A 72,089-nucleotide genomic window follows, 5' to 3' on the forward strand; every position below is an offset into this window, starting at 1 on the left:
TGTACCACTTCTTGGATTCGTTCACTTGTACACTGCATTGGCGTCTTGTTTTCACTGTTCTCAACTGCTTGCAAGTCAGGATGTAGCTTCAGAAAATGGAGCAGCACATTTTTGGATTCACATTTAGCAGCAACATGTACCGCCGTTTCCTGTTGTGGAATTTAACATAGAATGTCAAAAAAGAGAGACCAGAATGGGGACGCTGTAAAATATGTACTAACACCGCTTTCAAAATGTCAAGTGCGGATTTTGGCCGAGATTGAGCTTTGCAGTCTAGGATTTTAGTCTTTTAGCATTTAAGCGGGACGTAAGGTCTTTCGAAAGTTTTATAGAAAATGGAGAATATTGTCACTATTTTGTCAGTTGAGTGAGTGCTGCTACTTTTGCAAAAACATTTCATATTGTTTTTAATTGGTATAAAAACTTTGATTACAATTTGCAAGTTGCATGTTGGCGCCCTTTTTGTGTGGACCTAAACTAACTATACATGTACATCAATCGTTACAATTATTTACATTTAAAGAGAAAAGAATATACATTCCTGTCTATTTTTAACAATCACCGCATGTGTTATTTATGTGATGTTGTTCTTAAATTTATCAGTATTTGGAACAAAACTTCCATAAAGACACTTTTGATCCACTCTTTGTCCCTAACGGAGTTTTGATATTGATCTTCTCAGTGCACGTGAAGTCTACATACATAACTACATATTTACTTGTGATCTTTTTGCGCCGAAGATATAATATATGTAATCTGTTAGCCATGACTGAGCAATATTTAGCTTCTAAAAAAAGGCAAGTGATCAAAAGAATATGTTCATCTAAATGCTAGCGACCTAAAAGAGTTTTTACAACGATGAACTGCTGACTTTAGTAAATATTTAACAAAATCGCATGGTGCAGTACTCAGTCGGCTAAAACTTTTACAAATTTTAAAGAAAGTTGAGATATCTGCTTTTGCCGGAAGTTTTTCAAATGAGAACCATCTGAATGGAAAGAGTAGCCTATGTTTTCTGTACGTGTGATGTTCATGTTTAATGAATCAAGCCAATGAGGACAGTAGCGAATTGCTGAATTTGCAAACTCAAAAATCACTCACTCCTTCTGAGTTTCTGGAGGCAATATCGTCCTGATTATAATTTTGTAGTAATTTATCAATGGCGTCTACATCATTCATCATGGCTGCTGCCGATAAGTCATTGGCCTGAAATTAATAAGTATGCGATAGCAGCAATATCAGTAAAAATAAATCATACAAAGAATGAAAAACATTAAGATGTGATTTCCCTTCGAAAACGTCATATGTGATTTCCTGTATATCATTCGACATTAAGATTACTTTTACAAATCTTTCCTAAAAACAGTGTTGAATGCCATAACGAATGATGACTAAGTCATGCGATTTCTCTTTGAAGGTAATATGGAATTTATCCTTAAAGATAAAGCTTTAGATCTGTAATCTGTTTTGAGTCACCACCAGATAATAATTACTCTAACATTTTATCATACAGATAAGCTTACCTTATCTTGCGATGTTTCTCCCAGGCGGAGTTTGACGTCAATTGTGAAGAGTGGGCCTTCAGCCCCGCTGTCCTGAAATAACTGCCTTGGACTAAAGTTCGAATCAAGCAGCCCGGTAAAAATGAGATATGAAGTGTCCCTCATGTCCGACGACTTTAAGTCTAGATCACCTGCGTATAGCAAACCAGACGAAGTCAGAATCTTTTGTACGCTATGTTTCCTAACAACAACAAAGCAATGAGACTAACAAGATTACAACAAACAGAGTTTGGCAACATGCGTAGTTTAAAAAGAATATAGAAGATAATCATCTACCTTTAATGTCACTTGTTGACAAGGGCTTTCCACTTTCGTCTTGAGCAAATAACCTCCATTTCAGAGAGCCATCATGGTTACGACGACATGCAATTTTCCCTGCCTGTATTTTGAAAGCGCCAAACTCGAATTTCCAAGCAACAAGAGGGCGCTCTTCAGAACCATACTGGAGGAAAAGACAGGAGTGTTCATCAACACTACAACCTTATCAGGCAGTAGCATATTTTACATGAAATACTGCAAAACAAACTATGAATATATTTGTAGAAATTTGATGAGCATAAAATATTTCTTAAAAAGATTTTATGGTCTTCCAGACAGTATATACTTCAATAGTCACGGAAGACTGTCGACAGTCCCTCGTGCCTTGTGTATCTTAAAAACAGACTTATCTACTGTGACATGTTGCAAGTGCCGTGTAAGTGATGGGGAAGGGGAGAAAGGGAAGGAGAAGTGCCCAAAATATAGAGACAACGAGAGAAAGTTTGAACGCTGAGACGTATGCTTTGTACACAGAAAGAGGTTGTTTGAGGCCGCGAGAAAAATACTGCGTGCAAGCAACTCGTTGACCTAGAAGAGTACTACCAATCGGCTATTATCTCGTTGTGAAGAAACTGGAAGTATCAACGTATATATGTCAGCAATTTGGCGAGATATGGTGAATTCAAAGAATTAGAGCGGCGATAGTTAAAGGCTTGTGTTGCCGAGGAAAACGAATTCCCTTGCAGAAATCAAATGACCTATGACCTATGAAATTGAAAACTTACGTCGGCTATGTCTTGAACACTGCATGGGACTACGTGTAATAGTATTTACAGTTTTGATGGAAACCAAATCCGAGGTCAGTAGTCAAACTAATACTGTAATATACGTTCATTTGATCACAATAGCTCTTAACATGACTGAATTTTTCTGTCGTGCATAACAACTTGATCATGAGTCTACTTTGAGAGGAAATGCGGAAAGTTACAGGCAAAACTTTCAACTGTAAGTTTTTGTGTGTCACTTTGATACATCTTTGATACGGAGTGGTGTCATTTTCAGTTGGCGGATTGTACTCTCAGTTGTCGACAACAAGCCGTGTATTTCTTCACGTAAACTTCTTTATTTTTATGGTTGACGTGAGTACAGTTAAACAAACATTGGAAAGTTCCGGGTAAAATCCGCGATGCCGGAAACTCTTCTTTACCGAGAACGAGGGAACCTATTAGGAGACTGCGCCTACTGATTCCAACAATCAACATACTAGAGAATTGTAGGATGTCATAGCGATGTGCTGAAGTACATGTACACTGGCAGCGTTATTAAAGTTTATACGTGATGGTAGTCGTACACGTTTTGGGTTTTGAAAACGACATTAACGCACAATGACCACTAATACCGGTTTGGTGTCTTACATTCCAGTGTTTATCAGAAGTAGAATCTAAATGGGTACAACCATATGAAATTGTTATAGAACGATACCTTTATCTCGCGTTGATAGAACAGCCCTGTTTCCAATCCGTCGACTATACGTCTGTGGTTCCTGCCTCCATATTCTCTTACGTACTGATCTTGTTGTGTCGAGTATTGAAGTTTGAAGTGACCATTTGTGCGCTCTTGCTGGTTCAGAGTAAAAACCTCTCCAGTAGGTTTGCAAAATCGCTGAAATTTAATCAAAAATTTAGTCATTATTGTTATCGGTACATTGGTCCTCCTTTGAAGTTGAGGTGAATCGGAGAATTAAGCCCCTTCACCTTAAAGTTCCTCTCAAAAGTTTCGTTGAGTTGTTGGACCCATGCAGATTTGTGATTTCTTTCACTGAAGGCCGCCGTCTTCCAGGCTTACGTTGTTTACACACAATCGCCCGTTTTCAATTTTTGTTATCTTTTTTCAAATATACCTCTCCGTCAAATTGGGTTCGGAATAACTCAAAATGCATTTCTTGAATGTTTAACACTTTCAATTTATTTCGATTTTACGCCAAAACATTGTAAGGTGTGCCCATCGATATTATTTGATGATGACGTCATCAAAGGTGCGTATTCAGTAATTTCTTATGATCTTACCGATTTCAACTGCATTTCATCCATTGGTTATTTTGTAACACTCATACAGAAATTGAAAGGGAATTAGCATGACCAATGAAGAAATTGAAAGGGAATTAGCATGACCAATGAAGAAATTACCAGGCTTTGTAATGTCAAACAACTTTCAGTTCACTCGAACTGCGAGATCACAATACGCGGACTTGGCAGTTAGTGAATCTGTGTCAAACCATGTATTGTAGAGAGAGAGTGTGTTCACAAGCCACTAAAAACACCATATCCCTCTTGGGACTTCTTCCATCTCTTATACTTCTATATTAAACTTCTGTCACATCTTAAAGTTAAAATAGGATTAAATATGGTGCGAATTTACCTTTTCTTCGTGACAGAAGTTAGCCGTAGCCATTTTCGCTTTCTTCAAGTTCCTTTCTGCGTTTGCGGGAAATTGGGAAATGAGCTTTGGTTTGGTGATACGTTAAATAATACAGGCCAATACCCGCTTATCTCTGATAAGGCAGTGTAACAAAATACATGTTTGCATTTATCGCTTGGAAACGTCGCAATGCTATTGGTTCCTCGTTTAAACTATTGAACCCACACAATTTCTCTCTTCATATTTGGGTTAGAATATTACACAATGACGAAAGTATGTGACAGGATGTGATTACTAAATACCTGTTCTTCGTGAAGGAATGTTGTCGTTGTCGCTTTCATTGTCGAGTTTCAACATCTATCCATGCGTTATTTTAAGTATTTCCCTTTTGGGACAATGTACTCAGTTTAAATGGAGCTAACAGGTGCCACATTGCGTCGTTTTTAGGGGGGGGGGTTATTCTCCAACTTTTGCATAATTGACTGCCCGGAGTTTCTGTTATCTACACTCAGTCATGCTGCAATGCGACGGCAAATATTTTATATGCATCGTAGTAATAGACCATATACTGCAGTTAAGTGAATTGAAGCTTTTTGTGTCGGTCATAGCATGAATTCTGTGGAAATATTCTACAATGGATATTCACAAATGTAAATTAAATTCCATAACGGTTTGATGGATGTCTTCTGTTGTAAAAGAATAGCTTTACCTGTCGGAAAAACGGTACAAATTCATGATAGCAACATTGAGTGAGAAAGGCATTGCAACTCTTTGGATGCATTATCAGTATGATGTATTGGTTGGTGTGTTTACTTGAGGTAGAATGCACCCTTGGGACAAATATTCGAACTCTACATTTTTTTTAAATGTCTTTCTGCTTGTGGGTACTCGTTTGAAAGCTCTTGGCGTGAGAAATTGTTCCATCTTATTATTTTTCGAAAATCGGAATTTTTTCCTCGTGCAGTTAACACAGGGATGGCGGCTATTTTAAATTTCTAATGTCAGTAAATGGTAGGTAACTTGCTTCTCTTGTACCAAACTTTGCACAGTGATCCCTGATTTATATTCTTTATTTGGTAAGATAATAGTACAATTTTTCATTCAGGAAAGTTTGAGCAAAAGTTAAAACCTTAAACGTACTTCTTTTGTGAAAATCGAAAATTTAATTTTCTTTATTGAGTTAATACAGGAATAGACGCCATTTTTTGTTTAAAATGTGAGTAAATAAGGGTAATTTATTTCTCTACGTATTTTTGTACAATGACTCGTGACTTTTATTCTTTATTTCAAAGGGGGAGTATTTAAAGTTTCATTATGGAAAGTACATGTAATAGAAAAGTTTAAGTCTTCAATTTCAAGGCGCAAACTACATAGGTGGGATGGAGTCTGATTCACAGACGCAGTCTACTATTGTCATGCTGCTACTGGGTAGGACATCTGCATGGTGATGTCCATGCTGATTAATCAACAGAGCTCTAAAAGAAAATGAAAGTAAAGGAAAAAAATCAAGTTTCCTTCATTGTACTTTTTATTAATCAACAGAGCAGAGTTTTTGAAGAAAAAAGAAAGTATATGTTGAAAAGCAAGTCTTGACGGAATTAACTTTCACACATTGTGTCAGATGTCACTCTGGGGATCGGCTTGGTTTAAGTGTAGTTGAATCGAGTTTAGTCTAGTGTCTTGTTAAATTTTACGTGCTTGCACTATCTATTATTGGGATTGTGTGGGATTCGCCAAGTATGAGTGTTTTTTCATAAATTTTATGAATAGGGCCTGGTGAACATAGTGTACACGGGAAGTTTTCTTCAGTGGTACATAAATCGTTGAGTCTATCGTCTACTGGTGACTGTCAACAAAACATGAGTTCGTGCACGTACACGTTGCTTAGGACAGACCGTCATGCGCAGTTTTGGCCCTTAGCGGAAAGACATTCGGGGCGAGTGCGAGCTGTCGCCTCTCGGCTGTGGTTAAAACATTTTAAACCTATCCTATAGGGCATTTACCTTTGTGACCCTAGTTACGTCGGTACTTTTAGCTCAGACGTCCACATGTCCTAGTTGTTCGAGTTTTAGACAATGAAGGCATGGCGTACTGTCGACAGTCTAGAGATACCGGTGTTGTGAACTAAGTGACTCCTTCAAATGCCAGATTGTGATATGCGAAAGAAATGTCATTTTAATTTGCTCTTTGTACCACATAGGGTATCGTATTTCCGTCAGCTTGAAACTTTATCTTGAAGACGGGTTTTGATTATTAAAAAAAAACAAAGACGATTCTATCACGATGTGCGATTTTGTTTTACCGATTCGTCTGCCCTTATCCCCAATCTGGACCATACTCACAAGTTAGGGAGCATTCGTTATTTACGGGTAGGGGGGAGCCGGTGGAATTTGAGCGACAAATGAAACGTAAAAAGCGACCCCCCCTCCAAATCAAATTTCTAAAATTTGCCCCCCCCCCTCAATTCATCAATTGTAAAATGTGAACCCCCCCCCCCCATGAAAAAAAAAAAATCATCAGATTTGATTCATTAACCCTTCGCACCCTGTGGCCCCAGCAGAGGAAGACTTCAGATTAGTTCGGCATGTCCCGACCGGAAGTAAACAAAGATCTAAGATGGCTGCTCCCGTAGCCATTACCAGTGGTAGCTGAACTGGACGCTGCTTAGCAGTGAATTGCGTGTGTTGTCGGCGACTTTCATGTGCAGACATTACACGGGACTTACAATTGAGCTCATCATCGAACATTAGTTAAAGTCGCGTGTGAACTATTTGTGTTTCCCAGTCGCGTGGTCAAGTCTGAGGTACCTCTGCGGTAACGTTAAGTTTTCCATAGAAATTGTTAAGCATTTAGAAAGGGTTTGAACAGAGTTTTTGTTCTGAAAGTGTGTTCGACTCCTGCCGTCGGGAGGTCGATCAGTAAGGTTACTGTTACCATGGAGTAATATTTATAGTTTTGAAGCACGGTTTTACTATTTTATATGTAGACCCCGATATTTGACACAATATAGTAATATACAGAAGTTGTTTGTTACATTATATGACTGTGTGTTGGTTCCTCATTTCAAGCCCCATGCTGTGTAGCCCTGCGTACAGGTGTGTGCACGTGTGTTCCCAGCATTATATGGCCTCTACCAAAGCCCCGCAATGGTCTTTGAACAGACTTGAGGTCTCTGCGGCCTGGATCTGGACCGCAATGAAGACTAAACGGTCTTTTTGGCCATAATTCTGCTCTATTGGGGCAAAATCCTTTCCCTGCCTACCTTTCCTCCTAACCAATCCCAGAGAAGATGCGATTGACTTCTCCTAACGTCCAAAACCGCTCATTTTCTGAAACATAACATACTCGACAAGTTGTTTACCCATGGAGATCCCCATTTTGAATCTCGCTGCAGAGACCCCATCCCAGTTATCTCCACAGACCGTTGCAGGGCTGTGGTGGAGCCCGTATACGCCAGGAACACACAGACCTGTACTCAGGGGGCCGACTCGCAGCAATTTCGAAGCTGTTATCCAATTGGGTGGCTGAATCTTACCAATATAATGAAAACAATACAAATAGACTCCCTAAGTGGCTGTGAATAGTGACAATCGACCAATCAGATATAACCTTGCAATCACGCTGCGAGTCAGCCGTACTCAGGGCTACATGCTCTGTTGCTGCTCTAGAGAGGTTAACGCCAGTCTCGGACTTGTTGGCCCTGCTAGAGAAATAAATTTGGCTGAGCTTCGGTCGGTTATTATTCTGCCGTCTCGAAACATCGGTTACACAAGCAACATTTCGGTGAAATTCCAAAGTCAATTTTGTTTTCCATAACTCAATACCAACCTTTGTAAAATTTGACCCCCCTTCAATCATTGATTGCAAAATTTGACCCCCCCCCCTAAAAAGCGGTTTTGTAAAAGTCAACCAGCCTGATTTCCACCGGCCCCCCTCCCCGTAAATAACGAATGCTCCCTTACTACCATGCGCATTGTGTAAACACCAAATATCAATTATCCATCTATTCGATTTGACAACTTTATTCCAACTCCATCGGGCTAAGTATAGGCTGGCAATTAAATTTTAAATTTCCTGTAGTAGGAATTCAAATTTCGACAGCATTTTTTTATAACTTATTTCTTGTAGCCTATTGGTAGTACCAGTAAGACAGTTTATATCTGGCACTGTTTTCTGTGACACTTTTATCATACTTGTTCGCATCTTTATTTTGATGTCCATAAATCTTCGCAGCAATACAATGTCCTGTTGTCTCATTTTATGCAAAAACAAAGTTGGATCATAGGCTGATTCGTTGGAATATGAGACATTTAGGTTTTTAGTCAACGTACGTGATAAATTGATTTATTGAACTCTGTCAAAAATCGACACACTCAAAAAAACGAAGTGAACGAACCATAGCACACTGTGTCTCAAAAAATCCCCGCGCGACATTTAATTTTCTATGAGACACATGATTTCGTGTACAAATTTCTTTTTAAATCCTTAAAAAAATTACTGAAATTTAAATCGCAGTTTCTGGCGCGGGAAAATACAAACGAAGTTTGTGTAAGTCCACTAAATGATCTGAAGGGGAATGTTTTCCTTGGGTTTGTATTGCGGTGCTTTATCGATCCGAAATGCATATGCCAGAAAAAAAACGTTGCAGCGTGAGATAACAAAACACACAGTCATATCAGTCGTCTGCTTCATAGAATTTCCGTCTCATAGAATTTTTTTTATTAGTTGACGTTACATTTAAGCTTAAAGCCGTTGCATCCACGGTGTTCCTGTGTTTGACTGTTTTACGTTTCCCCATCCTACTCCAAAGTCAGATTAAAATGTTAGAATTCGACTTGTCAACAAAGACTGTATGTATGTCATATCGGTATTTTTCGACTACTGACTCTAGTCAGGCCCAGAATTAAGTAGTCAACAACAGTGCATGGGTAACCCTTTTGTATTTCATAAATGATCAAAGATATGTGCAACGTTATATTTGTTGTCCATTAAATTCACTATGCAGAATGGCCATTGTAGATATTTACACCCGATTTCACAACACAACTTCATCAACGCCATTTTGGGTCACTGAATAGCGGATTGGATTCAAACGCACTATATTAATGGCTTTCTGTATCGCCAACTGCATCACCAAGTTGTTATGTGTGGGATATTCAGTTTCCTTCACACAATTGCAAATCACAGCACTTAAAATAGCTATCAAGGTTTGGCATGTGTTAAATGTCCCTGAAGGCTGCATATTCAAAAATTACCAAATGCAAAATCTAGGGATTGTACAACGTTCCAGGATATATAACTTTGTGTGTTTACGTTGCAATTGCCATGTAAATTCTCAGAACTTATCTTCACTTGAGTGCTGATCAAAAGTCTATGACTTCCAGTTAAACCATAGACCCTCGAGAAAACATGATGGTCTATGATTTGAGCCATTGAATCGCTTAATCTTGCATAGAATGCATCTCATTCGTCTTCCGTGATTAAAACCCCTGTAGCTGTATCTCTTGAAATTTGTCGACCTGAAAAAGGCTTTCTATTTTCTGTTTTTGTTTTCTTACAGATTTCAAGGATATAGTCTTTTACCACTGAAAAATTGGACAGGTAAATTTAAATTTTAACCGTTATTTTGATTTCCCGCCATTTTTAAAATTAGTAATATTACAAAGAAAACATAGCATAGGTGTCCAAGTGAAAAACATTCAGCACTATGCATTATATTGGAGTACTCTGTTGTTTCTGTGCACTGCTTATTGTAGTTTTGCTTTATTTGCATGAGGGCGCCATTTTATGTTTGGGCATTATTATTTATCTTCCTCAAAATTGCACATGTAGTCTAAGTGGACAGTTTATTCTACCTGTATAAACACCCCTCAATTACTACATTCCCATGACTTGTTTTAGCTTGGAAGTAAAATCACAAAAATAATGCTAAAACATACAGCTATCGGGCCTTTAATGTCTTGGTGTCAACAGCCTCTATCATTGTTTCAACGTGCAGGCAGTATATTCAACACACGTGGAAGTTATGTACATAGATCAAAATAACCAAATATTTTGACTTTGTACACATCGTTCTTTCAATTACTACAACGGCGGTGGTTTAGACACAAATAAGAAAATTACAATCTTATATGATTTTGGCATTAATGGAGACAATTTATGTAGACTTATATCATTTAAAGACCTAGGTGTCTTCTCACCCCAATCTGAATTACTTTGCACATATTGATATAGTTAACGTCACTATAAAAGCTCGTTAGCTGCTAGGATTTATAAACCGTAACTCACGTAATTTTAGCAATATTAACACTCTTAAAACCTTATTATAACGCTGGTACGCCAATCAAGTATGGTCTCCACACCAGCTGCATCTCATTCACCGTATTGGGAGAGTTCAGTGTAAATTTCTCAAATACTTGCATGCCAAGATTCCCCGGCACAAACGCTGTAGGTTCGAAATCATTTCCATATGAAAAGATACCTTACTTAAGGTGTGAACTGACTGTCAATCGGTGATTGCTCTACAAATATCACGAGTGATGTCATAGTCATAAAAATTGTGATCTTTTGTTCTACTTGATCGGTAGTTTATTTACTCTCTGGGGTGTCATAAGCCATTAATTCGGTAACGCGGAAATTTTCCACGTTGAAGGGATTAGCCTAGATACATGGTTCGTGCCGGCCGATCCCCTCACGCTTGTGCGGTAAAACTGGCATGACCTACTCATCTCATTACTACAAGCACAGAGTAATATCAGACAGAGTGGCAACAGCTATTGTTTAAGGCGTGAAGCGGTTACGTAAGCAATCCATGTTTGCCTCGCCTCACGAAGCTCTTGGCTCTCTTTTCCGAAGAGTGCCGACCATGCACCCTTCGGTAATTGTCGGATTTTCACCAATTGTTCAGCGAAAGTATGTTCGACAAAGTTTGTGTTGTTGTTGTCGTGTGGTGCTGATCGGAATTGATGTGCTGGCGAAAACGGAAGTGTTTTGAGCTTCAGGAAAGTGGGTTTTACCGTTTTAAAAATTCCTCTCATATTTTTATGAATATATAATGAGTGTGTTTGAACCAAATTTGAAAGTCTTTTATCGATACTGTCTGGTTTTACTCAATGGTTTACGGTCAGTCATACCGTCTTTTACACGTGCGCCAAGAAAGGACATGTTTATGAAACTGCTGGCGTGTTATGTTTTGATTGGCGTGAGGCAGTGTTTCTGGCCTGAGAGCTCACAAAGTAACCATGGTTGCTACGCGACTGGCAGTACGATGCCATCTCGTCGTATGTTTCGCATACTCCCGTGTAATTATCAACCACAAACCAAGCCTCCAAAAAGTTTAACACCTTTTAAGCTCATTTTAATATGAAAAGCCAATAGTCTACAGAGACGACCATGGAACAAAAGGCATGCAAGTGTTGCCACTCTGTCTATGATATTACTCTGTGCTACAAGCCACCTTTGTTCCTTTTTAAACATTTCACCTTTACAAGAACTCGGGAGTTTCCTAGATGCGATATTCTTTTACAAATGTATCTTTTCTGTCTATAACGGCTCCGAAATTTTTTAGCTCATCTGATTTCATGTGCCCTTTCGCTCAAACAGCAATTTAACCCCATTGCATCTAGAATCAATGCTCATTTTTAAGCATTTTTACAATGAAATGTGGAAATCTGAACATTATTTGAACGATCACAGTTTTGATATTTTTAATTGTAACCACGGGCAATTTCTCAGATTTTATGTTATAATGTTTATTCATTTAAGCTCTGTTTTCATTGTCTTTGTTTCTCCGCTATGTTTTATATCAGTTCCCTTTTACCTTTTGCTGGAACTGTATTATGGCGATTTTTTCATTGTTCCTAGCCAATAAATAAATAAATAAATAAAAATGACTTATGGATAAAGTGGTACATACAGCAAGTGTCAGTTGACGTAGGAGATAATTTGGAAAGAGATTTCAATCCCGGAAATCACACCACCGATCTCTAATAAATCATTATTCATCGCACACCCTTACTGATAGACATCACGAAGACAATTGCATGGTGATTACGTGTAATGTTTATTAATGTATACTAAAACTATCTACGATACAGTAAACCGAATTGCAATGATACTACCAGATGGAAAGATGAAATAGAAATCACAAAGGTTAAACATCTCTGATGTGGACATTACAAATTTGTTAGATTTCTGTGAAAATCATATTACAATTAACATTTATTAATAGAGCATGGACGTTTGTCCTTGACAGTTATTGTATGTGACTTTTGTTGACAGCGAGTGTCACAGCCTTGCCTCTTTTGACTGTTCAAGCTAAAGGTGACATTTTGTCTGCAATATCGATGGATGCTTTCAGAGATATCCCCATAACAACTGGTCTGCGTGACAAACCACTGTACAGCAACAATTCAGCAGATTTTAAGTAAACAAGAATGGAGTTATTTCTCGGCGGACTTTATCATTATGAATTAACCTTAAGGTTTCGACGCCTTTTCCATCGATATTGCTTAAATGAATAACTAATTATGTAAACTGCATTGATAAAGTTCTCCTTGGGTTACTGGAAAGGAATAAAGCAAAGCACAACGACAATCAACAGAAACATTTCTTTAAACATTTATATTTTTATTCTGCTTTAGGGGAACACTTTCCCTTTCAGTTCAAACTTTCCAAGTTGTCTAATTTAACTATTAAAAAGTAGAAACATCACAGATTATATCGATGTACCAATATTATTTCTTGGGTATATAATTTATAAATTGAATACATAATCAATTTTGAACTGTTGATGACAAAGTACATCCCCGTCCATGAACTTCAACATTGACCAGATTAATGTCGAAATAATAGGTGCAGCGTTAAATTTGAAATCAAAATCGAAAAATGTTGAACATACTTCTATCGAGATCTGAAAATTTATCATTCATATTTTTTTTAGCGCGCTAAATGTTAATCTGCCAGATGCATTAATGTTAATAGTGACAATCAAGTCCTCTGGATGAAACTTGTTACAAAGCCCTAAAAGTATACACATTGATTCGTTACATCTTCCTGAAAGTCGAAAAGCACGAAATTGTGTGATTTTTTGTGTACTGATGTTATCAGCGTGATTGGTAATGGCAGGGACCCGAACTAATGTGCCAGGTTATGAAATGTAATTATCATAATTGACTTATGTACATGACGTTGCACACTCAGCAAAGTTTACAACTTTTGTGTATACACTGAATAAAAGTCTGTGGTCGAATTTATCTATTTTTGATGTCACACTTTGCCTGCGCATGCCTGATCGAGTACATGATGGCGGGGTCGAGATGTATGGTGTATGGTAGTATTTGGCGAACATCTTCCACGTCAAAGCTCTCCATCTCGGTGTTCAGTAGTTTTTCAAAGAGTTCAGGGTCGGCATCCAGAGTTATAAGCATTTTCCAATCTCTTGGCTTGTCCAATCTATCTTTAATGAGTTGACAAATGTCTTTGAGCTTGTCGGACAACTTTACCGTGTGACTCATTTCAACTCCAAGATCTCTTTTCTCAAAGCTGTCTTCAATGAAATGAATCATGTGAGCCGACCTGTAAGGCCATTGGTCGAGAAGCACTATCCACAGAACCAATTCACTGGGTAGGAACGCGGGAGGGCGTCCCATCACCTTCACCATATGAGCTGTTACACAGAGGGTGTTGTAGATATTCTTGATACTTCTAGGGCATCCCTTGATGAACTTCAGAACTCCATTTTGTAGTTCATCAAGCATACTTTTCATGAAGGTGTCATCTTCAGTGTTGTTATTAACACTCACATCTAACAATTCAGTTTCTTCTTTGTTATCCCCCATCCTGCGTTGTCTTGTCTTTGGTTCCATCAAATACATTTTACCGTTTCCCATTTTCTCTTCTCCTTCGCTGAAGTTTTCTTGATTTCCGCTGGAAGCATTTATTTTTAGTTGCTCAAGGTAGGAACGCTTTGACTTCTGAGTCATCAATGGGACACAGAAACGAATTTGAAGAAATCTTTTGAGATATTCATGTCCTGTCAGGAAAGCTTTCTCGGAGACAGCACCCAAGCGTTTTTCGATAGCCCCTGCGACAATCCGTGGGTCTATCGCAACGATGCATATGAACGGAGAGTTTTCGTCAGATAACAGTATCTTCATGGCGTCTATCACGTCAACCGCTTTGTCATAAGAACATCTATCCAGATCGTCGACTGTGATCACTACACGGACAGGTTTCTTCTTATACCTGGCAATCCAGTTAATCAGAGCCGAAGCGATCAAAACTTCACGTTTTATATCTGCCATGAATCCTAGTTTATCAGAAAAATTTGGTTTGTTTACCATGCTTTCGATTTTTGCCTTTTGGGACTTAATTAATGTCGAGACGACATTCACGATATTCTTTATATTGGTGACGAGCGCCATACTCAAAACTGTCACAATAGCGCCCTCTATCGCAATTACTGCTTTACTGACAGTCAACTGTGAATCTGACTCCGGGCTGGTTGTGTTCGATTCAAGTTCAGAGTCGATTTCGATTTCACAGACACCAATCAGAATGGCAAGAATCACTCCAACAATGAACAGGAGGATTAAAAAAGCCAACAGAAGGAAATTGGGGATCGGAACAATAATCTTCGTCTTCCGTGATATTTTTTTCGGCTCTCCCTTGGCGGATTTGCTCTGAAGGCAAAGCTCACTTGGCTTGGCGACGATGCGAAAGAATCTTGTCTTCCAGTAACCGGCGTATCTTTCGATTTTACCGACGAGGTTGGTGACAATTCCCGCCCAGAGAACGTTAGACCCTGCATACTCCCAGGCATTGAATTTTACAAAAATGAAATCTGTTTCGTTGGTATCAAATACTTTCTGCGGCGGCGGTGGATAGTAAAAAAGAATCAACAGCAGAAGTTTGAATTCACTCCAGGCATCACCTTGACTGGCTCGATATGCAGACTGCATTTTGCACAAAATTCCTGGATGAAAAGAAATTGACGAAGTCGGGAATTTTCTGATGAAATCAAATAATTAAACTTATGGGATTGTTAAAGTAGTCATTTTAAGAAGCCAGTGTGAAAATTTTCGAGTAAATGATCCGGCAAAGATGTCACGATTCAAAATTGTTCACGACAGTACTTGCTTTATTTCGTTTCCTGAGATTATTTCTATCGAACACCACCACCCTTTTTCTGCTTAACGAAAAACAATTAATGTAATAAAATATATATTCTTCTTATTTTTATGAAGCTAAAATTACTGACGAGAACATTCGCATTTTTATGATTAAAGGTTTTAACTTTGGATTTAAGGAAATTTTTATTATATCTTACTTGTCAGTAATTTCACTAGAAACGTTTTGCCCGAACCACAGGGCCCTAGTATTCCAATGGTAAGAGGCGTTGGTAGCTTTGTACTGTACAGTGCGTTGGCAAGACTCTTTGCGTACTTAGTGTGTCCCGCGGAATCGAGGTCTAGGTCTCGATCACTTAGGAGTTCAAAACCAATGGATTGACGCTCAGTATCTGAAGAGGAAAACAGACGGGTTTGAGTACATAGCCCCTTTTTGAGAATTTAATTTTACTGTACTGTAATTGTGAACGGAATGGTAATTATTGTATCAGGACTTCATGATGATGATGATGATGATGATCATCATCATCATCATCATGATCATGATGATGACGATAATGATTATGATGATCATGGTGATAATGATGATGACGATGATGACGACGATGATGATGATGATGACAGTGATGATGATGATGACTAACATGACTCAGTCTTGTTGTCATCAGACAAATCGCGGTGAGGTTTTTAAGGTACACATGATTAACATGCTTACTAAACCTCATAGTTTTGACAATGTCAAAACCTTAACACGGTCGAAAATGCCGACATGTACATTGCAGAATAATGGCCTACCTGATGGCATCGAATCAACTACGGTGGCGCTATTAATTCTGAACTGTACCACTTGTTGGATTCTTTCACTTGTACACTGCATTGGTGTTTTGTTTTCACTGTTCTCAGCTTCTTGCAAGTCAGGACGAAGCTTCAGCAAATGAAGCAGTACATTTTTAGATTCACATTTAGCAGCAACATGTACCGCCGTGTCCTGTTGTGGCATTAAACATGAAATGTCAGTACGCAGAGCAACAAGGATGGGATCGCGTAAATATGTACTTACTCGGCTTTCAACACGTTTCGTGCGGATTTTGACAGAGTTTCAGACTTCCAGTCTTGGATTTTAGAGTATTAGCTTTTGGGTGGAAGTTCAGGTCTTTCGAAGTGTTATAGAAAATGGAGATATTGTCACTGTTTTGTAAGCTGAGTGCTGCTTTTTTGCATCATTTTACTGTTTTGATTCGTGTTAAAAACTGTTAATTACAATTTGCAAGTTGCATGAGGGCGTCCTTCTATGTTAACCAAGATGAACGGCTGACGTCCGTCGTTACTATTATATACAACAATGAAAATATGATATCGAATCCGAAGAAAAAAGTATACATTCCCCGTCTATTGAAAACAATCACAAAATCTATTATTTATCTTGTGTATTTCTTTATCAGTATTTGGGGAAAAAACTTCGACAGTTTTGGTCGACTATTTGTCCCTTGCGGAGTCTTGATATTTATCTTCTCAATGAACATGAAGTCTACATAGATCATAATGTATTTACTTGTGATCATGTTGCGCCAAATATATAATAGATGTAAACTTTTAGCCATAAATGAGCACCTTTGAGCTTCCCGAAAAAGTCAAATGATCGAAAAAATATGCACATCTTAAGGCTGGCGATTTAAAGGAGTTTTGACAACGTTGGAATTCTTACCTAGGTAAATATATGACAAAATTGCATGGTGTGCACTCGGTCGGATCAAACGTTTACAAGTTTTCAAGAAAGTTGAGATATTGGCTTTTGCCGGAAGGTTTTGTGAATTAGATGCCGACGAATCATAGAAAGAGCTGTGTATGTTTTCTGTACAAGTGATGTGTATGCTTGAAGAATCAAACCAATGGGGACAGAAGTGAATTGCTGACTTTGCAAACTCAAAAAATGACTCACCCCTTCTGAGTTCCTGGAGGCAATATCCTGCAGGTTATAGTTTTCTAGTAATTTGTCAATTGCATCTACATCATTCATCATGGCTGCTACCGATAAGTCATTGGCCTGAAATAAATAAAATATACGCTTGCAGCAAGGACAAAAAATAAATATTACAAAAAAAATTGAAGGGAAATTGTGATGTTCTTTTCTCTTCGAAAATGTTATCTGTGATCTCCTTATGTCATTCGACATTTAGGCTTACTTTTACAAAACCATGCCTCAAATCAGACTGTTCTAAAAATCTTCAGTTTCAAGTTCGCAAAAATCTCGCCATGGACGTTTTTTACGTCTATGATCTCGCCATCCATCGGCGCTAGTGAATTATTTTATTTTATTTTATTAAACCTTGTTTAACGAGGGTAGCCTGGTAAGCTTCAGTAAAGATGCTTATCTTCCCCAGGGCCCTCAGATGAACATACAAACTGATACAAAGCAGAACAACATGAAACATGACTAACAAAGCTAGAACAATACAATGCACAGAAAAAAGTGGCCAGGAGTCATCACCTGCACACAGGAGGAAAAAAAATGCACAATCACACTAGATAACAAAAACAAATTTAACAAGAAAACTAAAACTCACAAACACAAAAAATTATACCCAATAAGCTTTCAGGTAAGAAGTTTTAAAACTACTTAATGAGTTACTAGATCTTATATTTAAATCGACATTATTCCACTGATTGGCACTATTTACAGTAAAGCCTTTTCGATAAAAATCCTTATTTGTTGCAGGAACCACTTACAATTTTTGCATCTTGGATCTTGTAACTCTTTTATGATCAATTTCGGTAAGAAGACTTCTCATATATTGCGGTGCAAGATTATTTAAACATTTAAAAACCATACAAACATTCTTATAAACTATTCTATCTGGTAATGGCATGGGCCAACTAATGATGTTGGTCAAAACAGATGACAGTAAGTTAGGATATCAGGCCTCTAATGCCTAAGTGAGAATGCAATATTGAAGACGAAAATACTTTTTATGCAGCAAACGGTGAGTTTTTTCCTAAAATGTCTACTGGCCGTCTTCGAAAGCATATGGTTCTTCATATCCCTGTTTATAAAGATCTTGTCTGTGGCTTGACACATGAAGCAGAGCACCTTGGGTATTTTGTTTAGCCGCATCGATAATGTAAGCTTAGGGGATAACCATTTGATTGGGGGGGGGCGGCGGCGGAAATGGGTATGGCAGCAATTTTTCACATTTTTTACGTGATTACTATTTTTTGTATATGCGATTCTTGAGTTAATCATATTCACTAGTTAACAACATCAGATCTAAACATAACGAGTACTATTCTATGTGAGCACAGGACAGATTACATTAAGATGACAAAGATTACGTAGGAAAGGATTGTCTCCAATGAATTCTTTAGTGAAATGACTTTTGACCTAACTTTTGTGTGTGTTAATATCACGAATACTTGCAAAAAGACATTGGACTTCCAAGTGCATTATGAAAATGTAAGCGCCGGCAAAGCCAGCGCTTACAAAGATAATTTTCTTATCTGTGACATCAAAGCTCTATGGACAGATTTAGTCAGAAATAAAGGGAAATAAATAAATAAATAATAAATAAATAAATATCACAGCCAAATGTATTAAATTAAACAATGTCAACAAGAAACATGTGATAAGACCAAGACACACCCCAACGATGGCAATGGACATGTAAACTGCCCATATGCAGATACCTTATCTTGCGATGTTTTTCCCAGGCGGAGTTTTACGTCAATTGTGAAGAGTGGGTCTTCAGCCCCGGTGTCCTGAAATAAGTGTCGTGGATCAATATTCGAATCGAGCAGCCCGGTCAAGATGAGATATGAAGTGCCCCTCATGTCTGACGATCCGAAGTCTAGATCACCTGCGTATAGTAAACCAGAGGAAGTCAGAATCTCTTTTACGCTGTGTTCCCTAACAACAACAAAGCAAATGTAACCGACAATATCTTACAACAACAAACACAATTTGGTAGAATACCTAGTTTGAAAAAGAATATAGACGAGAATTATTTACCTTGAATGTCCGTTTTTGACAAAGGCTTCCCACTTTCGTCATGAGCAAACAACCTCCACTTCAGAGAGCCATCATGGTTAGAAGAACATGCAATTTTCCCTTCCTGTATCTTGAGGGCGCCAAACTCGAATTTCCAAGCCACAAGAGGGCGTTCTTCAGAACCATACTGTGGGAATGAACAATTATATGCGTTTCGAAGACTAGCATATATTAGTAGTTACTATATCTATTTGTTACATAAGAGAATTTCTTCGATTGACACTTCGGCGTCGCAGGTGTTGAATTTGTGTATCGGTGTAAAGCTCTGTTGTCTTGTTTCGGTCGAAACGCTACGTTGTCGACACAAGCATTTTTTGTATGGTCTCTAAATCTTGTGATGCAGTTTTGTAGGTCTTGTTAGTCAGCTGTCTTCTGTCAATACGTTATAAGGGGAGGGGAATGTGTAATAAACGCAGTAAGATTTTTGAGGGTAGGCAGTTAGGTAGCCGTCATTATTAAATTTTGGGTTTTATAAAAACACGGTACAATATATGTATAATGTATACCAAGTACATTGACTATCATAACTAAATGAGTAATTTTCAGTATTTCCTGACAAAAATTGTTATACTTGCCTAATCGAGCATTTAAAAACTATCTACTGTTGATTGACCAATCAGAGTGCTCAATTCAGGGTGTTTTATTTACTCGTAAAGTCTTGGTCACCAAATTCCAGAAACGAATGACAGCGCCGTAGTAAAGTACTGTCCAATCAAAAGTGAACATGTCATATTCTGTAGACAACTGGTGCGTTTTAATATTCAAATTTGGTAACACAGCGGAAACCAGCTGCAACACAAAATCTGCTGTGCCTAGGGCATTTATATAATGTGCCCTAGGGCATTTATAGGATGTTCCATTACATTGGAAGGCTATTTCACAGATAAAAGTTTTAATTCATATCCTAAACATGTTACATTGACAAAGGGGACGGTTGACGTAAACACATTGAAAACAAAAATATATCAGTTAGGGGCGATAGTTTTTAAGTCGGATAAAACCCTCGTACTCTGGCTCTTCTGGTATATAAAGTCCAACCCTTCGATAAAATGTCTCGGCCTGCGGCCTCGACATTTTATCGTTGGGTTGGACTTTATATACCAGAAGAGCCCTCGTACTCGGGCTTTATCCTATACGAGAAATATCAACTCTCCACTGATTCTATAGGGTATACGTACTGATTATTTGAGAGAATGTGTAAAGAAATCTAATTCTACAAAGTATAAAAACATTTGATTGCCTCAATAACAAAGCCATCTTTTATTGCAAGAAAATAGTTTGTCATAGTCCATAGTAAGCAATAGAGATTTATTGTATCTTTCGACCAAATATAAATTTAACTTCTACATAAAATGTTTCTTATCTTCGTCTTGTTTATTTCGTCTGTCGTCTTTGGCACAAGGTTTGGTAATCTCTTGACAAAGACGATATTATAGAAACAAGGTTTTGATACCCTTTTAAGAATAAAATGCATAATAAAACGCATTCTATGCATACAAATGATTATCTGATAAAGTATATTTTACTCTTATAAATGTGAAATATAAAGAGGAAGTCATGAAGGAATTTCTCAGCAGATACCATTATTAGTGCCCAGGATCTAGGACAAAACTGAACTTTTGTGAATTCATCCGTTACTATCACAGAAATACATATTTTGATTGACTGAAGTTCCATTTTGACATTTAACCATACGTATTATCAGGCTTTTCATTAGAAGCCGGCAGTGGGAGAAATTGGTGAGGTAATTTCTCCGGCTGCAAAATCTCAAAGTTGCAAACAAATACTAAATCGATTAAGAAAAAGACTGACTCTGTTGGTAAGATTTTGCCAATGACACATTAAAATTCCAGATTTTGTCATTCCTGCATATTCTCTGATCTGCAATATCATGCAGACTGAGAACACTTTTAACCAAATACAAAATGTATAGTCATTGTTTGACTGTTGAATATGAGACTCAAACACTGATCATGCAAAAAAAATAAAAAATATGTGTTCGAGTCATTTTTACTTACTGAATGCAAAATAAACTGATACACCTCTCAGATTGCGCCATTACTCACGTCAATTTCTCAAAATTTTTGATACGAGAGGGGGGACATTCCCTTCTTGTGCTCCCCATTTGGGGTGTCCTGTGTCACTTTTTGACAGTTTTACTCAGTAAAAAACAAAATGAAAACACATCTCAGATTGCACCATTGCACACATTTCTCAAAAATTTCAACGCAAGAGAGGGGACACCCCCTCTGGTACTCTCTTCCTCAGCCTCTCGCCTGTTCTCCCTCCCTGTGCTTCCAAAGACTCCCCTGTCAGCTATCCTAATGAAATCCCAGTGGTGATACCCATCCGAATTTAACAATAGTATATGGGTGGATGCTGGCTATACGGTGAGCTTTTTTATCTGTAATTTGCTGTGACTTTGGATTTTATTTTATTGGGTCCACCTTTTTTCAACCGTCATGAATAACCGATGGTAATCTAGCAAGGTAAACTAGGATTCGAGAAGGTCTTTACTATTGCTGTATTTTTGGTAATTTTACAAATAATACTTGTATTGATATTTAACTTTTCTAAATTGGGCGGGAGTCAGTCAAAATTTCTGTGTTAGAGAGAGGGGTTACTAAAGCTCATCATGGTTGGCTGGGAGGGAGTTACTCGAAATTTCGGAGTTTCAAAATCAAATTCCTCCGACAACCCCGATAACCCCCTCCCGGTCGTAAATAATGGTGGCTCCTTATACTCGCTCACAGCCCCTCGACGACAGGGCTTACGCCTCAGACCATATAAGCGCTCTCAGCGGTTGAGCAGAGCGGAGACGTTTTTACGTGGCTTGCTTGGTAATCATCGCTGGCTAAAAAGACCGGTGAAGGTATATTTATACCACTCCAGGTCATGTGACCTATTGTTCTTGCCATCTATTTATCCCTGAAATCATGACTGACACTTATTGTTCTTATGCAAAATTAGTAATCAGTCACACTTTTATTCATATGTAGATAAGTAATCACCACACTTTAATGAAAGAAAATCATTATCATATCAATTAAAGTGTAGTGATTACTCATTTAAATACGGAAAAAAGTATGACTGATTACTAATTTGCATGAGAACAATAGGTCAAGTTCAGATGTCTAAAGCATCACAATTTATAATTCAATTTCAACTTTCTTTGAACCATGCTCAATGTAAGCAACATGATTTTTTGATGAAGACTGTCCATCTTTAGATTCGGCGTCTTCTTAGGTTGGACCAATCCTGTCTGTTTGTTACATTGTTTTGTCGCAACTTGAGAAACTGGTTTACTTACAGATTCCTCTGGGTTTACACTAGATGGAGGTGATAGTAATATATTCGATACATGCTTTTGTAGTGTAGTAGACATATATTTGAGGCGCGTAAGCCGTCATCTGATCTGGGACCTGTTTGTTCTTTGATAAGCTGCTCATCGAATCCCTGATGGTACAGAGATGTTGCCGCATTCACCTGAAATTATCAAACACAAGACATATGTGACAAATATCATGGAAATAAGTATAGCCTTTTTGTAAAGTTTGTAGAATAGTCGAAAGAAATTCTGTGATACTGCCTCACACACAAAAAATTATTTTGGTCAATAAATTTAATTTTATGACTTTACAGAATTCGTTTTGTGTATAAATATTTTAGTAAAAGAATAAATTACCTTGCCAGAATGTCCAGTGTGCTGGCCTTCTGTCCAAGCAATCTTGCACATTTGCTTTGTGTAAAGACGTATATTTTCTGGCATGAGAACTTGATTATCCCTCGGCAAGGGTCATCGATAGTACAATCCCGTCCGGTGCTATCATCGCCCGTAGCTGCAAAATTGTAGCTCTACGGTGAGGCGGTCGGTGAGTTTTGGTTTTTGCGACCTCGCTCACCAGTAGAGCTACAATGCCGAAGGCCCTGTAGCATACAAAATAAGCGCGTCACTTATGGCGCGGCATTTTCATGTAAAATCCCACATATTTACTGCATTTGGTCGTACCGATTTATCACTACTGAAGACTAAACACTATACTACACTAACCTTGTCGTTTATGGGGTTTTGTATTAGCACAGACATGTCGATCGCATTCCATAAACATTGAGCGTGTTTCTGGGAGCCGCCATTACCGGAAGTTGGTAATGGCGTCTCCAAGAAATGTTTTTGGAACGCGATCGACGTATTTGAACAAATACCAAACCCCATACACGACAAGGTTAGTGTAGTATAGGGTTTAATCTTCAGTAGTGATAAATCAGTATGACCAAATGCAGTAAATATATGGGATTTTACATCAAAATGCCGTGCCATGTGCCGCGTGCTTATTTGTATGCTACAGGGCCTTCGGCATTGTAGCTCTACTGGTGAGCGAGGTCGCAAAAACCAAAACTCACCGACCGCCTCACCGTAGAGCTACAATTTTGCAGCTATCATCGCCCGGTACTTTTTTATATAAAGTTGAAGTACACATCGTGGATTTTATGCGCTCCGTAGTAGCGGCTGCTCTTACAGGGCAGTTTGCCCCTGTAAAATCCACTTTGGTTGTTTTTACATGGCCGTCCATGAAACTCTAGGAAGTCTCTTTGGTCATCAGATCAGACAAGTTGACAAGGTCCATCTTGACCAGTCGAAAACACGAAAATGGCATTGAAAGCCTGATGCATCCACGAGGCAATCACATGCATGTACAGATTGAATTCATTCCCGCCAGCCAATAGCCGATAAGATGGAGTAAGGCAAGCCATTTTATTTAACCAATCAGACTAAAACAGTTTCCTTCCGACAGATTTGCAGTTGACCGGAGCCCTTGTCCTACTTGTCTGGGATAGGTCATTCTCCCCAACTCGCATGCCAGGTGCATAATGACCTCTGTGAACCTTTCGACGTACAATGAGTCACTCCATTCCATTGTGGGTATTCAAATCAAAAGTAGACGATTTATTGACAGTAATTTTCAAATTTTAGAGAAAATTTGCCTGTTTTTCGTGGTATAAGTCGTTAATCGCACCTCGTAGGTGAGCTGTTACAGTTGTAATCACCACACTTATGGTCAGGAACTTGTAAACATCACTCGGCCTTCGGCCTCGTGATGTTTACAAGTTCCTGACCATAAGTGTGGTGATTACAACTATAACAGCACACCTACTCGTGCGATTAACTATACAAACAGCGTAGGGAACGAGGGCTGTGAGACTCCGGTACACGGTACGCTGTGGAGTGTGACGACCACTGCATGTCATCTCTATTTTTTATCACATTTTCTCATTTCTCGAAGTTAAGCATAGATAAAACAGGGATGTTCATCAACACTACGTCCATCACAGGAAGTAGCATATTTTACGTGAAATATTGCGAACATAAAACAAACTGGATCTTTGTGGAAATTTGATAGGTCTAAAATATTTCTAGTAGAGTCCGCACGATCTTTCAGATAATATACACTTTAATAATAATGATAGATCGCTGAACGGTTCCTCGTGCATTCTGCGCCTAAAAACAGACATATCCACTGTTGCCAGTGCTGTAAATATATGCTTTTCCTACTATAAGAGCTACATCCGACACACTAAGGCTCGAAAACGAGCGCTGAATATCGTTGATACACCAAAAAGATTATCTCAATTAAAAGCTACATTTTTAAACATGGAAATACTTTGTGACTAAGATACAAACGGTTATAGAATCACTTGGGGACAGGAGGCGAAGGAAAAAAAGAGAAAACGCACAGGAAGAGAAAGGGAAGGAGAAGTGTCCTAAATCATAGAGACAATGAAAGAAAGTTTGAACGCTGAGACGGTACAAGCACAGGAAATAGAGGTTGATTGAGGCCGGGGAAAATGTACTTCGTGTAAGCAACCCGTTGACCTAACAGAGTACGACCAGTCGGTTTTTATCTCGCTGTGAAGTGGTTTGAAGTTTCAACATATAAACAAAGACATTGTTTTCGGCAATTTGGCGAGATAAGGTGAATTCAAAGAATTAACGCAGCGAACGTTAAAGGTTTGCATTGGCAAGTAAAAAGAGTGTCATCGTAGAAATCAAATGACCTACGTCTTATGAAACATGCGACTAATGTAGGCGCTTTTTTGAACACTGCAAGGGATTATTTGCACTATACCCTCCATAGTTTTTATTGAAACCAAACCTAAGGTCAGTCGTGTAACTAATAGTGCAATATCTATCCATTTAATCACATCAGATCTGAGAACAGACTGAAAGTTTCGATCGTGCATGTATCTGCAAGCTCTAACCTATACCCCTTGATTTGATTGCGTTTTGCGAAAACCCATACACGACTTCAGCTGAGTCAAGAGTGAGACTATATCCTGAAGTTACAGGCACAACTTTCAATTGTAATTTTTATTTTGGTGACTTTTGATACAGCTTTGATACGAAATCACCTCATTTTCATTCGCTGGACCGTACGCTCAGTTGTCAACAAATGACCGTGTAATTCTCCGCGCAAACTTCTTCATTTTTATGGGTGACGTGGCTTGTTTGAACATTCAACGGAGAGTTCCTGGTAAAGACCGCTACGCGGGAACGACTGCTTTACCGAAAAAGAGGGGACTGCGCCAACTGCTTCCAGCAAACAACCGACTAGAATGTCAAAGAGACTTGCAGATCTGAAGTAACCTAGCAGTGATAATAACGTTTAGATGCCATCCATGGTAGCCTGCACGTTTTGGGTTTTGAGAATGGCATTAGCGCAAAGTGACCCACGAATGCCTGCAGGTTGGATGTCTTCATGTTGCATCCAAGTATTTGTCAGAAGTAAAATCTGATTGGGTTCAACGGTTGGAAACTGTTATGAAACCATACCTTTATCCCACGTTGATAGAACAGGCCAGTTTCCCATCCGTTGACTGTATGCGATTTGTTCCCGTCTCCATATTCTCTTACGTATTGATCTTGTTGTGTCGAGTATTGCAGTTTGAAGTGACCATTGGAACGCTCTTGCTGGTTCAGAGTAAAAACCTCTCCAGTAGGTTTGCAAAATCGCTGAAATTTTACGAAAATTATTTTATTGTTATCAGTATGTTCGCCTCACTTTGAACATTGAGGTGCATCAGATATTTAAGACTCTCCAGCTTAAAATTCAGCCAAAAAAGTTTCATTGAGCTGTTTTAATGACCAATCTGTACTGCATTACTCTAACTAGTATGCCTTCCGTGTCTTTCCCAGCTACGCCGTTTACAAAAAAATCGCCTCTTTTGACTTTTCGTTATGATATGCTTCGAATTAATAAATCTCTGCGTCCATTTGGGTTCAGATTACCTCAAAATAATGAAATTCGATACATTCCGTAAATTCAGGAATTTGGCAACAGGGTTTGTAATGTCAGAACAACCATCAGTTCACTTGAACTGCGAGATAATAATACGCGGACTTGGTAATTAGCTTCTCGGTCTCAAACCATGTATCGTAGAGATGGTGTTCACAAGCCAGCCAGAACACCACATCCCATTCGAGACTTTTTTGTCATCTGTCATACTTCTCTTGTAATATTCTGAAACGTTTTGAAGTTAAAATAGGATTAAATATGGTGAGAATTTACCTTTCCTTTATGACAGAAGGTAGCCGTAGCCATTTTCGCTTCCTTCAAGTTGAGCTTTGGTGTTATTGCGCAAACAAATCCCCACTTTAATCTGTGAGGGCGGTGTAATAAAATGCATGCCAAACTGCAGGAACTGCTCGGAAACCTCGCAATGTTATTAGTTCCTCGTTTAAACTAAGTGCACATACACAATTTCTCTCTTCAAATTGGAGTCTGAATATTACACAAGTGAGAAAGTATGAGACAGGATGTGATGAATATTTACCTGCTCTTCGTGAAGGAATGCTGTCGTTGTAACTGTCATGATCAACTTCGACGTCTATTCCTGCGTTGTTTTAGGTAACAGATGCAAATGTTAGACTGTGTGTTGTTTTGAGTTTTTTCTCCAACTATTGCATAATTTGACTGCTCGGAGTTTCTGTTATCTGTCCTGCCGTCTTCTCAGTGTAAAATAATAGATTGACCTGTCAGAAAAAATACACATTCATGACAGTAACATGAGAAATGTATTACAACTCTTCGGACTTAGTATCGGTATGGTATATTCGTTTGCGTGATACTTTGGGTAGGGCAAATATTCGAACTCTCAATTCTTTCAGTGTTTCTTGTCTACTGCTTGTGGGGCTCATGTTAAAGCTCTCGATGTTTTACCGTCTTATTTTTTCAAAAAAGTCCAAATTTCAATTTATTCCATAGTGCTAACACAGGGCTGGCGGCCATTTTAAATTTCAAAGTATAGGTGAATGTTAGGTATTTTGTTCCTTTAGGGCCAAAATTTGCACGGTGACCCTGACTTTTATTCTCGATTTGGAAAGAGAATAGTTGAAAGTTTCATTGATGATATTAAGAGCAAAAGAGTAAGTTTTTAACTTTTGAGGCGAATAATACCTTACAAATTTATATTTCAATATCTTGTTTCCCTTATGGAATATGTACAATTATCGCAACCCTGACATCATTTCGAGACGCGCTAAACATAAACCTAATGATGTACCTCAGTGACAGATATTCGGCACTCAAACTTTTACCTTACTCTCCCACGTGTGGCGGTTCATTTTCAAGCTGACGAAGTACATAATGTTTTCAACTGCCTACTATTGTGAAAATCGCTAAGAACTTTTGATTTAATAATATTTTGATTTTCAGAGATTCAGTTTCACATATTTTTGACATATAGATATGACTATAAGATCGTTTTCGTTGCAGTATAGCAGATTAGTCTGTTGTCATGGTTTTTACGTGCTTACACTTTCTTGTCACAGTGTGTAAATTGGCCTGTAGGGAGTGGGATTTTTCATATTTTTGTAAAAAAGGTTTGGTCCAGAAACATTAGATTTTCACTGGATCTTCTTCAGTGGTAGATCAATTCTCATGTATTGTCGTTTGTTGGTGACTGTCAAAAGTTTAACATGAATTTGTGCACGCGACATACATGTAGCATGAGACAGCCATTTGCGCCGTTTCGGCGTTTTCGGGAAAGATATTCAGAACGAGTACTAGCCGCTGATTCTAAACTTTGGTAAGAAACATTTTAACCTATTCTGGGGACTAACCTTGGGCACCAGTTAGGTCGGTATTTTAGTCTCAGGCGATCAGTTTTGGGAAGGCGTCCGAGTTTTAGGCTAAGAAGGCATGGGGTACTGTTTACAGTCTAGAGATAAGCCGGTGTTGTGAAACACGTGACTTAATTAAATTACATGTTGTGATTTGCGGAAGAGAGACGTCATTTTAAATTGATCTGTAAGCCACATCCGGTATTTTATTTCCGTTAACTTGAAATCTGGTCTGGAAGACGGATATGCGTAGTTACACAAGAAAGTGATTCTATCATGATTTTTGGTTTCATTTCACCTAATCGTCTGTCCTTAATGTCCTTGTCCCTATTCCAACCACACTTATTAGTCGCTACCATATGCATTGTGTAAACACCAACTATCGACTATCCAACTATTCGATAAGGCAATTTTATTCTACCTGCATTTGGTTGAGTATATGCTGGCAATTAAATTGTAAACTTTCTGTAGTTTGCATTGAGATTTCGACACCATTTTAAAAGTTGTTTTTTTAAGCCAATGTCATGCTGGTAAGACAGCATATATCGGACACTATTTTCTGTGACACTTTTGTAATCGTACTCGTTCGCATTTTTCATTTTATGTGCACAAATCTTCATAGCAATAAAATCGCTTGTTATCTCGGTTTATAAAACAAATCAACTCATAAAAGCACAGATTGACTCGATACATTAGCAGACGTTTAGGCTCTAGTCAACGTACGTGATAAATTGATTTGTTGAATTCTGTCAAATGTCGACTAATAGTCGAAAAAGCAAAGAGAACGAACCATAGCTCACATTTCGTCATCAATTAGTCTTCCTTCAAGTTCAACAATATTATGATTTCGTGTATACGAGTGTCCACAGAAAAATTACTGAAATTTGAACCATAGTTTTTGCCGCGGGGGAAATACAAATGAACTCTGTGTAAGTCCATTTGATGATTTGGTCGGTAATGTTTCCTTGTGTTTGTATTACTGTGCCCCGCTGATCCGATGGGAATGGCAAGTTGAAATAAATTACGACTACCAGAAAACCTGCGGGGTTTTCTTGTAAATTGTTTATTAATTTCACCAAACAGTCTACATACTAGTTTACAAGATCTAAATTCCACATTTGCACAGATTTAACTGTAAATATCTTCAAGCTGAGGAATAAAGTCCCGCCTTCTTTCCTACAGTAGTTGTATAAATTGGTACAGACTCATGTAATAAGGGCTGTGAGAGGGAGTAATTGGTTTCAAGTCATATAAACAAGATCCAAAGTTTGTGAGATTTCTCACCCTTATATCGTCTGCTTATCTATCAGTTACTAAATTTATCTGTTTGAAAAGCCTCACATATCATCGGGAGTTTCATATCAGTACATGCACAGTGTCGATTGATTACGTCATAAAGTAGGCGTCATAATGTTACACCTATCCGTCCGGTGCGTGCATGTTTAGAAAACAGTCAAGTGCCCTTTTCCCATCAATAATTTAAAATTATTTGAACTTTGGCACACATATAAATGGTTCGTAAAGATTGCCAATCATCAGCCGACATCTACGATCGTTCTCACTTATTTTGTAATGTCCTTGAAGGATGAGTATTCCATCGGATGAAAACAAGGAACTCGCCGATGTCGAGAAATCTGTAAGGGACCTGACAATTGTCGGTCACGTGACACGCCATCACAGTTATCTTCAACACGAAAATCTGCCCGGGAAATTAGCAACGTCTTTCATGAGTGTTTTGAATCCCTACAGTCGTTGGAGTTACATTTTACAGTATCTATTATAATTTGCCATGTTCTGTTTGTTTTCCGGTTTTCTCATCCTACTTACAAGTCATGTTAAAATATTGGTATTCAGCCTGTCATCAGAGACTTTACGTATACATGTCATATCCGATATTATTTTGAATTCCGACTTCTGAGTTTGGTCTGGCCTAGGCAAGAATGAAGTTGTCAACCAAAGTGCAAGGGTAACCCTTTGTATTGCGACACACTCTACGAGATATGGATATGACAAAAGTAATAAAAAATATTTAAAAAGTTAAATTGTCCCCTTTATTCACTACGAAGAATGGCCATTACAACATGATTTCATCAAAGTCATTATGGATAAGATTCAAACCTACTTGATATTTGACTCTTCATGAATTGAATTACTAGTGTTTATGTGTAGAATGTTCATTTCCTTTACACAAAGCACAACATTTTGAACATTTATTAAGGTTTGGTATGTGTTCAAATGTCCCAGGAGGCTACATACTACAATTACTCGGTGCAAAGACGAGGGACTGTAACCCGGACCCGGAGATGTAGTATTTAACCGCTTTCATGTAAACGCTCAGAACTCATCTTTGCATGAGCGCTGGTCATAAGTCTATGAAGTGTAGTACGCGTTCAACTTTGACCTATTAAACCGTTGACCCTCGAGAAAACACGAGGGTCTACGATTGGACCCGCTGGATTACTTAACCACCTCATTCGTTCAAGTTTAATGTTTTCGTGTCTACAAACCTCTATCATTGTTTCAACGTAGAGGAAGTTAGTTCCACGCACATGAAATCAATGTACAAAATGTTTTGTCTGCATTATTCGTCCAATTCGTATACATACACGGACATTGATATAGACACTTACATGTAAAGACTCAACAGCAGCGACCTTTGCTTTGTTTTGATAATTTTTAGATCAAATCAAAATTAGTCAATGTACTTACTGAAAGATTTGTGCATATAAGCCATTAACTGGAATTGTTTTGCACTGGGGTTTGGACAAAGTAAAGATAAACCGACGTTCTAATCAATATAACCACATCTTTACAAAATATGCCGAAGATCGATGGAAATGGTCCTACCCGAAACACGATTGGAACTAATTTGGGATAATTGGAATCTCATATTTTTCAAATTTCTCAAAAGTGTTAGGTGCCCTATAGCTGAATGTTGCAATCTATCAAATTGCGCATAAAGAGAAGTTTGTAACTTAAATAGAAAATCAGATGAGCTTACATTTGCGGGTTAAAATGACCTTACTTCCCTACCCAGTTATCTCAAATTAGTTCCAATCGTGTTCCGCATAAAAACCTTCAAATACACAACATATCGCCATCATTTGAACACGTGGCATGGAATGCCCACAACTTACATGCTGTATTCTACGCCATTTGTTGTATGACCAGTTTCTTTAAATAAAGTGATAAATTTCAAAGTGAAGGAATGTTACAATTCGAAGATTATCTTGGAAAAGATGTTTTGATGTGAATTGATTAAAGGAGGATGCAGATCTTGAGCCTCGTAACGATTCGTGCGAGCCAACCGACGATCAGAGAGTAAGGTGCATTTTGTAAGGGATGACCACAGGATTGGTGAGTGGTCGTGGTCCGAAAGATCAGGGCTGCATCGATTGCCAGGCTCTGAGCAACAAATTGTTGGTATACTTACGCCCTCGAAGGCCAATATTTCTTAACCTTTCGTTTAACACGGCAGCATTGTACATGCCTTCTTTTTCTCGCATTCTCAAATATCAAAGCCTCTCCATTTTCACGGTAACGCGTGTCGCTGTTGCTATCGGTGATTTCGCGACGAATTATTATTATTGCGACTGCAAATGTGCCCTGAAGGAAGAAATACACTCCTGTCAGCTATCTTACTGAAACAATCATCGCTATCGGGTCCCAATTTATGTTTGGGCTGGATTTTCATGGATTATGTTTGAAGCATTCGAAAAGCCGATCAAACACAGAATTTTCGAACAATTTGAAGAGGGAGATTAAAACCCGTACAGCACAATGCAATATGCAGCGAATTTCTGAATTTGCGATGAACACGAGTCATGCCTATTCGTCATGAAGGTCTCTCGTCAATTTCGCAAGTTGACGATCTTTTCTTCCATCGAGCAAGCGGGCGAGAGACAGTGTTCTCCGCAGTGTGTGTCAACTTAAATATGTTTATTTTGCGTAGCTAATGAAATGACGGCTCATTATCCTTATAAGTATCAATACATGTTTTCCTTGAGGTATTGTTGTGTGAACTTTGTGTCATTCAACCTTAGCATCAGATTAGAATTCATAAACCCTGACTTCACCTTTGCGTAGGTAGGGGGATTATGAACTAATTACGTAAACAGGTAAGCCTATCTCTCCGATACCCCAGCAATCTGAAGTCTATGCCATTGGGTTGAATCAGCGGCCGGAAAAGGACTCTTGTTCTTTTTAAGAAAAAAATTAAAATATTTAACAAAAGAAACTTACTTTTTCCAAAACACCATACCTCACTCCTTCCACGTAATATAAATGATATTCATCTATGACGACTCCAAATAACTCCATATGAAGAAAACGTTATGTAATCTATCGTGTTCCATTATGCAGTTAACGTACACGTACAGATTAATCAAGGATTTTACAGACAGATCCTCCCAGAAGAATTGAAAAATTAAGAATCGGCATTTCACATGTGCGGCATGAAACCTAGATACAATACAATATTTTGAAACCCGATTGATGAAACAATTGCAAGGTACATCAGATACAAAGTGAATGTGCTTTATAGACTCGGAGATGCGCAATCCATTCAAATGATTCTCTTGTGTAGTGTTTCCATGCTGACAGATCTCCATGTTGACGTTTGCCATAATTATCTTATCGATCACACTGCAGCTACATCGCATATCGAAGGCGGAAACTGCGCTTGTGTTGCAGTTCATCTATGATATTTGTCAACCATCGCTTTACTTTACATGTAGCAAGTGAGCATAGCGGACGACTATACGATGAGAAAAGAAGGAAACACATTTAACTCACCAACTTCCAAATTGTCTCAGATGTTATCAACACACTTGAATCGGTGGTTCTATCTCTCAGTTACATGACATGCAATGTGGACTAAAGTACATACTCTCTCACAGCCCCTCGCTGGCTTCACCTCAGACCATACATAATACCGCCCTCAGCAGTAGACCTGAGCAAAGCTCAGCTCAGCGACCAAGCTCGCTATAGCATGGTTGGCTCGGTGAGCGTCTCTTCTTAGAAAGACTGTTGAGGGCGCATAACTGCGTAGCGAACGAAGGGGCTGTGAGAGAGTCTATAAAGTACACTGCTTTGCTATCATACATTATCTAATGTTTTAATCTGATAAAAGTTCTATCATCGATTACTATAAAAGCTATTATTTTTTGATAATTTACACTTTTAAACTGTTCAACACGTTTTACGCTAGCTAGTGTTTACTGGGACTTGTTATTTGAAATTTAATAAGGGTAAATATCTGTACTTAATTTTGTGAATTTCGAGAAGCGTCATTTGCTTTGCATGATGATTAACCATTAAATCTATATTGAGGAAATTTCTTACGAGACATAGTACAAATGAACCGATTGATCTTTTTAGAGATGGTCATGGAGGTACCTCCATACGATTGAGGGGCTATGGTTAGAAGGAAGACATGCATGGTTTTTGCACGTTCTGGGAATAAGAGTTGACATATTTGCCCAACAATCTTACGAGGGCGCTGTAGTTTGATTTCAAACTGGCGTACTGCCGTTAAATGCCCTGTAAGACTTGAAGCAGAGGGGTGCATCATGAAGACATTCATATGATGATATGATTTTACTGATTTTTTTTGTTTCTCTTCTTTCTAGTTAAAAGACAATTTTTTAGACAAGTTGCTTTATAAGTTTTGCTTGTTCGATATTCACAGTTATGCAGAGTTTTATTTCCCATTTGTAGGAAATATCTAGGTCAGTACTACCCTGAGAAGAGTATAAAATTCGGCTTGCCGCTTACCAGAATTAGCCCACTTGTCACTTGCGGTATATTCTGTGTCAATAAAGATCAGAAACTGAATCAATTGCTCAAATCTCTTTGAACATTTTTTATTTCATTCGCTTAGTAAAATTGGATTATAATTTTAACTCGAATGTACGTGATGAAAGTTCTGTAACCCCTACAGACAAAAACATTTTCTCAAACTCCCAGTGTTCGTTTGCTGTATATAGGTGCCCTTGTTAGCTTGAAGGAGTCTAATCTATTTGCGTTCTCTACGTGGTTTGCGAGGTCATTACGCACCACCTTGAAGATGATCGGAAGTCAACGACCATATTAATCAACCTTTTTAAAGCAACCGAGGTCAGTGCAACCGAAATTATAGGGCAGCGAACTAAACAATTTAGAGAATGATCTGAGTTGTTTAATTGTAGTTCAAGTCCAGTACTAGTACGAGGAGGTTAACGGGAATCAGCGCCTTGGACTTTTACCTGATTGAGACTCTATTGCAAACGTGGTCGTTATTTCCCGTTAAACACGTTGTACTCGTATAACTGCGAATTTGGCGAAAGTTGGACGACGTTTACCAGAGTTTGGTATTGGGATTCGGATTTAGAACAATGCTAAGTCACAAGCAAAATGGAAAATCAATACAGCTGGACACATGTCACGTATTCATTTATTCATTGAATAAACTGATAAACTTTTATTAATGAACAAACTGTTAAACAATCGCTGATTGGACCATGGACGTGCTACTCAATGCGTGATTGAGTACTTGTAATTATTCATATTTACAGGTGTCACTAAACCATGTGCAGTAGATAGAGTCCAATAATGTAGTTGAGACGGAAGGTAGACATTGAGTCATTTGATTTGCACCACGACTGTGTCATCAATATCATAGCAGACCATTCCACTGGAACTAACTGGACGGTTGGGTAATTATGGACTGTACTGAAGATAACAGTGCAATGTCCCTCATCAGTGTCGTCGTTCTTACATGACCCAGTCTCTGCAGAGTGTTTTTACCTAGTACTTTTGATTTGCTTCTGAACTATGCTTAAGCTTGCGTTAAGTCAATGTCTCCAGTGTGTCAAGTCATGGCTGAAGGTATACGCTCGCTGATACGTCGATTTGTCTTCAGATTTCGGCCAAATCGACGTACAAGATTTTGAAGGTCATATTGTTGAAGAGACTGTTACGAGCAATTTGTCGTGACTTGCCAAACATCATTACGTTTATCAATGCGAGATGTCTCCTACGGCAGAATTCTAATATTTAGTATATCGTTTTAGTTCATGCTGTACAATGTAATGTTGGTCTGTCGGTTTCTGATCAGTTCATATGTAAATATGTGTGTGTCTCTGTCCACTTCTCATTGACCCATATTCTTCAGCTTTCCTCTCATTCCATTTTGCTTCGATGTACTTTGGAACATCGACAATGCGTTCACCTGCACTTGTGACAAATGTGTGGGTATTCATTTGCCCTTTCCATGTGTCCATTCACATGCCGGTAACTCCTGGTGCTCGCTTCATGAATATTTAAATTTTCTCTTTTGTATTGTTAACAGCTTGAACTCCAGGTGCTCGCTTCGTGAATATTTAAAGTATTTTCTCTATTGTATTGTTAACAGACTTCAGACACATGTTTTCTTTGAATTTACCAACATTAGTTTCATTATCTGAAGCGGTTTGTTTGTTTTTAACAGTACTGATAACCAGATATTCAGAGTAAAACAGAACGGATAATTCGAATGCATAATTGATTAAGAGACTTGCCTGGTAAACAGCCCGATATCGTAAGTAAGCAACATAGTTCAAACAAGAGGCACGACAAAAAGTGAATTATAATTTTTAATATGCTATTCTCACATATTTCACAAAAATTAAAATTTTGATTGATTTGTGGTAATTTGCTGTCACGTAATATGCATGCCAATTTTAGGGATAAGAACGTCTGCAATATCATAAAATTATAACCGTTTGGTTATTAACACTACACGGAAAACCGAGAGTCACACCCTCGGTTAAATCCAGACCATGGAAAGGGTAAAGTTTGTGACAATGATAATGTCGGAGACCACTAGTAACTAAATATTTCAAACTAGCTTTACTGCATAAATTTAACCAAATGAATATGGCTTGCTCCCAGCCCGCTTATGACAACGATCAAATCAGAATAACGCTAGTCCATTTTACAGTTTTGGTGTTTGTGGCCAGCAATTCAACTCAAAACAAAAGGAGGCACCAAGTTCAAGCGAATATACCTGTTTAAAAATTGTGCTGCAACTTTTTGCACAAATACGACGGTACTCTGCCCATGGCGTAATAGCAATAGTTTTTACAAAGTATTATACTGTGTGGTTGAAGTAACCAAATCGAATGAGATCACTTATACTTGCTTTGGAGTCTAAATTTCTGTACTTCCCATAGAATAGAATCTATTCTGCTGTATACCGAGCTTAGACAAAGTTCAAAGTCATAGTTTTTTGACAAAATAATTCACGTCTGGCACCCTGAGCTATATAGGCAAGGACGGGTGACGACATACATGTGTACAGACATCGTATATGAGTGTACATCAATTCTTATTCACTTATTTACATCCATGAGATTTTTAACAATTTTTCACCGTGATAGAATAAAAATGAAAAAAAATAAAACGTGTTTATATTTTGTGAATAGTTTGTCTTTCTTAGAGACATACTTAAATGTAATCATTTGACAATGTTAAACATGCAAAGAATATTTTGGTAGAAACCTGACAAATATCGCTGGCTCTCCGCTCATGACAACGACCAGAAGATGCTAACACTGTCAGTTTACATTTGGAAGTAACCAAACATTTAATAAATAACCACAGATTATGAATGTACGTTTTGTTACTTATTGGGTTAACAAGATATGACACGGTATATAGGCTTCACTATATACATGATGAACCCGATATGTGATTTTTTTCTCAAACAATGTAAGTTTCATTACATTTTTGGTCAACCCAATATATAATAAAGTCTCCATTGACAATGTGTGTCAGTTTTATTACATATTGAGTCAACCCGATATATAATGTGGTCTCTTTAGACAATGTGTGTCAGTTTTTGTTACATATTGGGTGAACAAAAGTGGTGTAATTAAACTTACAAACATCGATATGGTGCTAGTGTTTGACTTGTAGAAATATAAGACTATTGATGATTTGAAATTTTTCATTTTATTGAACATTGTTAAGAGATAAGCATTGGATGGTTACAAGAAAGTAGAACGCTATTGTCTCCGAGATGGTTTCAGAAATATAGGAGAATCTTTGCAGAAGTTACTTAGATAAAAAACTCAAGTTTGTTTACAGTTTCTATGGGCGTGGCCAAAGTTATAACATTTCTTTATACTATCTGACATAAATCATCGGCATAAAAAAATTGTTAGTGATAAGGCTCTTGCTAGACATATTTTTGTATTGTTTGTTCAATTACAACCTTAATAATATTATCATCTTTACTTTCGTCAAACCTGCTCATCTTTAGCCATAGCTGAGGGTTGCATTGGTAATGGTTGCTAAGCATATCTGATTTACTTTATCATGTATCGGGTTAGTATTACATATTTGGGTATACAAGGTGTTATTACATCTTGGGATAGTATTACATATTTGGGTATACTAAGTGTTATTACGTATTGGGATAATATTACGTATTTGGGTATACTAGGTGTTATTACATATCGGAATAATATTACATATTTGGGTATACTAGGTGTTATTACATATTGGGACAGTACTACATATTTGGGTATACAAGGTGTAATTACATATCGGGATAATATAACATATTTGGGTATACTAAGTGTTATTACATATCGGATGATATTACATATTTGGGTATACCTGGTGTCATTACATATTGGGATAATATTACATATTTGGGTATACTAGGTGTTATAACATATTGGGATAATGTTACATATTTGGGTAAACTAGGTGTTATGACATATCGGGATAGTATTACATATTTGGGTATACTAAGTGTTATGACATATCGGATAATATTACATATTTGGGTATACCTGGTGTCATTACATATTGGGATAATATTACATATTTGGGTATACTAGGTGTTATAACATATTGGGATAATGTTACATATTTGGGTAAACTAGGTGTTATGACATATCGGGATAGTATTACATATTTGGGTATACTAAGTGTTATGACATATCGGATAATATTACATATTTGGGTATACCTGGTGTCATTACATATTGGGATAATATTACATATTTGGGTATACTAGGTGCTATTACATATTTGGACAATTAAACTAGGTGTTACTACATATTGGGATAGTATTACATATTTGGGTATACAAGGTGTAATTACATATCGGGATAATATAACATATTTGGGTATACTAGGTGTTATTACATATTGGGATAATGTTACATATTTGGGTAAACTAGGTGTTATTACATGTCGGGATAATATTACATATTTGGGTATACTAGGTGTTATTACATATTGGGATAATATTATATATTTGGGTAAACTAGGTGTTATTACATATTGGAATAGTATTACATATTTGGGTAAACTAGGTGTTATTACATGTCGGGATAATATTACATATTTGGGTATACTAGGTGTTATTACATATTGGGATAATGCTACATATTTGGGTAAACTAGGTGTTATGACATATCGGGATAGTACTACATATTTGGGTATACTAAATGTTATTACATATTGGGATAGTATTACATATTTGGGTATACTAGGTGTTATTACATATTGGGATAATATTACATATTTTGGTAAATTAGGTTTTATTACATATTGGAATGGCATTACATATTTGGGTATACTAAGTGTTATTACATATTGGGATAGTATTACATACAGACCCTCCCGGGCCTCACAGCCGATTCCTTACCGTTAGACAGGATATGTTTTCTTATTGATTAGAATTATGAAAAACAATAATACTTTGAAATTTTCTCGAAATTTGAAATATACATCTACGTTTAAATTTTGAGGAATATATGTACGTGGAAAGCGTCCATCATTTTCACAAATATGAGTACGGCGATTTCTTGATGTTCCATGTGTAACAGGTGACAAGAACTCTTCTCTTATTTTATCGATCGAACAACAAAGCAAATTTAAATCATAAAATGTACGTGTTAAACACCGTCCGAATGGTTAGCCGTCTCTTGAAGGAACAATACCTGTAGCTTTTATAACATTTTCATTACTTTTTGTGTAAAAACGGACACTTTCTTAATCTTATCGCCGGAGTATGGAAAAATACAAAACCAGTAACCTTGCAAACTTACAATTATTCGCAGTATTGTCTTAATTTCAATTTTCAGCAATAACGTCAAAAATCACACACATACATATTGTGTTGTCAAGCTGCAGAGAAAAAAATTCGATGTGATTTGGAAAACAGATGACACGAACTAGTATCTACGATCACAGCACAACAATTCGAAAATGCACCAGCCACTGGAGCTTTTAAACCTTTGCATTGGTTTTACGAAATCACTGACTAAATTATTTAGTTAAATTGAAACTATGTAGTGACAGTGCGTTAGAAAAATATAATCCATAGTAAACAGAGATTAATACACTAATGAAATACTCTGTTATCATGTTTTTCACAAGCATAGAATGCATAATAAAGGGAACTCTTACATGACACGTGACAGTTTGCAATCTGATGCTGATACAAACTATATCAACAACGTTTTCAAGGAGTGATTAAAATGAAAAAGTGCGTCATTTTGAGCTATCCAAAACAATCATGTTACAGAAGATCTACAGATAAAACAGTATCCTGCATGACAAATTTGCATAATTGACAAGTGAATAGTCCATTATATATCTCAGTGTCTTTTAGTCTCACCCAAGCTGGAAAATACAATGAGAGGACAGACAATTACACTTTGGTTTCTGTTGTCAATTTCGATTCCTTCCTTGCAATTTTTAAAATCTCTTCGATATTTTTCTTCATGATGTCAACGTTTTTCTCCAAGGTTTTGATTCGGTCTTCATCGCACCGAAATCTACTCGCGCAATCTTTATGATCAACTGTGCGCATGCATTCCTTGATTTCACTAACTTCATGAACAAGTGTATCAACTCTGAAATTCGGAAAGAGACAACAAAAAAGCAATGAAGGCAACTTAGATTAGTGTGTAACTCATTTTTACATGACATTGTAAAAACAAAAGGCTAGTTTACAACAAACTGTCTGTCAGAATTTTATCAAATGATAATCCGGGGGACGATAAGATTTTGTTGATGAAAGGAAGTTTGATAGATGTGTGATTCAAAGGATAGATTAATAAGAAAAGGAATGAACATGTATGCGTGGAATGTTTGATAAATATATAGATCTATCATTGAATTTACACTGGAATATCATGTTTTAAGCAAAGTGAGTCGTACTTAACGTTTGTCAGTATTGCCGCCATACTCTGACCTGAATGTCAAGCTCTTTATATTTTGCTGCGCACTCTATCCCAACATTTACTTCAAAATATTGGTCTAACCTCTTTCCACGCAAAGGGTGTATAAGCTGTATAATTTAATGTGATTCAAGAATGCAAGCCACATCAACATGCACTTATAATTAACTTTCCCATCATTCGTGTTGCGAAGAGGCGAGTACTTTAACAGGCCATTAAAGACTTCAAGGTCCCAAATAAAGAATGTTATGCATTGGCAAAGTAATTAAAGAAATCCACCCAAGAAGAAACTATTTCATAGATCAGCCTTAAGAGTAACGAGATGGAGCAACGCATCACTAATTCAGACTTGTCAAAGGACGAGACAAAATGCACGTTTATGACACTTGGCAGGGTAAATTTATATCAATAACGCTAAGAAATTGTGCAATTCGGTTTCCTTTGCAAGACAGCACCGGATATCGACGTAATTATGCACTAACGGTAATTAAACCTCCTTGACAACATGGAACCATGGTTTGAACAGTCACTGAAGACAGGTTAGATTGCCTGAAGTAACGTCAGAACTTACGAATGTGAGCTAGTTAACCTTGCATTGTAGATGTACCTTCAACGTTAAAACAAAGTGATGATCTTGCTAACTTCAAGAGTATTACAGGTATGTAAAAGAGCAAAACGGAGAAGACAAAAATAAATTATGGAAGTGTTCACTGTCCATAGGCTACACTAACGATCGAAACACATCTTAAGTCACGGATTCTCTGCATATTAAACGTAATATTAATATGGAAATACTCTTCTAATGGGAAACCAAACGACATTAAGATGTGAGCACATTGGAAGTCAGAAAAACCAAAAAATTAATCATATCCTTAGTATAACGAGAAACAGAGAAATCAAAGAACACGGTTTTGAGTAACTATGGCGTGGTAATTTGATGTATTATTCTGATATCTTTACAAATAACACTTGTAGGTGAAGTAAAAGCAGTTCATAACACCTACGCTACGATTTGAAAAAAAGGAAACCTCCCGTCGCGCAAACGACTTTTACACTGTCCTTGCTTTATCTCCTTTCCCCACCAGAAAAAATACTTAGCCAGACCACTTCCTTCTCTTAAAAGTAATCTCTTAAAACATTACAGTAAGTAGGTTTTTGTCTGTTTGTTTCTTTTCACAATTTCGCTGTACGGAAAGTTGACATTTTAGTTTTTCAATACAATTAGCGTAAAGATAGCAGTAACTGTATATTTCAAAAATCAGTAAATGTTAGTTTATTCTTTCTTTAGAGCCGTAATTTACATTTCTTAAAACCGAAAGAGAATAGTTTTAAGTTACCTATTAAAGGGCTACATTTCTCAACAAACGACATAAGAATTTTTATATCTTCAATCTGATTTCTTCTCAGTAAGCGATAGCAAATCTTCCGATTAGATATAGTACACACTGCTTGGTTCTCTGAACATAAGTGGCCATTGACCGCTTTTACTCATAAGTCGGAGATTTCTGAATGGAAAGACTCGGCGGACAATAAGGTGTTTTCATGGCGTACAATTGGATAGGTGACGGCTTAATGGCTAATTTAATTGCTTGATAGGAGACTGTTTATGGTTATGGCAGTTATGTTATGACAATAAAAATTCATGAAGGATGATGGCTGCATATATGACTCGAAAGTTTAGTAGGTGGTAATGGTTAGATTTTTGGATGAAGATAGAAGATATGGTTAAAATAAACGTGTTAGTGATCGAAACGATACGTTGTAACACTAAAGTACCTTTCATCTGCGGATGTTACGGCTTTATCGACGGAATTCATTTCTTGTTGGTTTTTCTTGCTGAAATATTTGTCTAAGTGCTTTCTCTCAAACACGTTCAGTTGACTATCTTCGTGACTATCCTTTTTAAACCGGACACCTTCAAACACAATTTTAAACCAAATCTTAAGTAAACTTCACAAAATACACTCTCCCTCAATTAATGCTATAGGTTCCATATATGACATACTTTAAATTTCTGTTCACGTTCAGATAATGTGGAGCATGATTATATCAGGAAAAGTGCATGCTATTTTAAATTTGTGAACCCAAAACATGTGTTCTTCACCAAGACACATTAAAACACGACGATTCAAGTCAGTAGGGTAACGTGTGAAATACTGGTACTTCACTCGAAATAGTAAATGCTTATTCATTCTTCGTTATATATTTATTTTGATGTGTGTACTTGATGTATCTAGCCCGGCATTGGCGAATATAACGCTACTGGAATTTTTTTCAGTGCAGAAAGATGGCATTAATGAGGCTTCGAGTAAAGTAATCTCCCATACGAGCAATGATTCGCCGCTAGGAATATATCAATCCGAAAACTTACCAAGAGAATTAGAGTCCTGTTCTTTCTTCTTACCTGTTATGGCAAATGAACATGGTCATAATGTTTTTGCTTTATTGGCTTGTGTTGATACTCAAATCGTCATCGAGCTTTGATATATACTTCGTGTTAACGTCAGAAAGACGATCAAAAAGAATTTTCAAATACGTCACGGCCAATCATAATTGAATACATAGGCTGCAAGGATACATACAGAACTACTGTCACTTTTGAATTGTAAACATCTCACTGTGAAATAGTTTTATATTTACATAGATTTTTCAGGTAGATGATGGATCTGTAGAGATGATTTACAACAATGAGTGGTGGCGCCAGTGTTGGTCTGTCTTGATACTCTCTTATCGGTCCAATACGATAAAATGTCCAGATTGCTTCAGCATTGTCTTGCACTCTCTGAAATGTCAAACTGTTAAAAAGAAGACGAAACGAAATCAATGTTTTTGGAAAGAATAATCTAAACGAAAATGAACCTCATGTCTTAAATCATATCTCACACGATGTCTCAATTTTTTCTGTCTTTATTTTATGTTGTTATGGTATCGTGAAAGTAAAGGACGTTTCCTTCATGTAGAACCGCTATATTAGATTTTCTCAAAAAATCTCATCACTCTTCGTTAAACTAAAAAAATGTTCAGATTGAGATGTCGACACCCCTCTTTCTGGCATAGCATCGGTATCTCCGCATGTAAGAAAATTGTCAAACATAGAATCTGATATAGCCGGTCTCCCTTCCCTTGTAAGAACGCACACTGAACAAAGGTATTGAATGATTTGAGTTACCTGAACATTGCAATAAGTAAATTAATTAGCAAAATGTTGGAAATAAGCATGTAGATTGCCGTAAGAGTGGGCGCAACCCATCGATATTCCTCAACTTGAGGGCAGACATTCATGAATCTTGGATCTTCATAACAAGTCTCGTTTTCCACCAGTCCTTGAAAAAGGTGCAAGTTCGGAAAATATTTTATTAATTGCACAACACTGTACGAAATGTACACTTGTGAGATTTATATGTGTTTCATTATTTCTTATGGTAAAACTTTAACACAGTATTTATCATTTAGCCATAACTACTTTACATACGTGAACAGTTTATGAGCATTTACGACTAAGGTTTCGCAATCTGCGAATATTGCATAAAAGACAAACAGAGTATTAAAAATCTTGTTCAAGTATTTTGGAAAGATTCGAGGAAGTGGATTATATACCTTCAATTTCTTCCAAAAACAGTTCGCCATAAAGCTGCCAATAAGGTTTGTACAAGGAACGAACCATCAGATGAAAGTGGGGGTCCATATTCGGATACAAGATAGCCTCGTTGGCAATGCCAAAAGCGGCCATGAAAACTATCAGTACGAAAAGGAAATAGGCGAGATCTTTCATCTGCAAAAGTAAAGTTATTTTTCCATTATCGTCATGGCACTTATTTTCTTGTATAAGATGTAATATATCTGTGCAACAGAAAACCAGTAAATTTATACCGAAGACGAAGTTTCCTAGCTCTTCTTCATAACTTATTTTTTTTTTATAAAATGCTAAGATCACAAGAATTCAAAAATTTGCATCTTACCATTTTTATGATCATGATTATCTTGGGTCCAATTTCTTTGAAAACAAAACCAACGTGAAGAAGACGAACACAGAAGGCGATGAAAGTCACGCTATACATCACTCTTGCGGTGGCAAATTTACTCGGAGGAAGAAAAAGGCGTAACAGAAAAGACACTGCAAACAGCAAGAACATGGCAAAATCAAACTGGTTTGATACTTCAGATAACCAACTGATGGCTTTGAGTTTCAAAGATTTAGGTTCTCGGACGATCAGCTGTTGAAGAGAGCGTAAAACAGTATTAAATTAAAGGAACAAGTATGTGAACAAGTAGTGTAGGTACTTCCATATGCTGGGAATTGCCAGTATGGTATTATAAAACTATTTGGCAACATTTTATTTCATTCAAGATAAAAAAAAGTAATTATCATATGATAACACTTTTTTGACGTGAGGAATGTACATCAAATTATTTTCATACATAATACACGCTTTGCGGGCTGTATTTGTATATTGATTTCTTGGATTCTAATACAATACATTTATATAAACTGTCTTTGAGAATAAACGTTTGTTTCTTAGTGACTTATTTCAAACTTCACCAAAACGTAGTCAACAAACGACCACTAGCTATAGAGTAAAACCGAAAAATCTAATTCCAAACGGAAGTTTTATACTGACCTGTCTCACCTCTTCCACAACCAAAGTACCAACCCAGACCACAACGATCCATTCAATGATACCAGGTGAGTTGGCTTCATCACGTGGTCTCAAATCAGTCAATATGAAGAAGGCAAACAGTAGCAGTAGTATGATGTACGAGATCTGAATTTAACATTGAATCACATGTGTAATAGGCATAATCCTCTTCGAAATCTGGCTTCAAAATCTTGTCTTATACTAGGTAAATTACGTATAATTCTGACACTGAATGTAAGGCAGTAAGTGTATTTAATGAAGAATATTAAATAATTATGAGAACTATTTAAAAGTTTCCATAAGGATGAACATTTGCTTCTGTATGAAATATTCATAATTTCACCAAAAATTATTCCCACACATCACCAGCTCCAGAGAATAGGTGTCTTGTCAAATTCAAACAGCTCGAGTCTGCTTGCTGAGTCAGTCTTTGTTATGCCAGGACAGTACGAAAAAAGCCCATCACGCCCATACATGCCTGCAATCGCTCCCTAATTAGCTGGTTGATCTCATGAATAATTAACAATAGATAATGAGCTGCAAGATGTGCCAAGGAACAGACAAGTCGGCGAGGGTCAAGGTGGAGTGGGTAATGAGGCCACTTCTAGACTACCGCTCATCTTAGGACAAAAACATGGCAGAGATTACTAATATTTATTTACGTAGTTTTGTGTGTGAATTTCTTCGATAAGTGAAAGATTTTACTCTTTTAAAGAGTAAGCCACGTGATTTCTGTCAGATAAATGTTAGGTAACAAAACAGATACAAAGTTGCACTGAAGAAAGACATTATACTTCCTGCGGTGGAATCGTAGACAGTGCATGCGCTTAGCAAAGCCAAGGATACAAAGGGGTCGAGAACCAGAAAGTGAATGTGGTTGCCTGAGCAGGTGGATTGGTGTTGCACTTGATGCAAGGAAGGATATATAAAGTGTGAGCAGTACTTCGTCAATTATACGCTATTTCGTAGCCTACACTGTGCATGTAGGATAAATATAAGGTGGTAAACATCTGTAGGAGACCTAAACATGTGGATTCAGGATAATATTTGACCATGTGTAACGCAAAATTATTGGACACAGACAACGGCCATACTAAATCCAACACGTCCTTTACTTTTCGACTCCACATGTGACAAGCGTATATTACAATGTTTGTGCAAACATAAAAAATGGAATAAACATGAAGTACAAGCAGAAAGGAAAATCTGTATTACTTATACACCATTACAAAGTATGACATAAAGTAGAACACAAACTCTACATAGCAGCAAGTGTTTCATAGAGGAAGTTTACGATACAAGTCAAACATCGGACATATCTTTCTGTCTTTGAGCGATGGAAGTACTTTCATCCTCATTGTGCCATTCTAATTTGGCTTATTAGTGTATCGTTTACTAGTAATCTCTCGTAACATATTCCGGCAAACGAACACAGACATGCCAGGCCCCAGACTTGTTCCCCACAACGGACAATCTGCGAGATGTTTTGCGAAACGACGAATAATCAAGTGGTGTATGCCTGCGGCTTCTGCAGCATGAGAAGAAATGCCTACTGAATACAAAATTTACTTATTTCAAAGCAGGGAAGTCTAGACGGTAGCAATGCCGGTTATAGCCATAAACAAAATTGCTTGATTAATGAACATAACATCCATTTTACGACTGTATTTTGTGCACGTTTAGCTTTACCATGAGCTTACATGTAAATCATCGATTTTTTTGTAATAATTTCTAATATTATTTTGAGTGTATATCTAACTTTCCCCTAAATAAAGCATGCCGTAATTCAGATGTTAGCAAACCTAAAAATGTCGAAGTTATTTTGTATCTGTTTAAAAATACCTTACTCTGTGCACGTTACCATGTCGTTTTTTGGTGCATTACTGACTGATATGAATACGCCAGGACGGGCTGTAATCGACACCCACTGACATTTCTGTCATTAGACGCATTTGTACCCCATGAACACTGCAAGATTACATTGCGCCACTATCTGTCACAAGTATCCATCCTTTTTTCTGTGTTGCAGAACAGTTAATTATAATTTCATATTAATGATTTGTACATGTCTAAAGTTCACCCCTAAATGCCACAAAATGGCACGATTTCAATAACTAAATTTTCAAGTTTCTACAACAGGAGATTGACCACCCTCCACGTGACCACTGCATGGTTGCATCTCTCCACAATGTTGCTGAAAAATTGAGTTTGAAATTTCATAGACTGGCTTAAGCTTATTGCTGTTTCACTGTGCTGTAAAACACTGTTGTCTCCAAATAAAATTATATCACAGTTTTGTCAATACAGAAACTTTTGTGACGTTTTCCCCAAGATAATTACGGATAGTGTATCCAAATGTCCTGTATTATGCCCTCAGATGTTTTTTTACATTATCAAATTCCATGGCATTGCCAAGACTATAATTAAGCAATAATGCACCCCCTCCCGGCCATTAATGGGGCCATTAATGGACGAAAGCAAACTTTGAACGACATAATGTACGAGGCGAAGCCGAGTACATTTAGGAGTGCAAAGTTTGCTTGAGTCCATTATGGGCTGGGAGGGGGTGCATTATTGCTATTATTTTATAGTTTTGGCAATGCCAGTGAATTTGCAGTTGTAGAAAATTAATAAAAAAGGAAATTTAAACTGAGTTTGAAGCAAGTGAGCGTCGTCCGGCATGATCGGCCCTGACTCTGTATACTGTATACATTTACATGCACTCCACACTGCACTGCACTGAACACAAAAAATGAGCAGCACTTTCACGGTTCAATTTGGAATTAAAATACGATGTATTTTCGAAGGAAATGAAAGGGAATTGCATCCCTGCCGTCTATATCGAACTTGAAACATCACCTTTAAATATCATGCCATTGACAAACATACTGGAGGGTCTCCGTCGCGATATCGTAAACAAGGCAAGGTGAAACCACAGACAAGGAGAAAAAAACGATGAATGAAAGTTGTCTCCGATTACAGTCAGTGCATCAGAATTAGTTGGCTGAGATGTTAGATCAACGGAGAGTCTACGGTCGTCATGATTGTTGGCAGTAGCTGACCTTGGACCCAGACTTCGAATGGCTTCTAGTAATTTCCGTAGACGATTCCGGCCAAGATTGATGACAGCAAGCTGCCATTGTTGGCCCATTTACGGCTGGTTTGAGTAGCCTTTCAAGCTTGCCTCGTTTACATGGCCACTGACATACATAATGCCATGTGTCAAACCCAGTATCGTCTAGGAGTTTGCAAGCGTACTGAGTTCTGTTTCATCTATACGGCAACGAAGCGAACCATTTTGTAGACAAACGTAGTAGTACAACCAGCGTATCGGACGGGGACTGCAGACTGCATGCTGAGCGCAAGCCAGACAGAGCAGACGACAAGTGCATGCGGGAGGACTAAAAAATATGATAAATCGTACAGTAAGACTTTGTTATCGATATTGTGCAGCATTATCAAGATTTATAGTTTTTTGTATCACATGGTTTATCCGATACTTTCCGTTCTTTTAAATGCTCAATCCTTTTTTCGTTTTCCAAAAAAACCCACCTTGGATTGTTATGCTCGCTGTGGGGCCGCAATGCTGAATAATGGAATTCATTATCGGTAATAACGTGTGGATATGACGTCACAAAATTCACTGGTATTGACAAAGCTATCATATATAGAAAAATAATGTGCCCCTTCTGGACCTTAATGGACTCAAATAAACTTTGGACGCCATTATGTACTCGGCTTCGTTTCGTACATTATTTTTTGCAAAGTTTCCCTTTTTCGTCCCTTTTGGTTCTTGAGGGGGCATTATTTCTTACATATTGAATTATCAATAATTGTTAGAAAAAATGATAACCACTAATCTCTAATTTTTGCGAATAAAACTCTAACATATTTCACCTAATTTTATTTCAAGGTAAGTACTTCTAATTCTTAAAAGAACTGTACTTTGTGAGTAAACATTTACTATTCTGTAGAAAGTTGTGCTTTACAACGATTAATGTTAAATTAAGTAATCCTTCCTTTTTGTATTTTACAGGAGAAAGTTTTAAATACGTAAAAACAAAATTTATTTCTTAAGACTGACTATTTAATCCGTGACATTTTTTTTTGCTTATTGAAGAGAACTTTTAATAGCTACATTAAAAGCTGTGTGATTTATTCATGACACATTCAAATTACTTCTAAAATATCGATATTCAGAGAAGAAAAAGTTAATTTTCAAAAGCCAGAGTTAGTTTTTCAAAGACTAAAATTTCAATATTTTGCACAAAACTTTTTCTTCGTGAAATAAATTTTTAATATTCTTAAGAAGTCTGTTGGTTTTCGAGATAAAAAAAATTCTTTTTCGCAAGCAAATTTTAATCTAATTTTTATTTGAACAACTTCTGGGAGGGCGCGTATGAAGAGTTATATTTATTGTACTGGTACTCTTTTTATGAGGATGCAGTTTCAGGTTTCAGCGTGGAAACGTTCTTTTGAGATGTCAGAATATATTTAGAGACAGCAAAATACTTTTTCTTCTCAGCGGAAGTGAAGTTATCCCACAATTCCAATATTAGACGACGTTGTGCGAGTACACAAACTACAAAAGCAGATGAGTTTGTTATGCTGCAACGAGCAGTTTCTAGTTGCTTTATGGAGGTAACGTCCAATATCTCCATGCTTATTTTGACTTACTGACGTTATCGGTCAAATCTGGTAGGCCAGCTCAGTTTCAGTCAACAGTGACTAATTCTATCAAATAAACGAATCTGGCTTCTCCACTTAGAAAAGATGACTATCACAAAACCAAACGTAGGGTTAACCCTGCGTACGATGCTGTATCGTACGCAGGGCTAACTGAGGGGATACATAACAACAGAGTGACTGATGAAGGGACCCCATTTAGCCCCGTCGCACATTGTCAGGACGAATCACTAAAAAATAAAACGGTACCGTTCTCCGGGGACATACGTCAAAAACCATGGCCAAAGCATTATCGATTCATCCGTATCTCGCCATGTATTTAACACAGATAAAGATCATCCACTCATTCACTGTATCCAAGCGCTTCATTCCTTTATAGTCATACCGCTCGAGTGGCAACGCAACATTTAGCTGCAATAATTGTAGTCTACGGACCTTGCGCCGGCTTTTTCTGTGATGTTGGTTGTTTAGCGTCCTCGGGCAGGCGCTACACAGGCAACGCCACAGAAAAAGCCTGGGGTCGGCCAATGGGCTACAATTATTGCATGCTTGTCTTGGAGACACCAGGTCATCAATGCTCATGGAGGTAAACGGGTGTTGCATGGTAGGATACTTTAACTTCCGCCGCCGTTAAAAAATATAATTTTGCACTTGTTGGAAAAATGTTTTGCTCTTCCGCAAAATGTTACTCTTTCGCACTAGAAAGAGTTTGGTATGCGTAATAGTTATTGCGCCCTGTTACAACCGATAACGTAGTAACTAACCGATAACGTAGTAAAAAATTACCGATAACGTATCTAATCAACCGATAACGTAGTAATTTTTTCTAACCGATAACGTATAAACAAATTTACCGATAACATATCTAATCGACTGATAATAGATTTGATCAAGTGATTAATGGGAATAGATTCATAAGGATAGATCTATCCTCTATCGAACGATCAAGCCATTGATCAATCGATAGATCGACCGACTTATCGATCGATGTACTGATCTATCAATCGATCGGTATTTCTATCGATTGAATGATTGAATGAATTGATCGATTGCTCACTGAATAGAACAATTGATATATATATATATATATATATATATATATATATATGGCTAGATAGATCGATCGACGGATAGATAAATAGAGAGATAGTGTATCAAATCAACCCATAATGTAGCTATTAAAGTGGACAAGAAGGTATCAAATCAACCGATGACGTATCATATCAACCAACTATGTATCAAATCAACCGTTAACCTAGCCAAGTCAATAGTAAAGATTCCAATCAACTGATAATGCATCAAGTCAACAAATAAATTATCAATCGACAGATCAAGTGTTAATAAATGGAAACTAACTTAATATAAATGAGTGTTGTATCTTTCGTTTTTTTAAATCAATCAGTTACACCTTCCGAGTTACATAACTTGGAGTATATTGTTTTTGTGATATTACTCAGACATCGCGAATCGAATATTATCAATTTGGGAAATGCGAACTAATTGATACGTATATCTGCAGGATGAATTAAAGATACAACACACATGTGAGTGTTTTTATCGACACACTTTCTTAGTTGGGAGGACTTAGAAAAATGTTTTCTACATGATCGATTATAAATTCCGTTTCTTACAAACTCAACATATCAAAATGACGATAAGCCTTTACAGAACAAGTCATCGTTGATGACACAGTCCCCACTTGTTAAATGGGTACTTTGATTACAAGTCCTCAGAGAGGATAGAGTCCTCTTCATTAATTAGGTCTGTGTTAAAAATACTTTGGTACAGATGGTGCTCAATGGCCAAGAATGAGTTCAATGGTGATGACAACATAAAACCAATGTAGGCCACTATCCTAAAGTTCATTAAATGAGTCGACTAGGAATTAATCAACAGGATGTTGCAAAATATTTGCATACTATCCTAACACTAACAGATAGTCACTGGTACCATATTTCATAAAGTTTGATGCAGTATTTGCAACACTACGAGATCAACATCTGTATCAAGTTTCATCAAATTTGACGTTGTATTTGTTGATATATCACTATAATTAGGAAATTTCATTACATATGCAATTACAAATTAATTAAAATGACACTGATAAATGTCTTTTTCAATGTTAAAGCAATGTGAGCCTAACATCAGTACAAAGTTTCATGAAATTTGATGCAGTATTTCTTGAAATATCAGCCTAATTACGAAACTTCAATAATTGACATGATACTGCTACATAACGTGAAACAAATTGACAAGCATACGTCTGAAATAGGTAAATGTTCTTGTACCAGCTTTGAATGATACTGGTGGAAATTTGCCTGAGTTATGGCTCTGTACATGAGAACATTGTAACAAAATCGCCGCCACGCAGCGATATTTGATCTTACGGTTTAAAAAATCAACAGGTAAATGTATGACATAAGTCAATGTCCATGGCCATATTGGATCGTATCACAAAACAAATTGACGTGCATATGTATGACATTAGTCAATTTCCTTGTACCAACTTTGAATAAATTCGCTTAATACATTCTGAGTTATGGCTCTGTACATGAAAAAAATGTTAAAAAATGGCCGCACGGCAGCCATATTGGACCGTATCACAAAACAAATCGATGTGCATATCTATGACATTGGTCAAAGTCCTTGTGTCAACTTTCAATAAAATCGGTTGAAACATGTCTGAGTTATGGCTCTGTACATGAAAAAATCGTAAAAAATGGCCGCACGGCAGCCATATTGGATCGTACCACAAAACAAATTGACGTGCATATCTATGACATTGGTCAATGTCCTTGTACCAACTTTGAATAAAACCGGTTAAAACATGTCTGAGTTATGGCTCTGTACATGAAAAAATTAATATAAAATGGCCGCCTGGCGGCCATATTGGATTGTATCACAAAACAAACCGACGTGCATATGTATGACATACGAAGTAATCCTCGTACCAAGTTTGAATGAAAGTGCTCCAGGCATCTCCGAGATATCTGCGTGAACGGACGGATAGACGGACAGACGCACGCACGCACGCACGCACGGACATGACCAAACCTGTAAGTCCCCCCGGACGGTGTCCGTGGGGACTAATAATCGCAATCATACTCATCCGTAATCCGACAACAAAAGGTCAATATTCGTAATACACTAGTTATAAATATAGACACAAACAGCACAGAACAAACAGTAAAGCACCGGTACATACTCATGTTACTCTCATTCTGGGCCTGAATTACAGGTAAATCTGAACTCATTGCTCAATTAATTTCTTATAATCAAAATTCATTAATTTTGCAAATTACTCCTGTAAGCAAGCCAAGTCAACAGATTTTGTCGATAACATAGTACTTTTTTTCTTTCCTTTTTATCCTTTCTGTCGTGATTCACGTTAAGTCACATGATATTTGAAGTAGCAGTACGAAGACATCGCAAAATCGTTGAGTTGTCGTACATAGTATAATGCTGATAGAAAAAAGTTTGTTTCTCATTCTTGCGCGCGTCAATTGAGACCCGCCGCGTCAGCCTTTTTTCCGCTCATGAGGAAATAAAATAAAAAAAATACGCAACGGCAGTGCATAACAAAACGCTGTATAAAACAGAACTGTAAACAAAATAAATGACACTAACATTCCATTCAGAACTGTACACATATGTCTCTGTTATATTAAGCTGACAAAACATTGTGCCTTGTTGCACTAAAAGTCAAAACGTAGAACTGTTGCTATACAAAAACACAAATAAATACTGATGTGCATTCATCTTTGCGTGTATTCCTATGTCGTTTTCATGTTTTTTGCGCATTCTTGTTGGTTGAACAGTAAAAATAATGAGGAGAAAAAAACCGCGTCGACGCCACCGCATCATTTTTGCAATATAGGATTAGAAACAAACATATTTGTAACAATTTACGCTAAACGGAAAAAATAAATACAAGGAAAGAAAATTGAGTACGAGACAATGTGATAACAAATTGATCTATAGATCTATCTATTCATTTATCTATTGACCAATTTATCGAATCGATCGATCGATCTATCGATTAATTGAGCTATATTTCTATCGAATCGATAGATCCTTCGTTCTATCGATCGATCTTCCAATCAATTATCTTCGACGATTGATCAATCGATGGACCGACCATATATCAAACATAGATAGATCGATCGATATATCGATTGAGTGGTCGTTTTATCTATCGATACATTGATCGACCTATCTATCTATCTATCTATCTATCTATCTATCTATCTATCTATCTATCTATTTATCTGTGTAATATTAGATAGATCGACATTAGATAGATAGATAGATAGATAGATAGATAGATAGATAGATCGATCGATCGATATATCGATTGAGTGGTCGTTTTATCTATCGATACATTGATCGACCTATCTATCTATCTATCTATCTATCTATCTATCTATCTATCTATCTATCTATTTATCTGTGTAATATTAGATAGATCGACATTAGATAGATAGATAGATAGATAGATTGATAGATGGATAGATTGATTGATTGATTGATAGATTGATTGATTGATTGATTGATTGATAGATTGTGTATGGTGTGCGACACCTGGCACGTAGAGGTGCAAAACATTCATACTCCGACCGGCAATGACAGCGTTGTTCCCAAAAGCATGCGATGCATGAGGTACACTCTGTATGTCATAGAACGGAATCTTTCACGCTCGCCAAGGTCGTAAACTTGTGATATTTTTAAATATTTGATTTGTAACTCAGATTACCCTCTTTAAAGAAAGTCGAATAATAATCATAATAATAAACAGAAAAATACAATGGGATTATTTATATTTATCACATGAACTGGCCCGTATCGCAACCTGTGTGACGCATATTTCCTTGTTGTATGTCATCAACCGAAACTTTTTACTGCATGGTAGGCCTACCGTTCATACAAGCACGTCGCGACACAGACAGATTTGTCCTGATCGATAAAGTGCTCTAATGACATTTTTACAAAAAAGGTGACCGATAAATTCAGACATGGAAACAAAGAAGGCATGTCCAACGAAATTTCGAGTGGCTAAAATTATAGCTGTTCCCGAGAATCGAATTGGGATACCGTCGATCGTTGTATTTTAATGGCTCGGTCGTACCTGTCGATCCCGGTTAGCGATAAACCCGAAATCTATACCTCAACGTAAGTTCAAATGAATTAATTAGTACCGTATAATCTCCGAGAAAGCGACATAGGAGGCACAAGCATAAAGTCAATCGACGAACAACGATAAATTTCCTTCATCACACAAAAAGTTCCGTAAATACTGGCTCGGAATCAAACCTGCAGCGTAACGCTGTGGCGAAGACATTAGCTGTCGAGCTGTATGCAGCTCTGTTGAATCCGATGTATTTCGAAAGTTGACTCAGATAACACCCACAACAGAACAGAGTTTCCGTCAAGTAACAAACTTAGGATGTATCTATGGGCAAGATATGTGTCTCTGCAAACATAAAAGTCCGTAAGGCTAAAACATTGACGAACTAGATCGAGATTGACGAGTTGACACAGGCGGAGACCGGTGAAGGCGTCGTTGTGGCCACAAACATGCAATGGGGTACTATGTGTGTCATCGAACGGAATCTTTCGCGCTTGCCAATTGAAGGTGGTAAACTTGTGTGATATTTTCAAAAGCCACGGCATCTCTAAGAATGAACCTTTTCAATCGTGTTGTTGCATTTACTTCATTGATCTATTTGTAAATATTCTAGATAACTCTGAATATTATGGCTGTCCGTAGGTAGCGCGGTAAAGGCTATGTCCGCCGATGGCCGGCTTGCCTTGGCATCGGTACAGCAGGAGACAATAATAATTGACACGCTCACGTGACCGACTCAGTATGTCTGATTTTTGGAAATATCATTCGATGTATCAAAATTTCAGCTTGATGGGATTTATGAATGAAAGTATCTCCTGAGTGACTTACTCACGAAATGAAAGTAATCCACGTCAATAAAACACAAATCGGGACGAAATTCATGCAATTTGTTACAAAAAGTTTGATCCATCTACGTCAACAGAAAAATAAGATTTACAATCCCATGGAATTTTTCTCTGCTTGACGTCATCGTTTACAAGTGTTTTTCGCGGAGCCGTACAACTTCGAGCCGAATGCGAGAAGTTGTGCTACTCCGCAAAAAATACGAGTATACCATGGGGTAATATAATTATCAAATGAACTGGCCCGGATCGCCATCTGTGTGACGTAGCCTAGTACAGATAAGAAATCCATATTAGGAAGCGTTCAGTTTATAGCTCTGTTCTGAACATGAGACTTATTGCTTTTTTGTAGAGTAATAATATTTTGGCCGAGGAACAAAATGGTTTCAGAAAAGATAGGTCTTGCCCGGACCACATTTATGTTCAGACATCGATTGTGCGTTACCGCCTCAATGAGCATTTACCTACATTTGCCTCGTTTATTGATCTGCGCAAAGCATTTGATTTTGTTGATAGGGATTCTCTTTTATATAAATTACTCATAAATGGTGTAGATGGTAAGATGTATTGGTCAATTAAATCTCTGTATACAAATACTAATGCCAGACTTTGTCTTAACGGTAATTTAACGGCTTCATTTGACACTACCAGTGGTGTAAGACAAGGAGATAACCTATCGCCAACTCTTTTTTCACTTTTTATAAATGACTTAGTTACCGAGTTGTGTGCTTTAAATTGTGGTATCACCATAGGGGGAACTAACTATTGTATGTTACTTTACGCAGATGATATTGTACTCTTTTCTGATTCGGAAGCTAATCTTCAGAAAATGTTAGATCAATTTAGCATTTGGTGTAAAAAATGGAGATTGTCTGTAAATGCTTTGAAATCAAAAGTTGTTCATTTTCGAAAAAATAACGACGAACGTGGTCGTCACGGTTTTAAAGTAGGTGATAATATTCTAGACTATGCATCAAAATATAAATATTTAGGAATTGTTTTTGACCAACATCTTGATTTTTCAGTAACTGCCACAGCTCTGGCTGATGCAACTAACAGGGCCCTAGGTGCTCTGATAGCAAAATTTAAATTTTTGAATAATATGGGTTTATATAATATGGGTTTTTAGACATATACTAAAATATATGAAACTTCGATTGTACCAATCTTAGACTATTGTTTAGGGGTCTGGGCTTACGAAAAGTACAATGTCTGTGAATCTGTTCAGATAAGAGCATTAAGGTTTTTCCTTGGGATACACAAATTTGCTCCTATACGTTGGCTATCAAAAGAGATACTGGATGGAAATCTTGTGTTTCAAGGCATTGGGCAAATAAAGCACGCCTGTGGAATCGGTTGTGTAATTTGAATGAAAACAGATTAACTAAGAAAATATTTTTATGGGATAACTCGTTAAATAGTATTATATTACCATGCACTGCCTGTCGCATTTTGATTGGTCGAGCTGAACAACGTGACTGATCACAAATACACAGTAATGGTCTGTTTATATGCCCGTGAATATGAAAAATAAGATTAACAACTCAAAGTATCGTAACTGTACAGCTCAAACGTAAATCATAATAAATCACAAAATAAAATGGAGCACTTGAAGGTGAAGTTGAGATACTTTTTTTCTGAAAAGATCTCCGGATTTGCCAATATTTCACAGCGCGCGTGACAGTGCGTCGCGTAATGCTCAGTTTCTGGGGCCCAGTTGTCGTTCGCTCCTGAAATTTTCGGATATTTTGACGGTTTTCTTGGGTTCGCTGATAATATAATGGAAATAACAGACTCCGCGCTGACCATTAACGTTTATTTGTGGGCGCGGGCTCGAGGAAAGAAAATTAACGGGCTCGGCAAGCCTCGCCCGTTAATTTTTGGCTTTCCTCTCGCCCTTGCCCACAAATAAACGTTAATGGTCAGCGCGTCGTCCGTTATTTCTATAATAACTGGGCATCAGTTAAATAATAACACATGAGAGCGAGGGCAATATATCACTATTTATTGCCTGCCCAAGGGATGGTGGTCATGATCGAAATATTGATGATGCCCGAGCCGTAGGCGAGGGTATCATCAGTATTTCGATCATGACCACCAGCCCGAGGGCAGGCAAAAAATCGTGATATTGCCCTAGCTCTCATGTGTTATTATTTTATTACACCGAACAAGCAAACATGCAAAGAAACACAAACACAAAGCTTTCTTCGAGTACAGTTCGCCTTCTGAGTCCGGACCTCAGCGTAAAATGTTGTCAGTGTCTAGGGTTGCCGCTGAAGTTTGCCGATCTCCTCGGTGGCGTATCCAAATTTGTTGCTTGCATAGTCGCTGAACACAGAATTTGCATTCCTTGTTGCCATTTTACTTGAATCAAAATATCGTCTAACTGTGCCGGTGACAGCTCTGCATGACATTTTGCAGCCATAAGTTGCCAACTGCAAAGTACAACAACCGAACGACAATTTGTTTTGCGCAGAAAGGATGCGCAGTAAGTAAAATGACGTCATCCATGTAATATCAAATGCAGAGGGCATCATCACATTCGCAGAGGGCATCATCACGTTCCTTTACATGTCACGTGAGTCGTGTTTAACCAATGGCAGTGCACGCTGAATGAGTGAGGTGTAATAAAAATGTATAACATTTTCGATAATTTAGAAATAGACGACATCTATCCTTGAAATGTAAAAGATATTCAAGACATGAAACAAAACAAATGTAACGAGCATTGGTACACTTATGTGTTAAATAAGCCAAAATTACGTGCGTTTGCGAAATTCAAGACGGAGTTTGGCGAGGAAAAATATCTGTCACTGGACATGTCAAGGTCTGAAAGATCCTTTTTTGTTCAGCTACGTTTTGGAATTCTTCCTTTACGAATTGAAACGGGGCGATATCGAAATGAGATTATAGAAAGACGTATTTGTAGATTGTGTGATTTAAATGCAATCGAGGATGAGCTGCATTTTATGTTACACTGTCCTATGTATAATGATTATCGTCAACACTTGTATCACGAGGTTGAGCTAACAAATCAGGGTTTTTCCTCTTTTGATGATATGCAAAATTTTATGTTATCTTATGTTGAATAATGCCAGATTAACGGCAAAATATATCAAGAAAGCGTTTTAGAAAAGACGCAACACTTTATTCAATTAGTTGACGCAGTGTATGCTGCAAATATTTCTTTCCTAAGTTCGTCACGAATGAGATGTTGATTTACATTATTTATTAGTTTTAACTCTAGTTAATTACTGTCTTCGTCCTGAGACCCTCTATGATGCTTAATTTTGCTTTATAGTGACTTGTAAGCCCGTTGGGCTGGATGACCTCTCATATAATGTACGACTTATCGTGTTAGTGATGTCATAAATCATAAGTCACTATAATAAATATAACTACTATGGCCCTGGGTGGGCTGGCTAATTCTTCTTGTGCATCAGTCAAATTAATGAAACCCCCTACCCATTGCACGAAATAATTGATGACCCCCTTTTAAGATGACAAATATTTCATGACCCTAACTCCCAAACCCTCCCCCCCCCCTCCCCAACCCCCCATTGAAGCTGCACATACAAACACCTCTGGGGGCGAGCGATATCATCCAAAAACAGATTCTCAATTTTTTTCAAATGACCCTCCTCCGTGACAAACTCAAAATGCGTAACCTTCAAATCTCCCTTTCTGACTTGCTATAATTTTGAAATCCCCCTTACAGGGAATGGACAGAAATTACAGGCGGTTCGCAAATTTTTGCGCAAGCAATTTTGAAGCGTCATGAAATTTCTTGCATACCTTTAGGGAGGTCACCATTTTTTGCACAGCTATTAGAAAGCAAACTGTGGCTGATATAGTGCTTCGTTCTAAAATTATCGAATCATACACATGGGAGTCTTTTGGCCAAACTATTATTAACATTTTCCCATAAAAAACACTTTATATCTGTGCATTTACACATGTTTGATGATTCTTGCAACTGTACTTTGCTCGCAGTGGCAGGTAAAAAGTGCTGGTGTGTACAAAAATTGTTATTTGGATTTTCATTGATAATGTTGATTCACTATACATTGTCGCGTATGAGAAAACTATGTAATACTTTTTCAATACAAAAATAGAAATATCTACGCATTTATAGATATTTGATAATTGACATAAATGTATTCCATTGAAATAGGGTGGTTACAACTCGTATGTGTACAAGAAATTTGATTTTAGAATTTCACTGAAAGTGTACGTTTGAGTCTTTGATAGAACTGTGAATATTTTTTTTTCAAATGAAAAACCTTGCTATACTTGCGCATATATAGAGTTGGATAATTAACGTAGTTGTACTTGATTAGAATATGATAGTTACAATTGCGTATTATGTGTGCAAGAAATTGGATTTTTGAATTTCACCGAAACATAGATTCACTACACATGGTAGTCTATGAGGAAACTATGAATATTTTTTCTAATAAGAACTAGCTAGATATGTGTATTTATAAACATTTGATAATTCGTTTTAAGTACTTAAGGTAAAGTGCGACGAATTCGGACGCGCACACGCTTTAGAACGTTTCTGCGCAGATTTAACTCCAGCCTGCCTCAAATGGCTTATTTTGTAGCGCATATATTTAACATCACCTGTCATTGTTGAAATTGCGCTTTTACCTACTTTTTTGACCCAATCTCTTAGAAATACATGTGACCTATAACCTTGTCATATTTTGAGCCCTAGGAAGCTGATTTTTATTCAGTATGAGCGAAAAATTAACATTTCTCTCCCATTTACATGGCGCATATTACCCATTCACCTGGAGATATTGTAAAAAGTAGTGTCGTGACACCCTTTTATTAAAAGTGTAAACTAAATGGTATTATGTCAGGATTTTATACGCCAAGTTTGGTCAAAATGAACACCATTCAAAGCGATAGGAAGAAAGTTCGAAAATTATGTAGTGATATAATTTCGACATCGTCATTTTGTAATCGATACTTATGTTAGAATTTCTATACAAACATCATGAAAACTATTCATTCGATAGATATGGATCTTAAGTCTTGGTATTTATTAAAATTAACTCATTTGCTAAGCGTTTTATAATTGCTTTCTTTAGTTTAAGTGAATTATATCATTTTTATTTATTTCTAACGGCGCCATTTTTACGTCCGTTTCCATGGAAACGAGCGTGGTGACCCCCATTGTTTATTTTATTTTTGCACTTGCACAACTTCCAAGAATAGTTGTGCAAAGTTTCAAGAAAATGACACCACAACCTAATTTTGACGTAATTCTTAGTACTTCACCATAATTAGACTAGTGTGCTTACAAGTTGATGTGTCTGCAAGCATTTTGATTTTGGGATTTCACCGAAATGTTGATTCACTATACATTTGAGTCTATGAACAAACTATGAGTAATCATTGTACAATGCTAAACTAACTAAATATGTGCTATTTTAGGTTTTTTAACAATTATTACAAATGTTCTTGATTCAAATATGGTCAGATGTAGACAACAATCATGATATGGGAATTTCGCCATAAGTATTATTTCACTTTTCTTGTTAGTCTATAGGACTGGTAGACCGTTAAATATTTTCCATGACAAAACTTGCTATATCTCTAATATATGTAAGTAATAGGAATTGTTCATTGCCCTCCGTGAGCTCGATTTACAAGAAGATAAGCCTCAGAGTTGCCAAGGCAAGATGCATATGTGACAGATACGTATTGTTATGTAGGTCATTTTCCCCCACACTCATCATGACCTGAGTTCCAGTAGTCTAGAACGTTCTCAAGGTCACTGCCCTTAATGACCTCACAACCTTGAATTTAATTAGTCATGTTCAGAATGTTCTGGAAATTTAATTAGTTGTGTAAGAGAGATAATTTTAGAACAGTAATTAGCATGTCAATAAAAGTTCTAGATTGTTATTATATGCCTTTATGTAAGCACATGGGTATAAAAGGGACGTGCACAGCTTCCAGTCAGACTTGTGTGTTACTTGTGTGTCTCTTGTGTGTTACTACAAGTGTTTGGAAACTCCAGCAGTAGTCATTCTCAAGACTTTTCAAGACCTTCACTGCCAACGCTGGATTTATACTCTGGACTTTGTGCAACTTCAAGCCTGCAAGCCAAAGGACTGTTCATTCATCCGACTGACTGTTACAACTCTGAGACTGGAGCTTTGCCGTCCCAGCTGAGATAAGTAGTCTGTACACTTTTAAAGCTTGTATTTTATCCCTGACTCAGCAATTAGTTTTATTTTTGTAATAAATTTTGTTTAAACGGAAACTGCTGAGTTCACCCTTTTGTTCGTTTTCTCTGCACGTTACTGTATACTTTTATTCAGATTTATTGTTAAACGACTTCAGAGAATGCTATTTATGAAAAATTAGTGACCCCCGCCCCTGTGCTGTTTAAAAAAATACATGACTCCCTTTTGCAGTTTTCAAATTTAAGGTGACTCCTGGATTTTTCCGGCCTAAAACGCTCCCTTATCCGTGTTGTACGTCATCACCCGAAACTTTTTTCCTCCACTGGTGCCGTTCATACATACAAGCCGCGATGCCTGCGTGCACATACCGATCTGTCGTGATCGATGCCGTGCTCCATGATAATTTAAAGAAAAGGTGACACGATAAATCCAGACGTGAAAACATAGATGGCATGTCCAAAGCGTACTCTATTCAAATCAATCTAATTGGGATGCCGTCGATTGTTTGAATGGCTCAGTTAAATCGCGGCTCCAGTTGAGCCGCGAAGCTAGTCGTAAGGCTCTATGCAATGTGGACGCCTTACCTGGTGATCATGATAAACCCGACAGCTACACCTCAAGGTAATAGACATCAAATCAGGCCCAATAATCGTTATCATTCAAGGTAACTAAGAAATTTACCAGGTCCAAGGAACATATTGAAAATGACAAAGGCAATGGGGTCATCTTGAACCACAAAATAGTGGTGGTACAAGGTGTCCGGAATGGGTAAGCGTACCCTGCCAGCTAGCCGCACCCGTCAAGATTGACCCAAAGCGACAAATCCATTGTTATTTGGTGAATTCACCAAATTACTTTTTTGAGTCAAAATATGGTATGCTGTCACTCATCATTTGAGTAACAGACAGGTCATATTTTGATACAACATCTCCGTACTACCGTAGAACTTCCTAAATGATTTCACTAATCTACTTTTTGAGAATCCTTGCCTCACTAACTTTTGAGCTAATAGGCTGTGTCTAACTCGAAAGTCTTCATATGAATTGCATGCTCTACTGTATCTAAGGATATATGAAATATACACACAATAAGCTGGAGATGATGGTATATTGCTCGACAAAAAGGGAAAGTTTATGATTTCAAAATTGAAATCGTCTCTTTTGTCATACAGCTTAGTATATAGTGTATTTTGTCTAATTTCAAACAATGCGTCTAGGTATGAAGCAGAGTCCACACTTTCAGTTGTTTCTTTTATTTCTAAATCATCTGGGTAGATTTGGTGTAGATAATTGGATATACCAGGATTGTTTAAACTGATGTGATCATCGATATATCTGTGGGTGTTGTTAAATCGCTTGGCAATCCTTTTACACCCAAATTTCTGAAGTGATTGTATGAATTCTGCTTCATACGAGTACAAAAATAAGTCTGCAAGAAGTGGGGCGCAGTTTGTGCCTAAGAGTTGCCTGAATGTCATGCCAGCAAACTTGATAAATATGTTGTCAATTATGAAATATAGCATTTAAATCACCTCAACATCACTGTATTTGAGTTTGGCATCGCTGTTGTTGGTGAAATAGCCCAAGTTGCGCTTGATGGCAATGTATTCATACCTACGACTACAATTCTTGTAAAAATGTAAGTTCTGTGGGGAATTTTTAGTGTAGATATATTGTCCGCAGATCATTCCCAGTGACACTGAAGAAACTCACAGTTCTCAATCAACAAAAAAACATTGGTTTATTGCGTTTAAACTCATGTGCGTTGCCATTGTAGGTTCCAAAAGGCATGATTTGAAATCTGGTAGTAATAAGAATTTAACCCGAGAATCACGACAAAGTAACACGAATAAATGCAACTATGAAGCAAACTGTTGCCCTAAACTTTGTAACAAACATGTCCATGTTAACACAGTCTGCGCGAATTAATCATAGTACATGCACATTGATGAGTGTCCTGAAAATGTGCATTTCGGTCAAAGTTCACGTATCGCCTGCACATAGATTCTCACAGTTTTGTCCAAACTCTAGAAAAGTCTCTGTTGAGCAAAGTTTGTACGTCACGCGCAGTAAGTGTTCAGAACATCAAATGTTGTACAAAATATTTGGCCAAATTTCTGTAACCATGATAAACACGATAAAAACAATAAATAAAACTAAGTTTTTGTCTAAACAACAACAAACACAAACAATAAGTTCAACTGAATAAATAAGTATCGTATTATCTTCGAGCAGTGACATAGAAGGCTCAAACATTTAGTCATTCGACGAACGACGATAAATTTCCTTCTTATTACACAAATAATTCCGTAAATTCACGATCGGAATCGAACCTGCAGCGTATGGCTGTAGCAAAGACATACGCTGTCGATCTGTAGCCTGAACTCTGCAGTGCAGCGCTGTTATATATATATATATATATATATATATATATATATATATATATATATATATATATATATATATATATATATATATATATATATATATATATATATATATATATATATATATGTATATATATATATATGTATATATATATATATATTTCTCTGTGTATGTGTATGTGTACTTATTGGTTTGATAGAAAATATATATAAATATATATATATATATATATATATATATATATATACTTATATTTTGTAATGTTTCTAATATTTTTGAAAATTTTAGCCATAAATTCCATATCATAGCGCTTTTCTCATTAATACTCATATATTTCCCATTTTACTCCAAAAAGTGTCTAAACTCTAAATCCTTCAAATATTATTTCTGTAATTGCTAGCAGACAAATCATGACAGTATACTTACGAGGTTGTGTACAAATTTGGTGATTGGTGCAGTGTAGTAATATTTCATTCCCTCCCAGAAGGTGACATCTTCTTTTTGAAAACCTGATCGTCTTACTCGCCTTTCCGTTATGGGATTGTCTGAGCTCCGTCGGAAGAAGTTATTTGCAAACTTACTAGATGTTCCCCGTTTGCTTCTCGCCGGTTCGTGTGTCCCCACAAAATCATCAGCAACAAATGTCATCAACGGAAAGATAGGCAAAAAAGTCGCAACGAAAAACTGTTTTTAAAGATGCGAGACATAATAAGTTAAAAATACAACAGTAATTTCCGAATCAAACCAAATAGTAACTACGTTTTCATTTGACATCGTTCGACTTAACACTCTATTTTAAATTTTTCATGAAGTACGCGAAGCCCGTGTCTTACGTTCTTCGAATTTATCCTGCAGGGAACAAGCGTACATGTTGACCCTGTCAAATGATTTTTGAGGTCTGAATTAAAGCTCCATAAGCTGTATCTTTTGGCTATTTTTTTCAGAACTTTAAATGGGTTCCCTACACTTTCTGAAATGAATCCCTAAAATGTAATTTAATGCCAAGGATTTAGCATACCAACATAAACTATATAGTATAATCTACATTGTTATTGTTGAAAATTGTATTCAAGTCCGGACTAGAGTTCATTTGTAAACAATAAACAATGATCAGTACACATGTACACACACAAGATGTGTTGAAAAAAAGAATACTCAAAATTTCAGCATGACAAACGGATTCGGGTCAGACACGTTAGTTGATATACAGAAGCAGAATACTGAAAAACTTGCCACAAGTTACAGCTTTTTCCCCTTTAATGTTTGGCCGTTTTAAGGTGAAAAATATGACTGAAAGAAAATGCTTGTCGTAGATTTGCTAATTCCACTGATATTATATCCATGAATCTGTATTCCATCGATTAAAACGAAGAAAATTATTACATACACGTGAATCTTAAAGAAGGAATACTTACAATGAGCCATTGTATTTTCGATTGCACCAACAAGTTCCCCATCCAGATCCTCTGAAGTAGTCTCTGGCAACAATCGTTTTTCACAAAGTTCATGTTTTTCTCAGAATATACAATGGACAAACATGTCGTATTTCCCCACATAGGCAGGTTTCGCACAAATAGCAGCTTTGACAGATTTTCATTATCCTCACAACAGCTCTCAAACACACCATTGCTAATCCTTTCAAACTCGCTGTAATACAATGTAGGATAGAACATATTTCATAGACATTCAGGGTATTGAATAGCACGGATTGAAATGTTTTTATACCTCATATAATTACACTATCAGGAACAGCCCAGTCTATCCATAGGCGCCTGAGACAAAAACAAACAAACAAACAAACAAACAAACAAACAAACAAACATACATACATACATACATACATACATACATACATACATACATACATACATACATACATACATACATACATAAATACATACATACATACATACATACATACATACATACATACATACATACATACATACATATACAGTGTTGTCTTTATATTTAAAAGTAGTCGGATAATTTAAGAAAGTAGACGGGTGGACTGCGAGGGAGCGAAGCGACCGAGCGGCGAGTGAGCGTAGCGAACGCGGGGGGAAAGCGCGAGGGGGGTGTCCCCCCTCTCGTAAGGCGAAAAATGAAATTTTGGAGTGGAAATGTTCTCTGGTGGCATCTGAGGTGACATTTAGCTGAGACTGACACAGTACTTTTGTTGTGTGTCTTAGACGTGGCTCACATACAACAAAACAAACAAACATGATTTTGTTTTGTTTGTATTATTTATGACACACTTATGGTTTTATTTGCAGTGATTTGACATTTAATCTTAAATCACCTGCAGTCTGCTCATTTCATTGCTCATTTCCCATTCTTCATTACCACATAGTAGTTTCCCCAAAACCATCAAACTCATTCTATTCTAATCAAAACACATTCGCTTTTGATAAGAAAAACAGCGGTAAGATAATTCACTGTAACAGTGTTCGCATTTACGAAAAAAATGCGTATATAGAAAACTCATAACAATAAAAAAATGCGTAGAGAGTCGATCCAATGCGTAATAATATTACGCATTGGATTGAGTCTCTACGCATTTTTTCATTGTTATGAGTTTTCTATACGCAAACGATAATAGTAAAATGTTTGCGAAAGCACTCTCTGCGACTGAGCTTAGGCGACAACTAGACGAGATGAGTGCCCGCTTGTAACATTAAATTTGTTGCAACATTTCTGTCAATCACTCATTTTGTGTGGAAAGTTTCGGATTCTCTGAGTGTAGTCTGAAAAATCGTCGAGTCAGAGGCACGTTACCATGTCAGCTGTGCCTAAGAACTTACTACGTTGCTAATTTTCAGGCGAGCGATAGTTTCTGAAACTCATGACACAAAGTGACAGAAATGTTGCAACAAATTAAATGCAAACCACGCACGATCATGGCGTCTCGGAGTCCCCAAATTTGATCAAAGCAGATATGCAGCATGGCGTCGGAAGGAAACAACTCTATTTTCTTTCAAATTTGCTTCATGAGTCCGTGAAACAAATGATTCAGAGGGTCCATCGAAAAACACTATCGGGCAACCCAACATGGAGAACATGGAGAGACGCAGTGAAATTAAACCCATGCCGGAATCCACGACGTATTGTCCTGTTGAAGCCGTGAGCCGTGACGATGATGCGCCGGTCGGCAACACAAATGCCTGTGACCGTGGATTCTAGTACGTAAAAGTAATCAATGAAAACAAATACCCATTTAAATAAACAGTTGCTTCTAAACAATCAGTTCTAGCTCATTTTTTTTAATCTAGAAAATGCGTCGGTATTGCTCTGAGAATAACTTGATTTTTTGAGAAGATCATACTGGTAGTGACCGTGATGTTGGCCGCCAGCGCGGCGGCGGAATCTGTAGTCTCATGAACTTCGAATCGTCGATCAAAATCACATCTTTTCGGCGCTTTTTTCTCACAAATTCAGCGAAATTGAAGTTTTTCATACATAAACTAAATATATTTTTGGAATCAAGTATAGCTTTCGAACGGGCTTTCTTCGGGAAAAAATATTCCATCGGCAAGGTGCCAGTGGCCGACGCCACATTGCTTTTTGACGCCATCGTTAAAAATCATGACCTAAGATGACCTTCATACTAATCAAACCAATTGCACTGCTCGTAACAAAGACAACACCATGGGTGCGTCCATCAGCCAATCACACTATTTAACAAATAATAGGTTGGGCTCAAAAAGCCACAAACGGGTATTTAGAAAATGTTTTATGTTTGTGCAGTTCCTTGCGGGGAACGGGGACGCGAAACTGCTAGGGGACTGGTCAGTTTCTTCAGCCTGGGGGGGGGGGGGGCGGTGGATTCATGGGGGGGGGGGTTCACCCTGTTTTTGACTTTGGTGATAGGGGGGTCACCATGTTTTTGAAATGGCCAATAGGGGGGTCAGTGTGTTTTTGAATTTTGACACATATCAAGCATACATACATCAGAGATATCTGTATGTTCAATATTTTTCAGCGTGCTCTTCAAGCTCATTACTTTAATATATCAGACATTTTTCAGCATGCCCTTCAGGTGCATGACTTTAATATACAAGGCATATATATCAGAGATATCAGGATGTTTCTTTTTTTTCGGCGCGCCCTTCGGGCGCCATACTTTAATAAATCAGAGATATCTTGATGTTTGCTAAGTGAAAGTGTACCATTATGAAATCTGCATTTCATATGAAAAGGATGACAAATTCCTGACACTTTTCTGTTCTCTCTATGAGAATTCAGTATGAGAAAGCAAAATGCACAAACATTTCACAATATATATTTGATACAGTGACTTATTTTAGAGATAAAAAAATGACAAGATATCTTTCCTTCTCATTGATGCAATTATTTTCCTTTGTTTCACAGGTTTTCTGTAGAAAGGTGCTTTTTTATGAACAAAATAACAGTTAAGAAAGGCAGTTTTTGTCATTATTAGGTGTGCTTTTATGGTTTCAATGTTACAAGAAAAGGTCCTCTCAGACACTATGGCTCCTCAGGAGATTTAATTGGATGGTTAGCAATTTAGTCTTAACACCCATCAAAGTTTTTGATTCACTGCTTTTTCCTCTTTGATATTAATGATTGACATCCATTTCTGTACAACAGTTCAGGACATCTGGTGAAGCATAGAAAGTGTGAAATACATTCACAGCTCATTCAAAATACAGCTCATTCAAAATGTACTGTATTCAAACTTTAAGATTGATACTTTGAAATTCCTATCTTACAACTGACATGTCAACAATTTCATTAAAACATAGAATGACTATTTAAAATATAAATATATGTAAAATGTAAAATTTGATATATATATATATATATATATATATATATATATATATATATATATATATATATATATATATATATGTGATTTATGTCCACCTTTTGTTAGCTATGTCGTGCCCCAGGGGGATCACCCTGTTTTTGAAATTTGGAATAGGGGGGTCTGCCACTTTTTGACGTCGGCAAAAAATAATCCACCGCCCCCCCCCCCCAGGCCGAAGAAACTGACCAGTCCCTAATCGTACGTGGGCTGTCTAACAGCTGGCAGTGCCATCCCGAAATTACAGGTCTATACAAATAATCTAATGACGTTAAAAGTAGCCGGGAAAAAATGCAAAACAGCCGGGTTATTTACCCGGCTTCTAAGGACAACACTGCATATAGACAACGTATTGAAAAGAGAAATAAGTGAAGAAAAAAATTGTTGTAAATGACGCAATCCTAGCCTGCAATTGATTCTTATAGCTATAACTTAAGTATTGTGACAATTTTGTAGCTCTTTAACGTGTAACTTGTAAGGATACGAATATAAGTCTCTTCTATACATCATAATACCTTGTGTTTGTGCCAAGCCTAAATAAAATCGGTCTCGGCAAGTCTGACCAACAGGTCAAGCCTGACAAAAATTATAACCAAAGCACCAACAGGCGGCCATATAACGATAAACAATCGACGTGCATCTTTACTGCCTGATACTACGCTCTTTTGCTTAATTTACTAAATTGGTCCGACATTTTCTGACTAATGTACATTTGTGTGTTTTGGGTAAAGGGCACGGTAAAACGAGAATCAAGACCCGAAATATCATGGACACTGCCATCTAATATAAAACAATTTCAACCAATAACATGGGGATCAGTTTCAGCTACTGAATGCACTATGATTCAGACTCCGACATCAACCCATATCCTAGGGATACATGCTCGACTAAAATTTTCATAGCATGTAGAAGCGCTTTCTTTTATATGGTTTACTTGCACAAATTATTAAATATTCAATTAACAAATTATGATATGTCATACTCATCAAGCTGTGGACACAGCCTTATCTAGATATAACCAGTGTAACTTAGTATTTGATTAAATTCAATAAGTTTACTTTTGATATATAACCTAATTATAAATGAACAAATTATGATATGTCACACTCGTCAAACTTTGAGCAAAACCTTATCTTGGTGAGACCCTCGAATTTTGATCAAATTCAGTGACTTCCATTTCAATATGTAGCTTAATTACAGGCAGTCATTAAATACGCAGCTGAGCTAATAAGGCGTATATTTATACATGTCTTTGTAAAATGTCAGCTTAAGTATCCAAGCGATGTATTTCATACGTTTCGTAAAATTCAGCTTTCATAACTTATGGCCTACCAATCATAGCTTTTCATTAAACCTACAAATGAGCTAATAATCAGAATGCTATGCTCACGAAACGCACAGCACAGGTTTATGAAAATACGATAAATGCATCACTGAGGTTAGGTTAAAATTAGTGTATTCAGTATTGATATACTGCCTAATTAGAGAATTTCACTGAATTTGCAAATAAGGTAAGAATCAGAGTACCGTGTTTGTCAAAGCTCGACTTGAAATGATCAATGAATAGCAGAGATTTAGGCAAAATCGGTGCATTCAGCTTAGCTATATGACCTTATTACAGACTTCACCAAATTTGCAATTGAAGAAAGACATGATCATTAAACTTACAATATAGATGGCCCTGAACATGATCAAGTTTAGTAAATATCAGACTTGTCTTAAGCATTGATATACGGTACAATTAAATGAATTTATTAAACATGCAAATGAACTAATAATCAGAGTGTTATGCTTGTCAATCTTACATCATAACTAGACTTTGGTATGATCAGTGAATTCCAAAGGATTGATCAAAATCAGTGCATGCAGTATTGTTATATGACCTAATTAGAGAAATTCATTAAATATACTAGTGAGAACATTTAATAATCAGTTCATCACGCCCATGAAACTTTCAGCATAGTTTGACCTTGTATTATCAACAAATCTCACAAGGTTAATGCAATGTATTGCGTTGAATTTTGATATGTGGCCTATTATGTAAAAATATGCAAAATATTCAATTTAGCTTATACACGGTAAGCCACGTCAACCGAACATTTAACACATTTTCAAAGATTCGAATTATGCTGTTTAGTTCGTCATTTTGTTTGTCTTTGTTGTTTATTATTACTGTGTCTGTATATAATTTGTTTTCTTTTATTTGCCTACTTGTTTAATCTGAGGCTCAAATGGTCATACGTATTTCAAAATTTTTGCTGACGGACTACATGCAAGTTACTAGCCTTTCATTAAAGGTACACGGTCACCGTAAATTTGCATATTCCATATATCATAAATGAGCGTACAGTAAGTGAGACAACCCACAATTCCCCTTGATTTGTGTGCTCAGACATTATTTGCTAAAGGCTTCTTCAATTTTATCAGTTTCTGAACAATTTGAAACTGAAAATTTAATTTTAGAATTATTGGTTAAAACTATGGTCCAAAATTATTGATTATGTTTAAAATTCAGGAGTAAATTGAATAAGAATTCCACGTTTGAAGGTGCTAAAAATTGTACACCAAAAAAATCAATACCCTTTCTTTTGCCAACACAGATGCAACTTATTCCCTTAGTTTCCTTG

General features: G+C 37.1%; 2 protein-coding genes across 4 annotated transcripts in view; both read right to left on the reverse strand.

Moving 5' to 3' along the window:
- Positions 1-5,480, reverse strand: part of LOC139151010 (NTPase KAP family P-loop domain-containing protein 1-like) — an 11,997-nt gene extending 6,517 nt beyond the window's left edge. Inside the window, exons 1-6 of one of the 3 annotated variants that reach the window (XM_070723527.1) lie at positions 4,239-5,479; positions 3,303-3,482; positions 1,839-2,004; positions 1,524-1,693; positions 1,102-1,206; positions 1-149 (exon numbers count right to left, since the gene is read on the reverse strand). The exon at positions 1-149 is cut by the window's left edge and continues 44 nt beyond it. In XM_070723527.1, coding sequence (XP_070579628.1) covers positions 1-149; positions 1,102-1,206; positions 1,524-1,693; positions 1,839-2,004; positions 3,303-3,482; positions 4,239-4,271 — 803 coding nt within the window. In that variant the 5' untranslated portion in view covers positions 4,272-5,479. Of the gene's footprint in view, positions 150-1,101; positions 1,207-1,523; positions 1,694-1,838; positions 2,005-3,302; positions 3,483-4,238 lie in introns of those variants that run through there. The other 2 variants (XM_070723528.1, XM_070723526.1) reach the window with 2 other exon arrangements.
- Positions 5,481-12,319: 6,839 nt separating this feature from the next.
- On the reverse strand, positions 12,320-33,482 carry LOC139151011 (NTPase KAP family P-loop domain-containing protein 1-like). The gene is made up of 9 exons (XM_070723529.1): positions 33,322-33,482; positions 27,240-27,438; positions 26,239-26,418; positions 19,371-19,536; positions 19,049-19,218; positions 17,307-17,411; positions 16,163-16,355; positions 15,568-15,759; positions 12,320-15,213 (listed from the first exon to the last, which is right to left on the reverse strand). Exons 2-9 carry the CDS (start codon positions 27,276-27,278, stop codon positions 13,490-13,492), a joined length of 2,769 nt encoding a protein of 922 aa, XP_070579630.1. The 5' UTR covers positions 27,279-27,438; positions 33,322-33,482; the 3' UTR covers positions 12,320-13,489.
- Positions 33,483-72,089: the final 38,607 nt, after the last annotated feature.

Source organism: Ptychodera flava, chromosome 15, assembly GCF_041260155.1.
Source record: "Ptychodera flava strain L36383 chromosome 15, AS_Pfla_20210202, whole genome shotgun sequence".
In the NCBI taxonomy this organism is placed as follows: domain Eukaryota; kingdom Metazoa; phylum Hemichordata; class Enteropneusta; family Ptychoderidae; genus Ptychodera; species Ptychodera flava.

What these genes read in the sequence shown, in the direction of transcription:
- LOC139151011 (XM_070723529.1), bottom strand. Translation starts at nt 27,278, where the DNA reads ATGACAGTTACAACGACAGCATTCCTTCACGAAGAGCAG. An exon ending in GTCAAAAACGGACATTCAAG is followed by an intron (nt 19,219 to 19,370) that starts GTAAATAATTCT and finishes TACTATACGCAG; the next exon opens with GTGATCTAGACTTCGGATCG. An exon ending in CCTCCAGGAACTCAGAAGGG is followed by an intron (nt 16,356 to 17,306) that starts GTGAGTCATTTT and finishes ATGCCACAACAG; the next exon opens with GACACGGCGGTACATGTTGC.